Below are 72,089 nucleotides of genomic sequence, written 5' to 3'. Positions count from 1 at the left end.
TGCTGGTGCTGGGGTCTCCAGACTCTCCTCTGGTCCTCGGGGGTGACTGAGCGGGTACTCCTGAATCTTCCACATCTGGACCTCCCAGCTGTTGCTTCAGTGTAGCGTTCTCACGAGCCAGCTGCATGTAGGCCCTCCCCATGACGTCGAGCTCGTCCAGGGCCTGATCCAAGTCAGTGTGGGTCTCAGCCAAGCACAACAGGGTAGGCCTCAGCCTTAGGTTCGCCTCTCCAAGTGGTGTAGCGATGTTGCACGTAGACTATCCGCTTCGACGGCGGGGAAGATAGCGGTCATCCTCCTAGGCGATGTCGTCGAAGTGACGGTCGCGGTTGACCATCAACGCCTGTCGAGCTAGATCCCTGATGACGGCCGCACGTGTGAGCCGTGCAGTGGTGGCGCGGTGGATGTAGCACACCCGAGTCCCCTCTCGGATGTACACTTCTGTCTCCTAGAAGCCGGTGTAGTCGGGGTGGGTCCAATGCTCCGTCCTGTACTGAACAGTGCCTCTAGGGTGGTAGCGATGCACAAGTGCGAGAAGCCTAGGGTGGTAGTAGCCATCACCCTCCAAGTCATAGTGGATCTCCGTAGTCCATCCCTGAGCCAACGGTGCATTGTGATCATCATCATTGTCATCATCCCCATCGTCTCCACCGTCTCCATCGTCTCCACCATCTCCACCGTCTCCACCATTACCCTCATCACCTCCATCAGCATCAGAATCATCAGAACCATCTCCATCATCGGGGTCACCTGCTCCCTCCTGGCCACCTTGTTCTCGTACTTCCTCAGGATCTTCCCCAGACTCCTCTATCTCAATGGGTCCCTCAAACAAGGGTCCCTCCTCTGTTTCTTCATCCATCGGATCCTCCAACAAGTCCTCCAGAGGTTCCCCCATGGGTACCTCCACAGGTGGTTCCTCCTCCTGGTTCCTTAGAGCTTCCACCAGATGTGCCGAGACACGCTTGCCCAAAGTGAACCTGGTCCTCCTGGTGGGCATCGGAATGGTCCTCTTGCGCGAGGTCAGCTTGGTACGGGCCATCTATAAGAATGAAAAGGTTGAGTATTAGAACAAAATAATTTTTGGCAATGGATAAAGAACAAAATATAAGCAAAAATTTTATAGCAAATTAAAGTAGTAAAATAAAGATAATATGATCCTAGAAACGTCCATTTCTAACTAGGTTGTTCGTCCTACAGTCAGTTATAGCTCTGATACCAATTTGTCGCACCCAATTTTGCAAAGCAAAACCAAGCACTCATATATGTGCGCCCAGGATGTCCAAACACACACATATATCACAAATTGTAGTAGTATCAAAGTAAAGTACTTATTACATCGCATATCTCATCATAAAGTTAAATACAAAGTTTGCTCGAAGGCAATATTATTATAAACACAGCGGAAAAACTAGCCCAACTGCCACAGGGACTCCAACTGGTGAACGTCTTCCTAGTAGTCCTGGACATCCTCTGGAAACTCTTCATACCCATTATCTGTTACCCATCTAGGATTTTCATTTGATGTAAAGCAAGTGTAAGCTCACCATGCTTAGCAAGTATAACAAAGGGATCTATGAGGCTCAAATAGGCTTGACACTATTTGACTGCGGTTCACAATTTTAGTTGATCAATTTTTAGCAACCTGAATTACTACTTTAATGAACAGTCCCAAATCCCAAGTGGTATTAAAGTATCATCCAGCTTTGTCTCAATTCCCAACCATCCATCATCCACAGTAACCACTAATCTCGAAGGATCCAGACCGCTCGTATCCGTGAGCATGGCTGTTATAACAGGTTAATTATTTCTGTAGAAATTGTACATCTTTACCCACCGAGCCATGATTCCCAATGCAGGGGTTCGCGAGACCCACTACACCTCTTCCCAGGAAGTGTGGCAGAGTTTCACTATGAAACCCTTAGCTAGTTGCACTAACAAATCATAGCTACAAAGGAATGGCACACGTGGGCATCGCAGCACGGTGCACACCCTAACAGAAAAAGGAAAGATACCCTCTTACCCCTTACTGGAGCTACAGACGAGCTAGTACAAACTAGATAATAGGTTAAAGTCAGAGCCATTTGACACTCAGGGTTGTACGGTCCCTCCTAGGTTGCCGCTTCAGGATAAAGTCCTTATGGAGAGGCACTAGAGTACTCAACCCCGTACTCTAGCCCCCTATCTATTGCTAAAAGTTCCATTTTATCTCATTGCATATAGTCTTTAAATATGTTTAACAATTACTTCATGTTAAGCGCTGCAGCATCTATCCAAAATGCCTACCCAATAAACCCAGGTATCAAGGATATGTGGTACAATGAATCATCTAGGTAAAGTCCTTAAAGGCAATTCAAATTAAACTCATGCATGAATGTAAGTGGTAGTAGTTCATAGGTAACAAGGGGCCTTTGGGTACACTTGCCTTCCTCAAAGTCGTCCTAGGAGTACTGCTGATCCTGCTGGGGGTCCTCAGTCACCTCGAATGGCTCACCCTCTAATCGTGATCCAATCATCAATCAAGCATCATTCCAATCATTACATGCATACAAGATAGAACTCTATTAGAACAGTACACCAAACAGTGAAAACATATGTTGAAAAGCTTACAGATCTGTTCTACGCATTTCTACGAACACATGAGCGAAAGAATCACTCAAATCGGACTTAAAACGTGAAAGTTATGCATGAAATAAGATGTAATGGCAATTCTGTAAATAAACTAACCTATTTTCAAATTAAAATAATTAAAAATCTGAATTTAAATGAAATATGGACCGGGCTTACTATTTCTGGAAACTTCAGGGACTTGAATGAATAAAAATAGGACTAAATAAAAATTAGTTTGAACTGGACTGGACCGCGGGTTGATTTCTGGAAAAAGCGGGGGCTTTTCTGCAAAACGCGCTCGGTTGACTGGGGTTTGACCCGATGGCTGACCGGGCTGCTGACTCATCGACACGCGGTGGCTGTTCATTGGGCGCGGTGCACCACGCGGGCGTGGGCGCGCTGACGTGGGCGCTGACGCGGCCACGGTGGACTGAGTCCACGTTCCGCGGTGGACCGAACCGGTACCAGCTGATCTGGACCGTTCCTTGATGATCGGACGACACAGGGTGAGATCCGGGCGATGGCTCGCCGGGGAAGAAAGAAAGGCCGGCGGCGCCATGGCTGGTGCGCCGGGACCTCGGGCTACGGCTCCCTAGGGCGCCAAAACGAAAGCTGAGAGCACGGGAAGGTGGAGGGGCTCACCGTGAGTCACCGGGATGGGAACACGGCGTTCGGGACGAGCTCCAGACGCAGTGTCGACGGCGGCGGGGCTCTGGAGAGAGAAAGAGAGCGCGGGTGAGGGCGTAGCCAGGCCAAACAGCGCCAAAATGCGAAATGGAATGTACCTACGGGCGCGGGAAGATCCGGTGAAGCTTCGGGTGGCCTTGGCGTCGGCGTTCGCGCTCGGAAGGGGGAGGCTCTCACCGGCGGCGGTGGCTCTCGGTAGCGGGCAAAGGTGGGGAGAGAAGGCGGGGTCGGCTCAGGGTTTTATAGGCCGGGTGTGCGCGGAAATAAGGAAGGGAAGCAGGGAGGGGCTCGGCACCTTCCAAACGGCGCCGGTGACTTTCCATCGAGGACGCGCCATCGGTGGCCGAAGAAAGGAAAACGCCGGGAGAGGAAAAGGAAGCTCGGGGAAGAAGAAAGGAAAGAAGAAAGGGCGCTGACCGGTGGGGCCGGAGCGCAGCGAGAGAGAAAGGGAGAGGGCGAGCGTCGCGGGTGAAGCCAAGCAGGCCGCAGTGGCATGCCTTTGCGCGAAGCGGGCCGCAGCGAAGCAGTAGCTGGGCCACCGAGTTGGTGCGTGCGCGCGCGGGTGGCCAACTGGGCCGCGTGCGTTGCGGGCTGGCGCGGGAAAGAAGCAGCGGGCCCAAGCGAGCAGGCCGCGCGGTGCAGTCGCGGGCAGGCCGCCGGGATAGGCCAGCGGGAGGAGGAGGGGAAAAGGTCCGGGCTAGCTGGGCCAGAAGGTGTCTTTCTCTTTTTTTTTCAAATCAAATGTTTGTCAAATTCTATTTTCTCCATTTTCATTTTTAAGCCAAATTCAAATAAGTTTTGAATACAAATTTCAAATCTTCTAGCCCTACACTCAATCAAAACCCATATGACTCGGCATGAATGCAACAAACAAGTTTCTAAACTTATAGTTTATTTTATTTATTCAATATTTATTATTTGGCCTAAGTTAAAAATACCTAGAAAATGTAATAAATGCTAAGAATTAATTGCTAATTTGTGGTAAAAATTTTGGGTGTTACAGTTTTGGCCTCAGATTGCATGAGATTACCCTAACCTATGACCTTCTCCTCTCTCTAGTTCGCCGCTGCTGTTGACCTGGACCCTCGGAGCTCTCTCGAACACCATGACCACCTCCGTCAAATTTGTGGTGAGCTGCTCCCCTTCCCGTGCCCCTATTTACTTAGATGATGCCCTAGAATGCCGTCTCGGTGAGCTCCAGTCACGTCGGCCACGGCGCCGCCTTGGGGGCCATCGCCTCGACGTGCTCCGCGTCGTAGATTCGCATCCCATTGAGTTCGCGTGAGCCGGTGCCTCATTTTCGTGGGTTTGGTTTCTATCGGGATGGTCTAGAATGCTGTACCGGCATTCGCTGTGGCGCTCGGCTCACCGCCAGCCATGGCAGGCTTGTCGGAGCTGCTATACAGATGGGGGGGGGGTTCTCTCATTCATCCCTCGCCGTCGGATCTATTTGGATGGCCACGATTAGGCCATACTGGTTCGGTATGTGACCGGTCCACCGTGACCTAAGGACTCAGCCCACAGCGCCGCGTCAGAGCACGCCCACGCACACGTGGTGCACTACGCCACTCACGCGTGGACACATGGCTACCTAGTTAGCCAGCGACACGGTCAACCACGACCCGTCGGGTGATTTTGCAGTTGAGCCCCTCGATTGTCAATAAATCAACCCGCGGTTCAGTATAGTTCAAATGAATTATTTTTCAGTCCTGTTTTTTATTCGTTTTAGACCCTGTAGTTTTAGGAAATAGTGTGTGTTGTCCATAATATGGTTAAATTCAGATTTTAATTGTTTTAATTCAAAAATAAGTTCAGGTTATTTACAGAAATGTCATTGGAACCTTATTTCATGCATAACTTTTACGTTTTAAGGCCGATTTGAGTGATTCTTTCGCTCACGTGTTCATAGCAGTATGTAGAATAGTTTTATAAGATTTTTAATCTATGTTTCTGCTGTTTGGTGTACTATTCTAATAGAAGTCTATTTGTATGCATGTAATGATTGGATTGGATGCTTGATTGGTGAATTGGAACACGTTTATAGGGTGATCAATTCGAGGTGACTGAGGATCAGCATGAAGATCAGCAGTACCAAGAAAACTTTGAGGAATGCAAATGTAGCAAAGGCCTCTTATACCTATGAACTTTACAATTCATATTCATGCATGTGTCTAAATTTGAATTAGCTTTAAGAATTTACCTAGATTATTACTTGTAGCACATATCCTTGTTACCTATGGTTTGGGATGCATTTTGGATAGATGCTGCAGCGCTCAACATAAATAATTGTTAAACATGATTAAAGGTATTATGCAATATGTTAAAATGGAGCATTTTAGCAACAATTAGGGTGCTAGAGTACAGAGTTGAGTGCTCTAGTGCCTCTACATAAGGTCTTAATCTTGAAGCGGCCACCTAGGAGGTTTCGTACAACCCCGAGTGTCATATGGCTCTGACTTTAACCTATTAACTAGATTGTACCAGCTTGTCTGTAGCTTTTCGTAAGGGCAAGAGGGGGGCACTAGTTGGTATGTTTCTTTTCCTGCTAGGGTGTGTACCGTGCCACGACCACACGTGCCACTCCTAGAGGAGGGCCACATACGGCTAGACGGCTAAAACCTTAGCAGCTATGACTTGTTAGTGCGATTAGCGATGGGTTACATATTGAAACCCTGCCACACTTCCTAGATAGAGGTGTTGTGGGCTTTGCAAACCCTGGCATTGGGAATCACGGCTCGGTGGGTAAAGTTATACAATTTCCACAAAAATATTTAACCTATTATAACAGTCGTGCTTACGGATACGAGCGATCTGGATCCTTCATGATTAGTGGTTACTGTGGATGGTTGGGAATTGATATAATCTTGAGTACTCATTATTATCACTTGGGATTGGGATTATTCACTAAAGTAGTGATTCAGGATGCTAAAACTTGAACAACTAAAATTACTAACCGTAGTCATACCGTGTCTATCCTTTGAGCCTCATAGATCCCTTTAATATACTTGCTAAGCATAGTGAGCTTACACTTGCTTTACATTCAATGAAAATCCTAGATGGATAACAGATAATACATATGAAGAGTTTTCGAATGATGTCTAGGACTACTAGGATGATGTTCACTAGTTGGAGTACCTGTGGCAGTTTGGGTTTAGTTTTCCGCTTTGTGTAATAATGTTGCCAATGAGCAAGACTATGTATTAACGGTATGATGAGATATGTGATGTAATAAAGTACTTTACTTTGATATTATTACAATTTGATGGTATATGTGTGTTTTGACATCCTGGGCGCACATATATGAGTACTTGATTGGGTGCGATAAATTGGTATCAAAGCTATAACTGACTGTAGGATGATCAACCTAGTTAGAAATAGACATTTTTAGGATCACATTATCTTTATTTTGCTACCTTTAATTTACTATAAAATTTTTGCTTATATTCCGTCCTTTATCTATTGCAAAAATTATCTTATTCTAATACTCAACCTTTTCAATCTTATAGATGGCCCGCACTAAGTTGACACCCCACAAGTGCACCATTGTGATGCCAACAAGGAGGACGAGGTTCACGTTTGGCAAGCGCATTCCTGCACACCTGGTGGAGGCTCTGAGGAGCATGGAGGAGGAACCGCCTATGGAGGTACCCATGGAGGAACCTCTGGAGGACCAGATGGAGGATGAACTCATGGATGAAGAGACTAAAGAGGGGCCCATGTTTGAGTGGCCCATAGAGATAGAAGAATCTGGGGAGGAGCCCATGGAAGAAAATGGATAGGGTGGTCAGGATGGAGCTGGTGACCCTGATGATGGTGATGATTCTGATAATTCTAATTCTGATGATGGGGGCAATGATGGTGGTGATGGAGATGGTGGAGATGGTTGAGATGATGGTGGTGATGGTGATGGAGATGGAGGAGATGGTGGAAATGATGGTGATGATGACCATGATGCACTGCTGGCTCAAGGGTGGACCACGGAGATCCACTATGATCTGCAAGGAGATGCCTACTACCACCCCAAGCTTCTCTCACTTGTACGCCGCTACCACACCAGGTGCACTATGCAGTATAGGACAGAGCCTTAGACCCACCCTAACTACACCGGCTTCTAGGAGACAGAAGTGTACATTCACGAAGGGAGTCAGGTGCGCTACATCCACCATGCCATCATTACATTGCTCACACGTGCAGCCACCATCCGGGATGCTGCCCGACAGGTGTTGGTGGTCAACCGCTACTGCCACTTTGACGACATTGCATGGGAGGAGGATCGTTATGTTCCTCGCCATCGGAGCGGCCAGTCCACCTGCAACATTGCCGCACCACTTGGCGAGGTGAACCCTAGGCTTAGGCCTACCTTGATGAGCTTGGCCTAGACCAACACTGACTTGGATCAAGCCTTGGATGAGCTAGATGTCGTGGGGAAGGCATACCTATAGCTTGCCCGGGAGAATGCTACACTGAAGCAACATCAAGGAGGTCCCGATGTGGAAGCGCCAGGTGTTCCTGCTCAATCGCCCATGAGGAATAGAGCAGGATTTGGAGACCCCAACACCAGCACCAACATCGACCCATAGGAGGATTTCCCAAAAAATATGTAATAAACACGCATAGATGTGCGAGAGAGTGTTTAGTTTCTTTTCTTTTTAATGGTTGAACAATTGATACTCGAGTGGTTGGATGATTGTCATGATGAACAATGTTTGATTTGGATTTTTTTCATGATTGTGATGACTTGTGGGCATGTCCAATGTCATTTAGTTTAAGATTAAGGCCTAAGGATGATATGAATAAATAGTTGGGTCTCTTTTTATCTTGTTGTCCATTCTGTATCATTCTGAGCAGTCCGCCTTTATCAGTTCATATCTCATGTTCTAGATGTCCAATGGTCATGAAAATTTTATGGAGATAAGCATACTTCTACATCTTTCTTTTGGCTCTAGAATCACCTCAATACCTATTATGAATTGTGAGATACAGCTGTTGTAAGTTGATGTTCCTGTGCTGTCAGAATTCTAGAGCAGTACTTCTTGTCGTCTGTTTTTGCCTGATTAAACGTCAGAATATGAGAATGTGTTCTAAATGAAAGTTGTAGATAATTTCATAAGCTTTCCATAAAGATAAAATTCGCATTCAGATTATAAACAGAGAGTTAGATATGGTTGTTTTACTGCACTGCTGTTTGTCCAACTCGCCAGAAAGTTCAGAACAATTATCTTCTTGTATACCCTATATATATCTCTTGTCTTGATCTTGTGATACCTACTCTTATTAGACCATTATCTCTTAAAGGTTATATATTATGGACATATGAGACTTATATGATGTATCTACAGATGGTGAACACCAGGAGGAACAACCTAGGAGGCGAGGACTTGCTGCCACCACCCCCTGTCACAATGGAGCAACTGATGATGATGCAAACCCAATTGCTTCAGCAGATGGCTCAGAGCATGCAGAATATGGGGTATGGGAATGGGAATGCACCCCCTCAAGTCAGAGACAAAAGAGGAGAGTTTCTGAAGGGACATCCACCTGTCTTCAAGCATTCCACTGACCCACTCCAAGCTGACGATTGGCTACGTGCAATCGAGAGGCAACTTGAGATTGCATAGTGTGATGACAAGGAGAAGATTTTGTATGCTTCTAGATAGCTGCAAGGAGTTGCACTTGACTGGTGGGACTCTTTCCACTTTGGCCGTACCGAAGCTAATCTCGTCACTTGGCCAGAGTTTCGTAGTGCCTTCCGCTCTCATCATGTGCCTGCTGGATTGATGAAGCTGAAGAAGAAGGAATTCTTGGCTCTCAAGCAGGGGAGCATGACTATTGCAGAGTATCATGACAAGTTCATACAATTGTCATGGTACACACCTACTGAAGTAGAAGACGATGAGAAGAGGCAGGAGCTGTTCATGGAAGGTCTGAATGATGGTCTCCAGTACCAACTGTTGTCTCATACCTTTGCCAGTTTCCAGTAGCTAGTGGACAAGGCCTTGGTTATAGAGAACAAGCGCCGCCAAATGGAGGACAAGAAGAGAAAATTCTAGGGGCAATAGCAAGGGAGTAACTCTCGTGTCTGCACTGCTCCTCAACAAGCTTACCCGTAGCAACGCTATCAAGGTTAGTCCAGTCTGGTCAATCGCAACCAGCAACCATAGCGTGCACAATAGCTGCAACAATATAAGGCACTAGCCCAGTGCCAGCAACAAACCAATAATGTTCATGTGAAGAATAATATCCCTAATGCTCCATAGAAGAATGGCACACCAAAGGCGCCAAATGCAGTCAATGATAACAGATGCTTCAATTGTGGAGAACCAGGACATTACTCCAACAGATGCCCCAAGAGGATGGCTAACATGTAGCAGAACTATGTCCAGGGAAAAGTCAATCATGTGACTGCTGAAATAGCTCAGGAGGCACCTGATGTGGTGATCAGTACATTTCTGGTCAACTCAAACTCAGCTACAGTTCTTTTCGATTCTGGTGCTTTGCATTCTATCGGGTTCATAAACCCGGGTTCCCTCATGGACTGGCTTTCCAACAAAAGCTCGGCCCGGCAGATGACATTGCAAATGACGCGCAACTCCTAGGTTGGCCCAAAAAACCTAACGACAGGCCAGAAGCATGATCTAATCTCCGACTAGAAGGCCTGGCCAAGGAGGAACGACGCCTGCTTCTGACTCTGGCCTACCTCTCCAACCGGAAGGCCTTGCTTCTGACTTCGACCCGCCTCTCTGACTAGAAGGCTTGGCCAACAACGCTTTTGACTCCGACCCACGTCTCCGACTGGGGATACACCGAACCTCTACTTACAGCTCTTCTCTGAATGGCGCAGTCAGAGCCGACTGGGACCAACCGACCGGTGATGCCCGCTCGGTGAGGACCAGGTAATAGGCAGAGTAGGTAAAATAGGACACTCAAGTCAACTGCAAATATCAATGGTTGTACCCTGTACACCTGCAGGACAGTACTGATAGGACATGTTAGAAGGGTGCCCTGCAACCTTCTAGGCATGCCAGAACCCAAGTAGTGTTGTGGGTGCCATCAACTCCCTTACCAGACAAACACGGTAAGGCTCCCCCTATGTGCCTCTAGGCATCAACAGTGTTGTAGGCGCCATCATTTGCCCTACATGGAGAACACAGTAAAAACCTTCCACATGCGTCAGACATCAATAGTGTTATGGGCACCTACAATCATCTTGTACCCAACGGCAAGGGCAACAAGACTTAGTAGCATACATACTCTCTCTCTCTCTCTCTTGTAAGGCCATCCCCTTCATCTATAAAAGGGGACACGCTCTCTCCCAATAAAGGAGGATCAGTTCACTCACATCGATTCACCCTCTGCTAGCTTTAGACACTTTAAAGCTACACAGAGCGCACACACGATCCAAATGACCAAGGATCCCAATGAACAATAGATGTTCAAACATGTAACGCACAGTGGAGCTCCCGTCACTCTCAGCCCTTTAGATCGGAGTCCAACCGGACCTCTTGCACCCCCATCTTTCTCCCTTCCATTTGTAACCCCACAACAAACTTCGAGCACCTAGGCTTAGGAATAAAGTCACCGACCGACTCAAACTGGATGTAGGGCACATTGCCTGAACCAGTATAAACCCTATGTCATTGAGTGCTTGGCCACATCCGATCACAACATACGACAAAACTACAAATATTTACGTGTTGGTCACTTTCTACACCGATAGTTGGCACCATCCGTGGGGAAGACGTTGTACGTTCACACTTTTTGGTCATCGGATGGCCCGTTTTTCCGCCACCCCTGCCATGGCGGGCTTAAGCAATATGACTCGCTTTGGCTCGTTGGAGTTTCCCGCACTCCCACCTATTGGGATGTGGGTTCCGCCCATCTTCGAGACATCCTAGGCCTTCGTCTTTGGAAGCCTAGACTTCGTCGCCGACCGGCTTGGCATACTACCCATCTGCGAGGAGGTACTTGTTCCAGCACCCATCGGAGGAGGCACATCCTCCATCGGCTCCAGGACACCCGATGACTTCATCGTTGAGGCGCCTACGCTTCGTTCCGAGCATATGCTCTGCTCAAACCCCACTATGAGTAATGTATGCTTTGTTATTTACTTACTATTTACTATCTTTCGTTGATTCTCTAGAGGGACCCCGCTGTCCCTGCCGCGACCACCATGCAACCGGTTCCCCTCTGGCCTCGCGTCCCCCACGGACACGTACGCCCGGGGGCTCCGAAGGATGCTGGTGCCGGCCCCTCTCACATCCGAATTCGTGGGGATGGCAAGCTACGCTCCTGCCTCTTTTCACGACCTCCTGGATGACGATGTTGAGAGCGATAGGTCTAGCACCGACGACATCATTGCACCTAGCCACCCTCTGTCCTGGGAGTGCGCTATGGCAGACGCCTCAGGATAGTAGCCTATGGTAGTGGAGTCTCTTTAGACCCACACCCCTCCGGACCCTCATGTGGATGCCCTTGTGTGTTCCCAGGCGCATGGCAAGGAGCTATGACAAAGGTGGCAGAACCAGCCGCCACTTGTGCCAGCATGCTCAGCGCACCACGATGCACCCCGTGCGCGTAACCTGGTGAGCGGTGCCCGGGGTCATGCCCGCCAGGTCCAGCGTAACATCATGCATGGGGGAATGATCCCCCATAGTTCGCTTGTGCTGGCCAAAACATCGTTGCGGCGGCGATGCTTCTGCGTGGCCTTCCCAAGCCGAACAACCCCCAAGAACAGGCGATCCACCGAAACGTCTGGGCACTGGTGGAAACTACCGCCGTTCAATAGCTAGAGAGCTTCGCATCATGACACCAACTCGCAGCCTCTCTCCCCACTAGGGGAGCAGGGACGCACCAGATGAATCACTCCATCCGCTCATCGCTATAGCCACGGAGCACGGCATAGGAGGGCACAGCTACGCCACAGCCTGACCCAGCACCCGCTCCACACCGATCGCCTGTGCGCAAATGCCTCGGGCCAAACCAAGATGCTCGCAGCAGCATCAGGAACCGGCATCAGGCCCGGCATGATGATGACGTCCATCGAGCGGTAGTGAGAGCAGATGACATGGGCTCTGACCAGAACATCAATGAGACCAGGGAGACACACCCTAGGCATGGTTGCCGACCAGATGATCGAAGTCCTAGCCTAGATGGCCCGGGACCATGGGCCTTTGGCCGGCGCATCCAGAGAGCGTCGTTCCCACAATGCTTCCAACCACCTACCAACATCGCCAAGTATACCAGGGAGACAAACCCCAGAATATGGCTCGAAGACTTTTGGCATGCCTGCCGAGCCAGAAGAGTGGATGGTGATCACTTCATCATTCAGTATCTCCCCATCTATGTGGGGGAACATGTTCGACCATGGCTCGAATTCCTCCCACACAATAGCATCCACGACTGGGCGAATCTTAAGAGGATCTTCGTCGAGAACTTCCAGGGGACGTATGTTCACCCTAGGAACTCCTGGGACCTCAAGAGCTGCCAGCAGGAGCCCAATGAGTCCCTATGTGATTACATCCGTAGGTTCTCAAAGCGATGCAACTCCCTTCTTGATGTCATCGACTTGGATGTCATCAACGCATTCCTCTCCAAGACGACCTGCGAGTCCCTGATCCACAAGCTTGGCTGCTTTAATCCCCGAACCACCCACGACCTGCTCGACGTTGCCATGAACCACGCCTCTAGCGAGGAGGCAGTCGGAATAGTCTTCAACGGAGGCCGGGACAAGGACAAGGCCAATTGTGAGGACCAAGACGAGGGCCCCTCCACGCAGAGGGGCAAGAAGAGCAAGAAGGATCGGCGCCGACCGACCAACTCCACATTGGTTGTCGTAGTAGATCATGCGGGCAAGCAGCCCTAGCAGGGCCTGCTTGACCACTTCGGCAAGCTCATGGATAGCCCCTGCACCAACCACGCTTACCCTATCAAACACCTCTACAAGGACTACGAGCTCCTCAAGCGCTTCCTACAATAGGGTGGTGGGCCAAAAGAAGGAAAGGGCAAGGAGGCAGCAGCCAAGAAAGGAGGTGCGGTGGGCAAGGATGGGGATGGCTTCCCCAACCCTAAGGAATGCATCATGATCTTTGAGGGATTTGATGTTGTCTTCCCCAAGCGCTAGCACAAAGGGTGCTACCAAGAGGCATGCGTCGCCAAAATGGCCGTCCCCTCCTTCCTCCGCTGGTCAGATTCTCTGATCACTTTTGATCGGAGGGACCATCCGTCCCATGTCGCCAGACTGGGGCACTACCCACTCGTCGTTGTCCCCATCATCTTTAAGAAGCGCCTCACCAAGGTGTTGATGGACAGAGGCAGCGACCTCAACATCCTCTACATTGACACCCTCGACACTATGCGCATCCCTTGGTTGGAGCTCCATCCGGCGAGCTCTCCCTTCCACGGCATGATCCTGAGAGCGCAGGCATACCCTGTCGGGCAGATTGACCTACCCGTCACATTTGGCGACCGATTCAACTTCTGCTCAGAGGTGCTTACCTTCAAGGTGGTGGACTTTCCGAGGTCTTACCACGCCATCTTGGGGTGGCCATGCTACACCAAGTTCATGGTGGTCCCCAACTACACCTACCTAAAGCTGATGATGCCAGGACCGAATGACATCATCACTGTGGGTAGCACCTTCTCGCACGCCTTCATGTGTGACCACGAGCATTACAAGCTCGCCACTGCCATCATCAACTCTTACAAGCTCTCGTGGTTCGGGGAGTTGTCGACCCTAGCCATCCTAGACTACAACAAACTAACCTCCACGATGACCTTCCACCCACTCGAGGAAACTAAGGCGGTGGGGATCGACCCCACTGGCCCAACCAAGATGGTGCGGATCGGGACCCAGCTCCCTGCCAAATAGGAATGCGAGTTCATTGACTCCCTATGTGCCAACAGCGATGTCTTCACATGAAAACCATCTGACATGCTAGGCATACCACGAGACGTCGCTGAGCACGCACTATGCCTTATCCCAGGCTCATAGTCCGCCAAGCAGCGCATGCATCGCTTCGACGACGAGAGACGCAGTGTAACACCCTAGGTGTTAAGCATACATCTAACCTTGATATTGCATGATCACAATCATCATTGAGCATCCATGATCATAAGCATATCATGTATTCTATCTAAGTTTGGCTTATATTGCATGTAATATTACTTAATTGCATTACTTATGCTAGGGTTTCCATGTAACCAATGTATGAAATGTGTGTGTAACCTTAGGAGTACCTTAAACATGTTTAAAATAGCATAAGGAACAACTTTGGTATTCATGACCAAGGCTAGTTTGGTCTATAAGTCATTGATATTGTGTAAGTCATCAAATTTAAGTTGTATGTTTGACCTAGTTTGAACTATGTCATAGAGTCTTTGCATGCTAGTGCACCTTTAAGCAAAGTTGTAGTATTTGAGTAGAGCAACAACTTTTATTTTTGGGTCATGAGCAAATTCAGTTCATAGCTTAGTCATTTTGAGCTCACAAAAATCAACAATTCACTATTTTGCAACACAGAGAAATTTTTCTAAGTATTTCTGATTTCTAGTTTCGCTGGCTCGACTTTGGAATGATTTTACTCCTCATTCTTTGGGAATTAGACATTGATCCTTTAAGAGATATTGTAGATGCTATATAGGGCTACAACTTTAGTTTAGATTGTTTGCGCTAATGCTTCACGGTTTAGGAGTTTGAACGTTGGTAATTTGCGCTGTCAAACCGGATCACTCGCGCTGATGGCCGAACTAAATCATGCCAACAGTGGCCGACCGGCTTTAGAGCTTGAACGTCACGTGGAGGCCGCGCATCACCGTCAGCGTGCTCGGTTAGGCCACGTCGGGCCATAGCTCGCCAACTCAAGCCCCAGCGCTCGCCCGTGACTCCCTAGCACTCGCATTTCCTTTCCCTGCCTTCTCCTCCGCCTTCGCGCTCACCCGCAGTAGCCGCAGCAGCCGCAACAGCTCACTGCAGTGCCGCCGTTGCCATTGCTGGCCCCTGCTTGCACCGCATCGCTCATTCACCACCATAGCAGTGTCGTCGTACTCCCACCGCACCCACATTTGCTTGCTAGCCGCGTCCGGTAAGCCGTCGTGCTGCGCACGACCTCGCCGTTGTTCCACCGCCATGCTCCATCACCATGGCCGCACCGTCTCCGACCACAATTAGTCATGCTTGGGTGTGCGTTAGAGTCACCTTAGGGTGTAGAGTCTGGGCGTAACTCTAGATTGTGCTATTGTGGTCACCTCCGGTGCCTTGCTATCGAGCCGCACCGCCATGGACGCTGCCGTCGTCGTTAGCTCTGGCAATAGGTCTAGCTAGGTAGCTCAATCTGTGCGGGATGAAGTGGGGATTCACGTAGTACCGGTGCCCTCGCCGGAGAGGCTCGCCATCGACGAACTCTGGCCGATCCACGTCGAGCAGCGCCGCTCCTCTGTTTTTCTTTCGCCGACACACGGGCCCGTCTGTTTCGTGGACCCCTGCTGTCAGCGGCTGTGAAATAGAAAGATAGTCTATTTATTTCCAGATTTGCATACAACTTTGGAAAATTATAAGTGGAGTTATAGAGGTCCAATTTTGGTGAACCAAATTTTATTGTGTTCCTCATGAAGTGTAGTTTTTTTATAAAAATATGAAATGTACATTTTCTGGTATTTTTCATGGTGATTAAAATGTATTTAAATAAGTACTTTTTGAATGTTAGTAATCTTGTAAAATAGATATCTTGAGCTAGAAAAATGAAAAAATTGTGATTCTAATTTTGTTGGTTTTGTATTGACATGCTCTAGCTAGGAAAATAATGAACTTGCTGTAAATTTAATTGAAGTAGTGTCTTTCTATTTATCTAGTAATAAATGGTATTTTCTAAGGAAATTTGTAGGGATAAAAATATGTAACATATTGATATGCAAATTTTTGTACAGTAGTATGGCACTAATATGAAGCTAGGAAAAATATATAATCTGTTATTTGATACTTTTCTATAGGGCTTACTATTTTCACTAAAATAGGCCTTGCTAGCTTGTCATTTTTGTAAAGGATGTTATACATGGTCAAATGGCATGAAACGTTTACAGTAGTCTATTGGTAGCACTTGGAGGCTACTGTAATGTTCTATGAATTTATTGTGTACATTTGGTATATGTTTGTTATTTTCCCAAATTATCTAATTAAATTAATAAAGGCATTTAAATGAATAGTTTGGGCTTTACCATTATGTTTTATTGAGTATATTTGGTATGATTGAACTGTTGGTATACTTGGTGATGTCAAATTTTGAATGCTTGTATGTAGTAAAAATATTGTTGCTTTATAATTCAAATTAAAGTTGTTTTCGGACAGATTCTGTGGTTTGGTATGTTGCATAACCAAAATCATGTTTTCTGTAGAAATAGTTAATAACAAAGTTGTAGGGAACTTCTTCATCTATCTTGTGTTAAAATTTCAGGGCAATACGACAAAGGGTTTAGGAGTTATAGCTGTTGAAAGTTAGTTTTCCTAAATGCTTGTTCTCTGGAATTTCTGGACAGCACTGGATAGATTACCTGTTTTGGTTAGGATAGAGTGTGAATTAGCTTTTAGTGATTATATAAGAGTTGTAGGAAATTTTATAAGCTTTCCAGAAAGTCCAAGATCACAGCATTTGGATAAGTATAACTTCAGTTATGATGTAATCTTTTAACTGCCATGTGTAGCTTAGACATTGACTTATGTGAAATTTGCAAGTAGATAGAGAAGAGATATGCACCTACTCAGTTAATATGGAATTGCATTGTTATCATTGTGCTACTTAACATCATTATCACAGCATGTACCTTTCCATATCACATCATCTATGATCCATCGTATGCATTCATGAGACTCACTTATGCATATGCATGCAATAGGTGCCACCGAGGAGGTCACGTTGGTGGAGCTAGACGCCGATCTACAAGAGGAGGATCAGGAAGTGCAGCACTAGGAGGTTCCCGGCAAAGGCAAGCCTAAGGTTGATCATCTCCCGGAGTGTCCCAATCTTTAGCCATCAACGTTCGTGAAAGGCAAGCCTTGGAGCATTATAAGCCTCCTTATTTTATTAATGTCACCTAAAGTTATTCGTATTGATGCATTACGTCACAAGAGTTGTTTGGAAACACTTGCTTCATATTACCTTCCTTGATTAGAAATATCTACCATGAATCCTATTTAAGTCCAGGAATGCTTATCATGCTTAGCTATGCTTAGACTGGTAGAAGTCGGGTGATTTCCTATCACCTATGAGCTATAGGTGATAACTTGATCACGGTTGGCTATATTGTGCTATCATGTAACATAACCCAGTATTGTTGAATAAATGGAGACCGGGCAGAGTCTTATGGTGTGGTATCGTAGTGATTCCGTCTATGTCTTTTAAGGACCGGCCATTGAAGGTTCATCTTGTCATGTCGAATGCATGCTTCTCACATAGTTGGCTGGATAAGTCATTCCGACTACGAAGCCGAGTAGCTCAACTCAGGCCGGGACCATGAGCGGTAAAAATGCGCACTTTGGAGGTAGTAAGGATGAGCGGAGAGCCAATGGCGTAAGCCCAAGGCTGAGTTAGAGTCCTGAGCCCCCTTGGTAGATTGGTTATATCTCTGAGGGCACGGCGTTGGTCGTACCTGCAAGTTTACTTGAGTTGTAACAAAGGTGACCTAATGCGACCCTGATGGGGGAAGTATGGGTGTGTGTTAGGAATAATTCCCCAACTAGGTAGGAATCAATTCAAATCGCCGTCTCTCCCAGATAGTGAGAACTGACAGGAATACACTTCATTGTAGTACATGATGGAAATGTTGGCTATGAGATTATGCAAGAACTCAACTGGATATGGTTATTATTGTGATGACTTAATGGTACCAACATGTCTGGCATAGGATAGTGCTAATCTAGTATGAGATAGGATTAATAACTGGTGATTCATAATTAAAGATATGTTGGATAACTTATGCTTTTTCTACAAATAATGTCTACCAGCTCTACTTATAAAGTCTTGCATACTCCTTGGTGTCTTAGTATAATAGTTGGGCGGGTAAGTCTAGCTGAGTACCTTCTTGTACTCAGGGTTTTATTCCCATTGTTGCAGATAATGTTATGTATCACGGCTAATGCAAGAACTGCTTCGCTCCTGTAGTGGATGAGGACTAGGACAATGGGCAATGGTCATTCTGTATATCATCTCACCCCTGTGATTTTGGTTGGAGATGACTATGAAACTAGCTTTGTATTAAACTATGTGTGATGTAGATGTTAAACTACTTTGCTTCCGCTACTTTCAAACTTAGTTTGTAATAATTATTCGACCTCTGATGTATGAGAAATATTTGTGAACTATGATGTAACATGTGACGGGTTGTGTTGAATCTCTATGATCTTGGTTTGTATGTTGGTTGTTTGAGATCCTTCGTGATTTTGTTGGACTACCGGGTTTATATGGCTCAAGTATGATGATTTGATCGCTTCGGTGATTGCTATTGTACTTGTGCTCTTATAAATTGGATAGTTCTATGACACGCAGGGCCATAGGCGAAGAGATCGCCAAACTCCTGGTAGCCGAATTCATCAGAGAGGTATTCCACTCCGACTTGCTTGCCAATCCTGTTCTTGTTAAAAAGAAGACTAGAAAATGGAGAATGTGTGTTGATTATACTGGCCTCAACAAAGCGTGTCCAAAGGATTACTTTCCTTTACCACGCATAGACCAGATAGTCGACTCCACCTCAGGGTGTGAGATCCTCTCCTTTCTGGATGCCTACTCAGGCTATCACCATATTGCGATGAAAGAGTCCGATCAACTCGCAACCTCATTCATCACCCCGTATGGTTTGTACTATTACATAAGCATGCCTTTCGGTCTGAAGAACACTGGCGCCACCTACCAAAGGTGCATGCAGCAATGCTTCACCGACCAAATCAACCCGCTCGATCAGCCTAATCAAGCCGAGCGACCAGAACCAACAATCACCGTCTATGTTGATGACATAGTGGTCAAAATGGCTCAAGTTTGCGACCTGATCGCAAACTTGGCCACAACGTTCGCAAACCTCTGAAGGTTCAACATCAAATTGAATCCCAAGAAATGTGCTTTTAGGGTTCCAAAGGGGAAGCTGCTTGGATACATCATGTCCGAACACGGTATTGAGGCCAACCCCAAAAAGATCATGGCCATCTCCAATATGGGCCCTATACACAACGTCAAGGGCATATAGAGGCTCACCGGCTGTTTGGCCACCCTGAGCGGGTTCATCTCCCGGCTCGGTGAGCGAGGGATGCCTCTCTACAAGCTCCTCAAAAGGACGGACACCTTCATCTGGACTGAAGAAGCACAACAAGCTTTGGAGAGCCTCAAAACATCATTGATATCAGCCCCAATCCTCGTCGCTCCCGAACGGGGAGAACCCCTCCTCCTCTACGTTGCGGCGAGCAACCATGTGGTGAGTGCCGCCCTAGTCATCAAAAGGGAGGAGCCGAGACACCACCTTAAGGTCCAGCGACCCATATACTTCGTCGGGGAGGTACTCACCGATCCCAAGGTCTGGTACCCCCAGGTGTAAAAACTCCTATATGCCGTGCTGATGGCAGCCCGGAAGCTCCTACACTACTTCACCGACCATGAAGTCACGGTCGTCACTTCATACCCGCTCGGGGACATCGTCCGCAACCATGACGTCGCAGGATGGATCTCCAAGTGGCACTTGAACTCATGGGCCACGACATCAGGTATATCCCCCATACTGCTATTAAGTCCTAGGCTCTCACGGATTTTGTCGCCGAATGGACGGAGGTCCAGCTATCGACCCCAGACATCACCCACGAGTATTGGATGATGTACTTCGATGGGTCCATCATGGCACCCGACTTGGGGGCTGGAGTGGTTCTGATCTCCCCAGATAGGAGTAGGCTCTGCTATGCCATTTGCCTCCACTTTTTAGCCTCAAACAACACTACGGAGTACAAGGCCCTCATTAACGGACTATGCATCGCCATCGAGCTTGGCGCTACATGACTCTACGTTCATGGTAACTCGAAGCTGGTCGTCAACCAGGTCATGAAGGAGTCCCCCTGCAAAAGCCCCCTCATGGCAGCCTACTACCAAGAGGTGTGCAAGCTCAAGGACAAATTCTAGGGGATTGAGCTGCATCACGTCCCCCGAAAGGATAATGACGCTGCCGATTTTCTCGCAAAGTTGGCTGCTAGACGGGATCCATCTTCGAGCAGGGTCTTCATCAACGACCTCCATGAGCCATCTGCCCGCATCCTAGAAGGTCCGATCCAGAGACACCCCGATGCCAACCCGGTGCTTGGGGGCTCCGACCCCGACGCCAAACCGACGCTCGGGGATCCAACCCCAGTTCCTCCATGATGACATCACCCACCGACATTGCCGTGTTGGCGCTCGATCAAACGGACTAGCGAGCGTCGCTACTCACCTACCTCCTCGAGGAAGTTCTTCCACCCGAAAGGATTGAAGCTCGATGGATCGCTCGGCGTGCCAAGATGTTCATCGCCATTGGTGATGAACTCTACAAGCGAAGTCCATCGGGGTACTCATGAAGTGCATCCCTACCAGCCAAGGAAAATAGCTCCTCCTCGAGGTCCATGATGGAATCTATGGACATCACGCGGCCCTAAGGTCGTTGGTCAAAAAAGCCTTTCGCTAAGGTTTTTACTAGCTCACCGCGCTACGAGATGCAGAGGAGTTCATTCGCAGGTGCGAGGGATGCTAGTTCTACACTCGCCAAACTCATCTACCGACACAGGAGCTCCAAACCATCCCCATCACCTGGCCATTCACGGTCAGGGGCCTCGATATGGTAGGGCCCCTCAGAAAGGGCCTGGGCAGCTTCACTCACCTACTCGTAGCAGTGGACAAATTCACCAAGTGGATAGAGGCGAAACCCATCACCAACATCCGCTCATAAGAGGTGGTCAAATTCTTCCTCGACATCACCTATCGGTTTGGCGTTCCTAACTATATCATCATTGACCATGAAACTAACTTCACCAGGAAGAAGTTCCTGGACTTCAGTGATGGATACGGCATCAGGATCGATTTGGCCTTGGTTGGACACCCACGTACTAATGGTTAGGTCGAGCGTGCCAATGGCGTGGTCCTCTAAGGACTTAAGCCACGCATCTTCGACCGACTCAACAAGTACGTCGAGCGATGGGTTGTAGAGGTCCCAGCGATCCTCTAGAGCCTAAGAACGACTCTGAACTGATCCATAGGGTTCACACCCTTCTTCTTGACCTACGGAGCTGAAGCAGTGCTGCCCTCCGACGTCGACCACAGCACCCCAAGAGTGAAGCCTTTCGACCACGACCGAGCCGTGAAGGCTCAACAAGACATAGTCGACACGCTTGAGGAGGCAAGCAAGACAACTGTCATCCGCTCCGCTCGCTACCAGCAAATGCTCCACAGGTACCATGAGAGGAAAATCAGAGGAAGGATCCTCGAGGTCTGTGATCTCATGCTTCGAAGTACCCAATCGACCAAGGAGAAGCACAAACTCTCTCTACCTTGGGAAGGACCCTATATGGTGACCGAAGTTATCTGACCAGGCGCCTACCGACCGAAGGACAACAATGGTGGCGTTCTCACCAATACTTGGAACATCGAACAGCTACGTCGTTTCTTCCCTTAAAAATTTAGTCTTTACCATTTTCTTTCATTCAACGTTTGCTCCTGCAAAGCACCCCGGCCCGAACACTTTTGGCCCGGGTCGCTCGGGGGCTCCACGAGGGTGCGATACCACCTCTTTTTTACTATCATATGGTAAATACATTTTTTACCTGAACAAAAGGGTAGTCCGTTCCTTTAATTATCTTACATAACTTTGCTTCAACATTCTGACCGATCGTACCCCACCTCTACCTACGGTTAGGAGCAGCTGAGCCTCACGGGCCACGCTGGGGCTCTTAAGGTTGTAGCCTATGGGACAAACTAGCAGGTACAAAAAAGAAAGAATAAAAATAGAGCTATGCTAAGGTAAAAATAAGGAATGGACAAAGTAAATCATCACAAAACAAAAATTTATGTATTCGTTAAAACAACTGTTCACATGGGGGCTCCCCCACGAACTTAAACTATTACATCTGCTGGCTACTTCTACTATGGCCGCCCAGTGGCATCGGCTGACGACACGACCAACAAAGATAAAACCTACTCGCCCTCCGACGGGGCAATGCTCGGCTCAGACAGAACTTTTGACCTGACCTCCACTCCATCCACAGGCTGGGTGATGTCTTCTTAATGCACACCTTCAGTCACGCTCGCAAGGGCCCCACCCGGTTCTGCTCCCTCGACTTCTCTGAGCACAACAGGTACCTCAAGGGTGTCCCCCCATAGATGCTCCATAGAAGAACATGGAGCTCCAGACATTCCCATATAGATAGGGTAGCCCCTAGATAGGGGCGCTGCCTGTCGTAGTATGGCCGCCATGGCCAGAGGATATCTCTGACATCACATCAAACTTTATGAACTGGCTGACCTGAGCAGCTGCAGGGGTGAAACCCCCCACCGGGACGGTCCTAGGCGGTTTCCCCTCCGACAAGGCTCGCCCGGGGAAGATCCACTGGAAAGAGTCCACGTACGGCTCTATCTCGAAGAAGGCCTTGTAGACGGCGATGAAGCCGGTGACACGCAGCACCCTAGTTGGATTGAGGTGCTGCAGCTCTAGGACCCACTCATCAAGGAGCCCACACAGGATCCAGTGCGCCACTTCCTTTGGCGGAAGTAGCCCCTTCTCGGCGAAGGCGGCCAGCACCGCCTCGGGAGGCCTCTAGCTTGACATTGTGCTCTGAATTCATGAACGGATCTATGAGGTCTCCCCCTCGCTTACCCTCTCTCTCACTTAGGAACCACCATGCCACACAAGCATTCATGGTGAGAAGGAAGAAGGAGGAGAGGCAGCAGTTGGAGAATAGGCAAAGGATTGCGGCGAGAAGCCCCCTCCCTTCCCCTATTTAAAGAGGAGGCGCAACAGTTGGGGAAACACATGAGATTGGGGAGAAAAACCCTCTCTCTTCCCCCATTCAATGCGGATGGGAAACGATAGGATGCACCCTAACTGATGGGACGCACCCTGCCTGATGGAACGGCTCCTGGTTAGATGGGACATGGCCTAGGTATGGACCACCACTACCGCACGCTGGGCACGAGAAACAAGGCGCCACTGCAAGTAGGCGGCCTTCCGCCTTCCCAGGCGGGACATGGAAAGGCCCAACGATGAGATCTCCGCCCAGGAGAGACCAACGGGTTCCTGAGTCGATCGGATGGCTTAGGCGAACGCCGAGAGACAGGTAAGGAGCAGAGGGATACCTCATGTGGGCCATGTAGACTCCATCACAAACGACGAGCGTGGATCCCGGTTGGACATATCCGATAGGAGCTCCTCAAACACCATCACTCGAGTCATCAAGGTAACATTACCAAACCCCACTATTTCTTTATATCAACATTCATTCATCCATGCATGCATTCATTCATTCCATACATTCGAAGCATCGCATATGCAGTTAAATGCATCACAACGCTCTGTGTTGCTTCACAAAGTGGCAGTTGCCTCATTCAACATGAGCAACGACCAACCGGGATTCAAAGGCTAGCCCACGAAGGGCTCGAGGCCGCCCCACGTCAAATAGAGCCAGGGGAGAATTTTATATAAAATACATAGAAAATTTTATATAACCAAAACCCTAAACTCTAAACCCTAAACCAAATAGTTAATTTTATATAACCAAAATTTATTATTTAGCCTTGGTTAAAAATACATAGAAAATTAAATAAATGCTCAAAATTAATTACTAATTTGCAGTTGAAATTTTTACGTGTTACATGTCGTCGGGACATTGAGCTCTCGGCCTGCTGCGCCACCGCACGCTCGAGTAGCGTACGAATCTCGTGATGGGCCCAATGATCCTCGGGCGTTGTAGGTCCCGGAAGCCCTCAGAGCAAGGCCGTTGCGGTAGCGATGTTCTAGCTCGCCCTGGTGAAGTGTGGGAGGGCTTCATCATCCTCAATGACCCTCTGGTTCACGTCGCGGGCCACAGCACACGCACGCCCGCCATCTCCATGGCGCTCGAGCTCCACATGTTCCTGCTCGAGCTGGATCGTGCTTCCTCGAGCTCTTGATGCCGGGCCTTCAGCTGCTCCAACCGTAGGCAAGGTGGGGCCCTGCATTCCTCTCGACCTTGTCGTCGAAGTCATTCATTGGGAAAGCCTCTCCCTTGTGGATGCTTTCAATGTCTCCCTCGGGGGTACCTACCATGAAACATTCACGAGAGAGGTGATGGCACCCTGCTGGATTCAGAGCTAAAGGGCGACTTCGATTCTCCTGTGAGGAGGTCATGGGCAGATTCTGCAACATATTCGATCATCCCCATGAACTCGTCGTTCATAGGGGATGGGAGTGTCTTGTGCCACAAGGTGGCCAATGGTCTCTGTAGCATCGCGTAGACTGAGCAGGAGCATCGTCGGGGCGCTCCTGACGAGGTATTCTGAGGAGAGCGGCTCTCCTCTGGCAAGCTACGTCATGACATTGGCGAACGAGAAGGTGAGGTGGCGTAGATCCTCCTAGGACGGTCAGGGTCCTAGGAAGGCACCGGGCTAGCGCTCTAACCTCCCGTAGTCGAAGCCAAGGAGCTGGTCACTCCTGGGGGCATAGGCCTCCGGTGCATGTAGCTGTAGCTCCTCAAGTGCCTCGGTGATCGCGTCGAGGCCAACGGAGTGGAGAGGTTGGACAGCGGCGGGAGCCTGCTCCAACTCTCCCTCCATCGTGATGATGAAGTCCATATTCCCATAGCGCACATGCGTGCCTAGGACCTAGCTGATGCTGTGGGTAGCCATCCAAGACCTGGTGTGGACATCGAGACGCGCAAAAGGCCCCTACCTGGCATGCCAACTGTTGGTGTTTCGAGTTACCACCGATGAGTATATTTCTAATATTACGCGTCTAGCTTAGATAGTGTGCTTAGAGGACACGAGGTTTATACTGGTTCGGGCAGAAAGTCCCGACGTCCAGTTCATCGCTACTACTCATGGTACTAGCCCTAAAAGTTTGCAGTAGGGGTTACAAACAGGCAAGAGAGGGAAAGGATCCCAAGTCTGGTGAAAAGAATGAATGGGTGCTGAGAGCTCGACTGTTGCTTAGCCGAGTGTTCGTCTAGTGCTCTTATGTTGATCCAGATCAGATCTTGATGGGTCAATCGATCCTGGTCCCCATCATGGGATGCCTTGCTTTCCCTTTTATAGGCTAAGGGAAGGCAGGGTTACAGTAGAGGAAAAGAGAAGAACGAGAGAGAGATAGGAAGGCCTTTAGGATCATTAGGTCCTTCTCCTTCACACGGGTCCTGCCGACCCTGTAGATGTTAATAGGGATAGCTCCATGTCATGGCCCTATCTGTCACTGGTGCCATGCGCAGGCATCGTCTGTCGGTCATGGCGTTCCATCCTATTCTAGCAGACGTCACGATGAGCTGACGCGCCTATCATCGTTTGTACGAGGGTTAGGCAGAACAGCACTAGCACGCCCGACGCTGTTCTTGATGTGAACCCTTAGGTATAGCCCGTCATGGCCACGGTTTACATCGAGGTGTGCTAGTCTCTTCCCTGGTGTCAAAGCTTTGACCCAGGCCATACGCTTACCTAGAGTGGTTGGTGATGGTATAGGTCCCCACTAGGCGAGATGGGGCCTGCACCTAAGGGGTCGAGCAAGGTAGAGCCCACGGCCTTAGGGTCATGCGAGGTGGAGCCCATAGCCTCGAGGTTGAGCGAGGTAGAGCCTATGGCCTTATGGTCGGGCGAGGCAGACCCCGTGGCCTCAGGGTCGAGAAAGGCGGAGCCCATGGCCTTATGGTCGGGCGAGGCAGAGCCCACGGCCTCGGGGTCGAGCGAGGCAGAACCTATGGCCTCAGGGTCGAGCGAGGTGGAGCCCATGGCCTTGAGGTTGGGTGAGGCAAAGCCCATGGCCTTATGGTTGGGCGAGGCAAAGACCGTGGCCTCGGGGTTGGGCGAGGCGGAGCCCGTGGCCTCAGGGTCAGGCAATGCAGAGCCTGCGGCATCGGGGTCGGGCGAAGTGGGGCCCATGGCCAGAGGTTGGGCGAGACGAAGCCCGTGGTCCTGGGGTTGGGTGAGACAGAGCCTGTGACCTTAAGGTCAGGGGAGGCAGAGCCCGCGGCCTCGAGGTCGGGCGAGGCAGAGCCCTTCCCCAGAGGTCGAGTGAGGCAGAGCCCACGCACCTAGGTGGCGGTTGGAGCTATAGTCGTGCTCTTGACTACTCAGATGAACTAATGTTGATGACCATTAGCTCCTCCTCTTTAGGTACTCTAGTATTGGTCCCCGACACCTTTTTACACATAAAAGGGGAGAAAGAACAAATTTGTTCAACCGAAATAAAACAACAAGCTTGTTTAAATGAAACAGGAGGGTTGGAACTTGTCCACTTATTACAAATGTGCTGCCTGACCTATCTTGCTAAACTAACCCCTTGGGGGATGATTTCATCTTCTATCTTGGTAGAAAGGTCATGCACCAGGGGGGCACCTCCTTCTCGATGTCGTCTAGCTCGACGTCGGTATAGACGGGCACGAAGCCCTAGCTCATCGTCGCCAGATCGATGTTCTCATAATGAGAACGGGCAATCGCAAACGATCGGTGAATGCCAAAGCGAAGCACGCCTCTTGCCATATCACTTGCCCGGTCTGTGATCCGAGTGGTGCGAATCGCGAGCAAGCTTGTCTCCTGCTCCGGGGCCAGCTCGAGCTAGTCGCAAACTAGCTGGACAGCGATGCGCAGGTTGTCATGTTCGTCGCTCTCCTTCTGGAGGGTGTCCTTCACCTCGCTGAGCTCCTTGTCCAGGCCACGGCTCTTCACCACCTCCGCCCCGATCTTGTCATCGAGACCTGCCCAAGTCACGTATCGACCATGTCAAAAGGCTTACCATGGATTCTAGGGAGAAACACAACAAGGGAAATCAGAGACTCACCGTCCATGTTCCCTCGAAGCTTGCACCCCTCATCGCGCTACTGGGTCACCTCGACCTCTAGGCGTTGGACCTCTTCTTAGCACTGACTGACCTCCATGGCGAGCCTGGTGGACACGCCCTTGGCTGCAACCTTTAGGTCCCCCTCCCTCTGAAGCTCATCCTCGAGGTGGTTGATCCGCTGCTGAGCGTTGGCGCGCTCCTAGCGAGCCAGGTCAATCCCCGTGCAGAGCTCCTCTATGGCCCGGAGCAAATCATCCCGCCCCTTCCATAGCTGCTCGACCTCCACGATGTCCATGTGCACCTTCTTGATCAGGGCTGCGGGCTTCTCCTCGGCCTCACGGGTGACGTCACGAGCGTCCTTCTCCCTAACTCGGAGCCACCTCCCGACGGGCGGCAGTGAGCTATGCGGCCAGCCCCTCACTCTGTCGTGTCTCCTCAGCAAGGAACTAGGGCTTCTCCTGGCCGAGGACCATAAGGATCTTTGAAGAAGACAAGACTTAGAGGCGTGAAAAGAGAACATGGGGCTCGGAAGCACGGTCATATCATACCTAGCCAGCCAGAGTGACAATGTCACGCATCGAGCTCAACATCATGGTCAGGGCACAAACCGTATCCCCAACCTCCATGTGGATGCTCCCCCATTCCTGCTCCTCTTCTGCTTCATCGAGGGCAGCCACCCGGACCAGAGACCAAGACATCCCTGTGCCGACCTCAAGCAGCGCCGACCTCTCTTACGGAGGCAGCTCCTCCAAAGCATCTCCTTTAGCGATAGAGGGGGCAGGTGACACGGACACGGAGGCATGTCCTATCGCCACATCCATGAAGGATGCCTTGGGTGTGCCCCCTTCCGTCCGCCCCACCTCGGACACAGCCACCTGCACGGACGATGGCTTCGGTCGTGCCTCCTCCGCCTATGACATCGAGGACACGATCGGCCGCGCCGTGCCCACCACAGGCGCCCTAGACGTGCCCTCCTTCGCCTGCTCTCCCATGGACGCAGCCATCAGCTGCACCTCCCTAATCGATGCCATGGCCACCCCAATGCCACTCACGCTCACCACTAGCACGGCGTCAACCGGCTCCTAGCGTATTTGCCGGAGGAGGATCTTTTTCAGAGCAAGCCATAGGAGAGTCCCACGTTCTTCAACGCTGCAAGGGACATGGCGGTCAGTTCGCAGCAAAAATTTGTTAAGACAAAAGGACGAAAAAACTCTTGGCTCACCTTAATGCCATCATGTGAGGACGTTTTTGGGTTGACTTGCCCGAGCCTAGCTGCTCCTCGTCTGTATGTTGCCGCTTCGAGCCCTCCCTCGGCTCAGAGGGCTCAGACGAATCAGAACGACCGCCTCCCGCTGACTCCAGAGGCACCGCCGAGGGCTCGAACAGAGCAGGGCAACCTATTTCTGTCAGCTCTGGGGCCACCGTCGAAGGCCCAAACGAGGCAAGGTGGCCTGATTCTGCTGGTTCCGAGGCCATCGTCGAAGGACCGGATGGGGCGGGGTGTTTTGATTCCGCTGGCTCCGAGGGCGCATCCTCCCCCTCCTACCCCATGGCTTGCCGCGGGAAGGGCCCCACCTATGGCGAAGGCGGGTCCTCATCCTCGGTGGCCAGATCATCCCATGGGATGGGCAATATGGAGCCATCATCCTCCTCCTCCTCCTCCTTGTCTTCTTCTTCCTCCTCTAATTCTGATGAACCTTGATGCCACTTCCCTCGCTGTAGCTTCACTCGCTGCTTTGACCACCGTTTCCTCTCCTTGTCATCCTTCTTCTTCTTTGTTTGTTCATCCACAGCATGGTTCACCACCCTCGCGGCCACGTGCTCTGGCAGCGGGGCAACAAAGTCCTAGAAGACTAACCCCGCTGGTAGCTCGATGAAGCCAGTGTCCGGTCGCATCATGGGATGCCCTAGGATTGAGAACACGGCGTTGGCCTCCCCCATGGCCTCCTTGATGGGCTACATGACCTCGCTATCATAGACCAGCCCCTAGGCGAGCATCATCCCGATGAGCTGCGTGCCAGGCGTCATCCCATACAACAAGAGGACGCGCGACATCAGCGGCGCCACCCTTCTTGCATGATACCCCCGATGATGCTGGCCTCGTAGAGGCCGTGGGTCTTCAAGAACGTGATGGCCTCGAGGAGGTCACGCATCCTCTTCTTCTCCTTGACGGGTGGCCCCATGGCCATGATAGTGGTACATCTTTGACCAGGCGCCCGAAGAAGAACGGTAAGGGAGCGGTAGGGTCGTCCTTCAGGTATAACCAATGCGAGTGCCACCCCTTGTTGGATCTAGAGAGCAGCAGGGCATGTACTTGGCCACCCGCTGCCCCCGAAGGTGGATGCCCGCGCATCCCATCAGCACCGGGGTCTCCCGGCCTCTCTCCTTGATAAAGGAGATAAAGAAGAAATATCTCCACAGCTCGAAGTGAGGCTCGATCCTCAGGTACCCCTCGCACATCACGATGAAGGCCATGATGTGCTGGATCCCATTGGGGTTCAAGTGTTGTAGCTCAATCTGATAGTGGTGCAGTAGACCCTAGTAGAACAGGTGGGAGAAACCGCGAGTCTGCGCTCGTGGAAGGGCGCGAAGGAGATGATGTCCCCGTCGGGCAGCACCGGCGTATTGTGGTAGAACCTCCTAAATTATAGGACCCACATGTACCTATCATTGTCCAATGACCTCTGATGACTATGCATATGTTCCTGGTAACTTAAGAAGACTGTCGGGTGTCCTCGGAGAACCCTGAATCATCCACGATTTTTGAGTAGGATCACATTATAGAGTCTTTGTAGTATTACAATATTTATTCAAATATCTACATCAGAGTAAATCAGCAGAAGTCTTACCATAACTTAGTTTACAAAACAGTAGTTTCAAATCTTACAACTAAGTTCGCTAAATAATACAAACAGTAGCAGTGGAGTGGCATTATAACATAATCCAAAACACACAATTAAACTACCCTACCCAAGGGCCACACATTTACATCTCGTCATCGGATCGAACAACCGTCATGCAACACGGCTCAAAACAGACCTGCTCATGAGGCTCACCTGCAACAAGGGTCAACGAACCCTGAGTACAAAAGTACTCAACAAGACTTAACCAAAATAAAAATTGATAGAACTCAGGAATGCAGGCTCAGGAATTCAAGGTATGGCTTTAGCAATAATCAAAGTTCTTTTGCGTAAAAGCTCTTTAATAAAATTCTTTATATCAACATTTAAAACTTCATAAAGATCATATACAAAGCTGACATGATCCGCATTGAGATCATGAAACTTCATATCCAACACCTTCTCAAACCATCCTCAAGTTTTGGTTATTAAACTACAATGATGAACAGTGAGTTGAGTCTCCATAACCGAGGAGCAACGACGATTCAAACCGATTAAACCCAGCTGGGAATTCTAGACCACACGACATATGCAGGTCCTCAACCTACATATACCAACCTACCCTCGGATCCTCTAAAACAAAAATGGGTCCGCGCCACCCGAGAATACAGTACTCCACCAATCCAGCCCATTGCCACGTGTGTACACGCTATTCTCGCCATCTCTCCACTCCTAGTGCGCGAGTAGCCATTCTCATAATAGAATCGCCAAGTTAAGGCTTACCGGAGTATGTGGTTAGTACTATAAAGTCTCACCTCATGCAATTCAACAATGGACGGACCTTAATCAACACAGGCGGAAAGAACCCGCTCACAAGACCTCCACGTCTTGTGGCTCTCACACATCGAATCCGTCCGGTCTAGATTTATTACTCCACATTCCCATATCACATGATAACATAAGTAACCAAAGATCCATATAAAACTTGCAGGTGACACATCTTGTAGCTAACTAAGCATAACTAGGCATAGCTAAGCATAACTAGGCATATACGAATTAAAACTGGTAACAAGGTAGATATGGAAAAACAAGGTTGGTAAGGCATCAATTAGGATTTCACTTAACTCCTAATCACTTAATGCAGTAAAGAAAAGCAAAAGCAAATCAATTTGTAAAACACAAGGTAGGTTTAAATGCATCCGGGGCTTACCTTCGTTGACGGAAAAGTTAGGTTCCGGAGTAGTTCCACAATTATCAAACCCGACCTCAACAGACGGATTAACTTCTTCCATAACTTGATTAACTACCACGTGCTCACCTTCATTCACTACACGTAGTAACAATGCCATGTTTAACATGATGCGAGATATAAAACATGATGCTCGAAGATGGATGCAAAATTAACAACTTGAATACAACTTTCCTTCGCGGTACAGTTACAAGTCAAACTAACTAAACCTTTTTCATAACACTTAATTCAATTGCCAAGGATCATTACCAACCAATGTCCCAAGGTCATCACTCAATCCAAAATTCAAACCAAACCTAAATCATCAAAGGTTACTATTTGCTTTTATGAATTAATTATTTAATTAATAATTATGAAATAAATCAACTTGTTCCAATTGAGTCCAAAATTTTTGTAAATGTTCACCTCATGATAACTAAGTGGCAAAACAATTTTCATAATTTTTGGATAAATAAATAAGCCAAGAAAATTCATGGAAACTCATTTATTAATTAATTGAGCAATTTTTATCATATTCCAAAAAGTACTAAAAATCAACATTTCATATTTTTTCTAAATAATATACATCACAGAGAAGTCACACAAAAATTTTCATAATTTTTGGAGCTCTAAATAAATCTACACAAAAATAACAAAAACATACACTATTCATTCATCTCTGAAAATTGAAAAAATCATTTTCAAACCGCTGAGTCACTGACAGCGGGGTCCCACCTGTCATCCCCTACCTCCCGCGTTTCACCATGGCGACTACGCGTGGACCAGTGATTTCTCGCCGTCGGTGAGACCAACGCCGACGACGAAGACACCAACACGTTCACCATGACTAGGCGCACCTACTGATGTCCCTACTTGCACCGAATACGGCTCCATACCATCTCAACGCCGGCCATGGCGGACACGGCCGAGTGGCTGCACTACGCCGACGAAACAAGGCCGGTAGAGATCAAACAGAGTGCTTGGGAAGGATCAGCAGCTCACCCCGAACGCGATGGAGCAAAGAGCAAGGTCGGAGGATCAACGGAGATGCTGGTCGACGGTCACAGCGGCCACGGCGGTGCGAGCAACGGCGACGGCGGTGCTTCGGTGGCTGCGGTGGACAAAAGGAGCAATCAACCGGTCATAGTGTCATGGGAACAAGGCGGAGCTGGAGGTACACTGAGCAAGAGCAACGGCTCACTGGAGAGCGCTGGCCACGACGGCGCAAGCACGATGGAGATCCTACCGGCCGCGAGGAAGAAAAGCGTCGAGCGGCATTTCCCGGCGACGACAAGCGACCAGGGCTAGTTGGCTAGGTGTGCAAGGATTAGGCGAAGGTGGGACTGGCTTTGCCGAGACGATGGAGGCACTACGACGACAACACGGGCTCGTCGGAGTTGAGCGGTGGCGATGGGAAAAGCAGAGAAGAAGAAATGAGAAGAACGGCGACGGCACAAGCTTTAAAGGGCGGCCAGGAAGCAAGCAGAAGCCACAAGCGGCCTTCTCTACGCCAGTATGAAGCCGAGGGCGGCCACAGGCGCGACTGGAAGCCAGAAGAAGGTTGTCGGCGGTGTTGCTTAAGCGGCGAGCACTGTTCACCATAATTACAGAATTGCCATCCGATTTGAAACTCAACTTACTCCCAAATCTATGTAACAACTAAAAAATCTCCAAAAATAAAAGTTTCTCAAAATCTAAAGTTCTACAACTTTGCTTTTATAACCACCCCCTAATTCGGTTTACATTTTGAAATGCAAATTTTAATTAAAAAAGGGGACATTTAAAGAATTACGCATTTTCAAATTACTTCAAAATTTTCTAAACAACTTTGAAAACTCCAAAAACCAACTTTGTACAACTCGACAAGCTCTACATTTTTGCTTTAAGGCTCAACCCCAAAATGTACTTCGATTTTAAAATGGGTTTTCGGGTAAAACTAATTGCTGGAAATCAGTGTTTTCGGAAATCCAAATCCAAACAAAACTTTGAACTTGATTCAAACCATACAAGGCAACACTTACAACATGAATGTAAACTTGTTTTAGTGAATGCATATCAAAGTTTTCACCAAGGCCAAATGCTTTGCAATGCATATGATGACATGGCAGGCTATAGTATTTAAAACACTCGAGGTGTTACACGCATCCTCATGGCCGGGCACAAAGCCACTCCGCCGCATCGGTCCTCCCATGGAGAAGACCACGCTTGACGAGGCCGTCTAGCCGCGCATGGGTAACGTCGGAGCGGTACCATGAATCCATGGAGGATGGAGATGGCTGTGGAGAAGCAAAGGCAGCGGCGGAGAAGCGGAAGCTATAGATCTAGGGCTCCGACGACGGATTACCAAGCATGGTAGATCCGAATGGCGTCATGTCACCTCCCTCCAAAGATCGTGCGCACGCTATCTCTGGCCACACCCTCAAAGGACACGCCGGATGACGGTTCGCCCGTTATGGGCCAAGAACCGTCGCAGGTAAGGAGGGATATAGAGCTAAAAACGCTCCTACGGCCCATTCAGGCCTAGGAGTTCGAAGGCTGGACCTCCGATGGGTCCACAGCCGATCCGGGCGCCCTTAGAGTGAGGGGTGGAAATGGCAGTACCCGGGTGCACGAGCGCCACGGGCATCCTGGCCCACGTTCGAGTCTTGGTCGGGTTCCAGTCCATGGTTTTTCCTCGAAGAAAGGCAACGAGCCCTTGGAACCGGTCGAACGGACCTGAGAAATATATGGATTGGCCACGAGAATCTGGAGTCGGTCACCAGCTGACTCATGTCGGACCCCCACGAACGAAAAGTCGGGCCCCCACTCGGACTAGCCCGTTAACAGCTCACCGAGCACCATGTTTTGTCCATCGACGAAAAACATGGCACGGCTCAGCCCCTCCGTTTTATCGAAAAAACGCTTCAGGGATAAGACGAGCTGACCCCACGACCGGACCCCTGCAACGTGCGGGGGCTCGAAGGAAGTTGAAATCGCAAGGAGACCGAATGCGCGGTCGCAGTACGACGGTGGACCGATCGGATCCTAGGGGGTCGAAATCAAGAATAATCTTTCTGACCTTCCGAATCCTACGGTTGCATGCCCTCTAGAAGACTAATCACGATAAAAGGGAATCGTCGTCCTACCAAGACACGTCGCTGACTACAAAAAGAAGGCCAAGGCCCTTAGAGTCCTCCCGTCCGAAAAAGCCTCCAAATGAGTATTCTACTCCTCCGTAGGCTGGGGGCTAATGTCGGGCATCGATATTAGAGATACCCAAAGCAAGGGAGTTAGCACCCACGCTGACTCCCCTGGATGGCTCGAGACGTATTAGAAGGTCTCGCCCGACCCTGAGGTCGCAGGCTCCGTCTCGCCCGACCTCGTGGTCGTGGGCTCTGCCTCGCCCGACATCGAGGCCACGGGCTCCGTCTCGCCCTACCCATTGGGTGCGGTCTCTGTCTCGCCCGACCCCAAGGATGCGGTTTCTGTCTCGCCCAAGGCCGCGAGATCCGTCTCGTCCGACCTCGAGGCCGCGGGCTCTGTCTCGTCCGACCTCGAGGCTGCGGGCTCCGTCTCGTCTGACCCCAAGGCCGCGGGCTCCGTCTTGCCCGACCTCGAGGCCGCGGGCTCCGTCTCGTTAGACCCTAATGACGCGGTTTCCGTCTCGCCCAAGGTCGCGGGCTCCGTCTCACCCGACCTCGAGGACGTGGGTTCTGTCTCGTCCGACGGAGACCCATACCGCCGCCAACCACTCTAGGTCCAAGCGTATGGGCCTGGGTCAAAACTCTAACACTAGGGAAGAGGCTGACACGCCTTGATGTAACCCGTGGCCATGACGGGCCATACCTGGCGATTAACATCAAGAACAGTGTCGGATGTGCCGGTACTGTTCTGCCTAATCCTCGTACGGACGCTGACAGGCGCGTTAGTTCACCACGACGTACGTCGGGACGGAGTGGGACACCATGACCGCCAGATGACGCCTGCGCATGGCGCCAGTGACAAACAGGGCCGCGACATGGAGCCGTCCCTGTTGACATCTACAGGATCAGTGGGACCCGCATGAAGGACCCGGTGACCCTGGAAGCCTTCTTCTCTCCCTCGTTCTTCTCATTTTCCTCCTCTGTAACCCGCGCTTTTCCTTCGCCTATAAAAGGGAAAGCCGGGTGCCCCACGCTGGGGAGATCAAAACACAAGAGCACGACGCGAGCACACGGCTGAGCGACAATCGAGCTCTCAGCACCCGTTTACTCCTTCCACTAGAGAATTAGGATTCTTTTTCTCTCGCATGTTTATAACCCCTACTGTAAACCAAGTGCCGGTAACACGAGCAGCAGCGAACTGGACGTAGGGACGTTCCGCCCGAGCCAGCATAACCCTTGTGTCCTCCGAGCACACCATCCGAACCAGAAGCGCAAACACAAATTTACTCGTCGGTGGTCCGAAAACACCGACAAGATGTGCTAACAGGACCTAAGAATGACCTTTAAAAGCTGAATTATTCACAGAGCAAAATTAGAACTCCACAATCATTTTTATTCATATAATCTTTGGTTTACCAAGGATGCTCTAGGTACCATAGCACATGGCATTTCATCAAGCGGGTACACTACCTGGTTCCTGGTAGCTAGACGTTTTGAGGTTAAAAATGTCATGAGCACCTGTTTTGGCATTTTATCACACTTGTTTTGGCATTTCATTAAATGGTACACTATCTGGTAGCTAGACAGTTTAGCCTAAAAATGTCATGAACACGTTTAGCATTTCATCAAACGGCTGCACTACCTTCATGAACACTTGTTTAGCGTTTCATCAAACGGCTACACTACCTAGTAGCCAAGCGAGACCATTTGAGCCAAACATAAAAATGTAGAATCTCTACAAAGATGAACTGACGCACACGTGAACCAAATGCAACATTCGCAAGAAATCCAGTGATAACAACAATCATGCATTGCAAAAGGTAAAGAGAAACAGGCAATTAACCGCAGCAACTTGACTCTCATCCGATACTTAATCGATGGCAATGTATGTAAGGAAAATTGCCCGACTGACATAGCAAGGGCAGACTCGACACACCCTATATGACCATAAATGTTTATGGGGACCGATGCCACCACCTAGTAGGATTGTTACTGAGTGTTTGGAGATCAAAGTCTCCGCCCAAAACGAATGTTGGAAGAATCCTCCCTCTACATGAATTATTAATTTCTTCGATATGAAAGGCAAAAACTTCACCAGATCCTGATTGGGCAGGAGCGGGAACAAACTGCTCTTGTTCCGTTGTTCGTCATCATTTTTCTCCATTTAAGCACCGCCAGAGCCGTACTTCTTCCCGAAGAAGAGGATCTGGAGCTGGTCGTAGCCAGAAAGCACACCAGCACCAGCAATGGCACGAAGAATGTTAGCACCAGCACCCTTGAACAGGGACTTGGGGCCTTCCTTCTTAAGTATCTGCTGGAACGCATCGAAGGAGCTCTTGTACTTGACGGCCTCACCAGAAGTCATCATCATCCTTCTGCGGACGGTATCAATGGGGTAAGATGCAAGACCAGCACCGTTGGTGATCAGCCAACCCAGAGCGAAACTGGCAAAGAAATTGTCCTGCAAAAGAGACACATCTTGTAGCTCATACCACAAGCAAAAGCACGCTATATTGAAAGAGACAGAAATTAGACAAACCTGGAGGTTGCCGGTGAGGAGAACTGGCTTGATAGAATCGTAGAGCCCGAAGTACAGACCACGGTAAACAATGATTCCAACACAAGAGATGTTAAATCCACGGTAAAGCCCAGCAATGCCATCAGATTTGAGTGTCTTGCGGTAGACATCCACAAGACCATTGAATTGCCTTTCACCTCCTCCCTTGGAAGCCTTGGCATCATTGGCCAACCTTGTCCTGGCGTAGTCCAGGGAGTACACAAAAAACAAAGAGGAAGCACCAGCAGCACCACCAGAAGCGAGGTTGCCAGCAAACCACTTCCAGTAACCGTCCTTGTCCTTCTTGAAGTTGAACAACCTCTTGAAGTAGTCCTTGAATGCAAAGTTCAAAGCCTAGGACATAGATATGAAGACAATTAATAATATATAAGTTTAATTATATTCAGTAACTCGTACAGTCCATCAGGAAAACCATCAGGAGCATTAAAAAATTTAGGTACTGAAAGATCATGTAGTTTCAACATATTTACAATAGTTACTGAGTAAAAAATATAATGGAAGGTGTGGGCTACCTGAGTAGGGAAGTAACGAATAACATTAGCGGTGTTACCCCTCCACAAGGAAGAGAAACCCTCATCCTTAATGGTACGTTTGAAGCAGTCACCAATACCCTTGTATGGCTCTGACAGCCTACCAGACTTAATCATCTCATCCTGGTTCTGAATAAGCAGCTTCACACGCTCAATGGGAGCAGCAGCAGTCTTTGAAACAGCAGCTGAAACACCACCCATCATGAAATCAATCATGAAGTTTTTGCCTCCTTTCTCAGCTGGAGCATTGGCAAAAAGCGGGTTCTGCATCACTGGGACATTGATGCCACCGCTAACAGACATTGAAGGGCTAAAAAGGCTCTGGGTCATGTAGTTTCTCGTGGTAAATCTCCTTTCATAAGATGAGACAGAAGGGCAGATGTTACGGGCCCGTACACCTTCAGAGAAGCTGGAGCTCAGGTGGAACTGGCCACCGAGCTTATGAAGGACAGTGGGTTGGTTAGCATGGTCCGCCATTACCACCTCAAAACTATTGGCTGCGACACAATATCAATACACAAAACTTAGGACAGTGCATAAAGAGAAACAGAATGTGTAAAGATAAGCATATGTATAGTAATAATAAAGCTACAGAAACAGACATTATTTTCTGAGTTTCAACATAAGTAGAGAGCCTCCGTATAAACATTAACAAATAAACTATCAAACAGACATAAACAATTAATTAAATTATACATAGATATTTATATTTTTCATGTTCCATAACTCTAATCTTGACAACAATCATCAGAATAGAACAGAAGCATAAAAATGAATCAACAAAATTTACACCAAGACAGCCTATTGTAGCATGCTCAAACAGTTCAGGAATTTTAACATTCACAGGTTGTGTAACAAATGAAGATTACCATGATCTCCAAATACAATTACATTAAAAACATTGAAGAACATCGTAGCATGTCAAAGGTATAGGTGTGCACACAGGTTGTGTAACAAATGAAGATTACCATGATCTCCAAATTCAGTTACAATAAAACCATTGAAGAAAACCATAGCATGTCAAAAGTATAAGTGTGCACTCTAGTACTCGTCCTTTCAAGAACCGAAAAATAAACCCATTGTTTCAAGTACAAATGAGACCATCTTTAACATGTGTTAGCAAGAGAATATTCTTCATTTTTGCCACTTAGACCTTTTAAATCACGACAGTTTACCCGAACTTCAACCGTGCACAAAAAAGTCATGGATTATGACAGCTTGTACGTAGTACAGAGTGAAACAGATCTAGGGCCGGGAGCATGCTAAACAAGACCTTCACATGATATATGTGCATAAAGTCTAAAGAATTCAACATTTCAACCAATATCTTTGGGACGGGCGTCTGCCGTCAGATCGCCATCCACGGCTCAGAACACAGACAGATCTAACGCGGCACCGTCACTATCACGAAACAGTGGTCAAAATACGACATATTTTTCCCCTCCCTGTCCCACTTGCCCGATTGACAACCCAATAACCTTTCGATCTAAAAGGATTCCACAAAGATCTAAAGATTCCAAGGCTCCAAGACAAACGGAGCACAAAATCCACTGCGATGCACACACATAGGGATAAACGGAGTAGATCTCAAGTATAGATTAACCGACCACTAGGAGAGTCTCAACAGTCCTTACCCGACGCAGGAAGCACCGATCTGAATGAACCCCAAAGGCCGAGGCTACCACACGAACGATCCAAGCCTAAAAACCGGAAATACCTATACGCGACGAACACAGACGGGCAGAGCAGATCTATATATAACAGCACGCATGCCGGACCGATCGCCACAAATAGGAACGAGAGCACGAGCCTAAATCGGGAACAGAGGACAGGAGAGAAGCCTGGTGGGACGCGAGACTCACCCTTGGGCACCGGAGGCGGAGAGGGAGGCAGACAGGGCGGCGGCTCCGAACTTTCAGAGGCGCGTCGAGGTGAGAGTGGGGCGATGCCTTCCTGGGGAATGCCTTTTTATCTCCGCTGCGCCGCCACCGAGCGTGCCACCACCCCGCGTGCCCCCGCCCAGTGGGTCCTCGCGCGCAGGCTGGCCGTCCGATCGGGCGGGACCGGTAGATCCGCGTCTCCCCCGCGCGGTGGGCCACATGGGGGGTGGTTCCATGCTGGGTAGTATTTTGATTCGCCGGGTACCCGGATCCGGTGCGAAGCGTCGAACACCGAACGGCGGGGTCGGCGAGCGGAGAGGATCGTGCGGTGCGGACGTGGTTGGTGGGGAATGGGGCAGCGAGTGTAGAGTGTGGCACGGCGGATCCAGGGCGTTAGGGTTTGTTTGCGCTGGAACGGACGGTGGATGTGCACCGTCATGTGGGGTTGGTTGGTCAGATCTGGTCTCCAGGTCCAGGTCCAGCGATAGCGGAAGAAGGTTGGGGGAAGGCGGAGTGTGAAAGGGCAGCACGGAACATGGGCTGGGGTGTGCGAAACGTGCATGCTGGAGCTGGTTGTGGCCTTTTGACGATGGGATGGATGGTCAGCACTTAGCAGCTACGGCCTTGTTTAGATGAAAAAAAAAAAAAGAATTTGCAAAGTAAGTACTGTAGCATTTTATTGTTATTTGATAAATATTGTCCAATCATAGTCTAATTAGACTTAAAAGATTCGTCTCGTGGATTTCGTCTAAACTGTGTAATTAGTTTTATTTTTTATTTATATTTAATGCTTCATGCATGCGTCCAAAGATTCGATGTGACGGGCAATGTGAAAAATTTTGCAAAATTTTTTACAAACTAAACTGGACCTAGGCTGTTTCCGTATTTCTCTTCTTTCTTATCTTTTTAGGCTGCGTTTAGTTCTTAAAAAGTGCTACATCACATCGAATCTTGCGATACGTGCATGAAATATTAAATGTAGATGAAAAAAACCAATTACACAATTTGGTTGGAAATCGCGAGACGAACGTTTTGAGCCTAATTAGTCCATGATTGAACATTAATTGTCAAATAAAAACGAAACTGCTACAGTAACCAAATTTCTAAATTTCGCGAACTAAACACAGGCTTAGGAACTCTTCATAGGGACTGGATCACTATTCTTGCTCAATTATATACTGGTGTTTATTGCTGTATTCTTTTGACTTTCGACCGTCCATTCTTGATCTCAAAGGGCAAGGCCGCAAGGGAAGGGCACCGAGAATTGTAGTTTCTTCCGAATCGGATGGCTGGTGCCTGGTGTTGAAGAATGCACGATTTGGCAGGGTGTTCGACTGGCATTAAATTTTTACCGTAACAGCTAAAAAACACTATTTATACAGAAATTTAATGAAAGAAAACACTATTATAATGAAAAATAAACAAAAAAGACCGGCCAGCCAACCGAAGTTGACCAACCGAACACGCCGTGGATTTGTGGAGGGGTAGCTGATGGGAAGTAAAGAGTTCTTTTATGCACACACACAGAGTTTCTAGTATGAAAGTGACTGCCTGCGAAGTAGGAAACCTCGAATTGGAGTGGTCCATGAACAGCATTTTCTTGGGGTCAACGGGAAGGCATGTGTACTACAGTGAGGTGCGGACCTCTACGTATATTGTGACAAAATTAATTTTGAGATGGCGTAGGTACGAAGCCGAATCTCTTTACTAAATAAACAAATAAAGAAGATGGAATAATCAAACAAGGTTAAAGGAAGATGAGACAATCAAGGGCATGCTTATGTGTAGTTTTTGTGAGGAGAGGCCTGTAACCTTTTTATACGCTCAGTGGTTTGATAGTATAAGCTAGACTATAAGCTCGGTTGTTTAATAAATCAGCTACAACCTTTTTTAGCGTCTTTATATGTATATATATAAGCTCTCATGGATCCAAATAGGATCTAGCTAAATGGTTTTTGGGATTTTGATGACTGATGAACATAAGTAATTATTACTGTGCCCCGTTCGCTGGTCTAAAACTTGGCTGAAACTGGCTGAAAAATACTGTTCCGCCTGAATGGTTGTGAGAGAAAAATACGGTTCCGGCTAAAAAAAGAAGCCAAACAAGCTGAATATAGAGTAAGCCGAACAGAACCTATTGTGTATTTTGCAGCAACTATATTCACATGAATTAGTCACTTGCAGGTAGGGATGGCAATGGGTTTATACCCAATGGACACCCGTATCTACATCCATCACAAAAATTTGCACCCACAAAGAAATCTATATCCATACCTGTAATGCCCATGCGGGTAGCGGTACCATAGGTTGCACATACCCAAAAATAAATATATCTACTATGACTATATGAACATATTACAAATATCTAAATATGTAATAAATGTAAAAAAAAAACTTGGTATATATGTAGCTCCTTTTTATCTAGCATTAGATGCTTTAGTTGGACCATGTTTTGGAGTACCTTTGAGTTGAGGGATGACTAAACTACAATTGCGTATTGGGTATACACATAACCATGGGTTTATGTTTTGGATAGTGTATAACCATGCCCATACTTACAAACAAGATAGGTAAGCATTTTTTCCTATTAGCATACCCATCCATAAGGAAGTTAACCCACACATACCCTAATAAAAGGGGGCAAAACCCATCGGTTACGGGTTGCGGGTACTCATTGCTATCCCTACTTATCGGCTACATGTTTTTTTGGCCCACAGGATGTTTTGGATGGATTGCAAGTATGGAGATAAGGATATTCACGAAAACTAAGAACTATGTAAGACAAGTGCAACCTTGGTGCTCGAAGGCACTTGACGTATAGTGTATAAGGCTTTGTTTTTCCTTTGCCAACATATAAAGGGGTCCCATACATGTAACTTGATGGGAGTTCGAGTTGGAGCATTTGGTGCACAATGCTACACCCTCACCAAGTCAGATCTTAAGCCAACCATTATGACGACCCTATCCCACCAACCACGACATGGGTGCGGCCATCCATGGCCAGCTAGTCCACAATCTCCTCCGCGTGACCATGATTGTGACGGAATGGCAACAGTGACGAGGACCGGACGTGATGACGTCAGTCTAAGGGGCCCTTTGATCTTCTAACATGTAGGACCCTCTCCCTATATGTAACCCTACCCCCTCTGCTATATAAGAGGTGGTAGGGGCACCCTTCCTTCTTCTCTGCGACCCCTTGGTGACCTTCGAGCTCTCCTGAACGCCTTCAGCACCTTAGGTGTAACACCCTCGGTGTTACACAGTGAATCACTTGCTAAAACATGTTATGAGCATCATACTTAAGTGATATTGCATGTGGTGTGATGGATAGGTAAAGCATTGTAACTTAAACGAGTCGTAAAAACATAAAACGAAAAGTTAATTCATGATTTATAAAGTTAGCAAGTAGAGATGTTAACTAATTTTTATTGAACAAAAACGCTATAAAACATATATGTGACACCTTAATAAAGTTTGAAGTACACATTTTGTAGAAGATGGTGCAACTTTTGTTTTAACAAGATAATAACGCTAGCTAACATTTCTAATAGCTTGAAAATCGAATTTGAAGCAAATCCAACTCAAGACAGTCATTTTCTTAAGTTTGAAAATAGATTGACAAAGCTTATTCTGTAAAAATAGAGTTTAGGAGTGGTGTCATTCTTTAGCTCTCGTTGATAGCCTAAGGTGCCCTCTTTAGAGTAGTGAAGGTGCTTTGGGGATTGGATCAACTGTGTAGTTGTTTCGAACGCTTTAAAATCCGTGCACAGCGTGTTCTTGGGCTATTTTTTTTGGCTGGACGCGATCACCATGCTGAGCGGCCTCGACATCGTGGCGCTCGGTGCACACAAGCGTGCGCATGGCCACGTCCTGGCCAGCTGGAGCTGCCCGCGCTCTGGTCATGTCACTGGCCGCCTCGGGCTACCGCTGCGCGGAGCCGTGGCTACCCAACTCGCCACATCACGTTGCCCCCGCCTACTACCCTCCTTGCTGCGCCACGACAACGCCATTGCCACTGCCGTCGCATCGCTGTGCTGCGCTATGCCACTGGCCCGCCTAGACGCTGCATGCATGGGTCACACCAACCTCGAGCGTGCGTCATCGGCTAGTGCCGGACGTGATCGCTCTGGCCGCGTCAATCGTGTCCCACCAAGAAAGCACAGGCTGAGCCTTGACTATGTCCCCACCATCTCACGCCCTCCCCTGTCCTCTTCTTTGTTGCCGCCGCCAAGCCGTGCTAGCCCGTCTGCATGCGAGAAGCCATCCCCCATTAATTTCACATGCATGCGCCTACGCTCTCACGTCCTCTCGCTACCTGCCCCTACCCGGACTTGAACCGTGTAAGGCCAAGCTCCAATTTAAAGCTTCACCTCGCCATCGCGCTGTTAAGACCCGTCACCGCCCTCACCATGGCTAGCCCCCTCCTCAATGTCTCAAGCCGAATTAGCTGCACCACTAGCCTCGCCTAGAACCCCTCCTCATCGGGCGCACCTAAGCCACACCTCTATCGTTGCCTCCTCGCCGCTAGCACGGCCATGTCGCTATGGTTCACCGTCGAGCTCGCTGCATGCACGCGATTAGGCTCGCTTAGGGTATCTCTGGCTGAACCATCACCTCCGCTAGGTTAGTGGTGAGTCCCTGTTGCTCACTCGCTATTCCTACTGTCTTGTTAACTCTGTGGCTCACTGGAACGCCATCGCAATTGTCGGGGGGTGCCTGCCATCGTGGAGAGGCCCTTCTATGACGTCTCAGTTCGTGCAGCCGCCACCTATCGCTTCGCGTCAAACCCTAGACGAGCGTCGACCTCATAGATAGATCAGTGTGGGTCCCGTGTGGCCGACGCAAGCGCCAGTGCCATCGCTCGTCGTGCTGGCATGTGCGGGATGGTCGAGGACCATATCGTTGTGAAGGAGGGAGATTGCGAGGGTGTTCTTGCAAAGTTGTTGTCTATAGAAATAGTGCGAATAGCGTCGTGCGAATACTAGGTAGTGCAGGGCGTCTCTACAAAAGTGCCAACACGCGGGCTATCTCCCATCGCGGGCTGGCCTATGTGCGTGGGCCACGCCTGTGGACTGCGCGTGCGCGCACGCTACACGCAAGTGGGCCGAGTCCGCGTGGTTGTGGGTTGAGCTAGTGAATTCAATTTTCCTTTTCTTAAGGAATTAGAAATAGCTTTACGTTTTAATTTCTGAGCTGAACTTTGAAAATTAATATCTATTCACATAGGTGTCCAAAAATTGTGAAATAAATTTTGTTGAGTTCCTAAAAATATTGTCTATCTGATGGTATGACTAGATTATGCAGGTCTGAGTTGATGCTAAGGCTTATTAAATCATTTGAGAGTGTTTAACATTATTTAGGTTAATATTTGTATGAATTTTTTTGACAAATTGGTAATAGTTTTGTTCGTGAAATTTTTACAGTAGGTTCATTGTATTATTATGTGCTCACTGTAATTTGTTTGGCCCTAAAATAGACCGAGAAATAAGGTAGTTAGGTGCTCCTTGTTTTAATATACATTAAATCATTAATAAAAGAAGAAATGCATTTTAGTTGCTAAGATAATACTTGAATGTTTCATACCTATTTGTGGAAAGGATGGGTAGCGTAGCATCTTAGTCATTAGAGTTAGCTTAGTAGCTTGGTAGATGTATTGTTATTTTAAGGGTTGTTGTTGTCGTAATACTAACTGTTGCATTATCATTGTATGCATGTAGAGAACGAGTTGGTGGAGTTCGTGACCGCGGGCGAGTAGGAGTATGAGGAGGTGATCGAGGAGTACGAGGAGGAGGTTCTCGTATAGGAGGGAGCCCCGGAGCCACTAGTGACTAACTTTGATGACACCCCGCCTGCCCAAGGCAAGCCCTGGTGCATAACCCTTATTATATATATATATATATATATGTGTGTGTGTGTGTGTGTGTGTGTGTGTGTGTGTGTGTGTGTGTGTGTGTGTGTGTGTGTGTGTGTGTGTGTGTGTGTGTGTGTGTGTGTGTGTGTGTGTGTGTGATGTGCATTTACGTTACAGGATTTATATTGAAACTACATGCATAGATAAACCTACCCATGAGTCCTACTATCATAGGTCGAGTAGCTGATATGCTTAGGCTATCGGTAGCGTGAGTCACCTGTCTTTACTCACAATAGATGATTATTATTACTCTCATGATAAAATAGTGAAAGAAAATAGAGACCGGGCAGAGATATGGTACGGGTATTGGTGGATGTAATAGGTTGTGTCCTGTGGCCAACGGGGCATAGCTTGGTTACACTATTTTCCCTATCCGTGTCGGTTAAGGACCGTCCATTGCTGTGGATTCTAGTCAGGTCATAGACTTATTATCATGAGCACATACTTGCTTATGGTAGCGGGAAGGCTCATTGCTCTCTTGATGTGGGTTCCGGCTCTTTCTGGACCAACTGATTGGAGGCGAGGATGGTGGAGGTCTAAATACCACACTAAGTCCGGGACTCAGGAGTGAGGGCTTGGAGTCTAAGTTTGGATAGGGACCTAGGCCCCTTGACAGGAGAGTGGTGGGTTGGTCTTGCTTGTGACTTGGGGTACAAGCAGGGAGTGTGTTTCAGGGTACCCAGATGGGATACATTAGTTCATGAATCTCTGAGTGATATGGTATGACTTGACTAAGATCTAGCACTGTAGTAAGAACTAGAAGATGAAAGGAGATGAATGGATCTAATTGCTCAACTCTTACTTGAAAGTAGAATAGGTGCTTACATAGAATGGTTAGCTGATGAACTAATCATGACTGATAATAAAACACCTACATAAAGATTCACTACTAGTAATGCTTTTCGTAAAAAGGAAACCAAGCAAACCTTAAAGCTTATCATATCCTTTGAAGTCAGGAAATTATTTCCACTAGTCGGGTAAGTCTTGCGAGTATATTGTGTACTCAGGGTTTATTTACCCATGTTGCAGGTGCAGCTTGAGGAGTGGCTGTTGTGTGGAGGATTCTTTTGGTGGGCACAGACGGACCTTGTATCTTATCGTTAGATGTTTATTTCAATCCCGCTGTTTAAAATCCGTACTCTAAACTTGGTATTATAATAATATATTTCTAAGAACTCTTATTGTATGAAATGGACTAAGTATTGTAAACTCGTTCTCATTATTGGATTCTAGGTGAAAAACGTGGATTGTTCGATTTCAACCTTGGGGTGTGTTCGATGAAACCGTTCGATGTACCTAACTTTCGAGGTGCTTACTGTCTAGTAGAAGACGAGCACCTCCGGAAGCGTGTTATTTTGGGCGGTTCTGCCATAGGTGGTATCGAAGCCAATAATGAGTTACGAGTTTCATAACTCTTTTCAAAACCTAAAATTTAACCAATAAAAGTTTTGTGAAAAGTAGGATGCAATAAAATTATGTAAATAAGTATAAGCCCTGGCAATATGGTTTATCTAGGATAGTGGCACTGGTTTTATCTAACCAAAGTTTCTGCAGGTACACTAACTTACGTTGCATAAGAGTCGACTAGAATGCGGTAATAAGTGTATGATGTGCCAAATTTTTTTGTGAATGTCGATATATTCCGGCTTGAGTGAACGTATAGGTCAATGTATGCATCATGATAGGGTAATCTTGTTAATTTAACCTCCCCACACGTATAATTTTGTTTAGTGAATTAATCTAATAACTAAAATGAATGCTTCGTCTAAAAGCCTTATCATTTCTCTAATCTCTTATTCCTGATCTGGAGGTGTTGTCCCTAATGGTGGGTTCCTATCTGTTTACAGATGAACCTAAGGTCCGGTCATAGGAGCACTAGTGCCGGGATGGGCTGTGGCCTTGGCAATGGCCAAGATGAAAGTGGTTGTGGCAATGAGAATGGAAACGGGGACAACCACGAGGCCCTACTCCTTGCACCTCCTCCTCCACCACCACCACCTCTGATGACTCATGCCGTGATGATGGCAAAGATGCTGGCTACTCAGCGCGAGTCAGCTCGTTCCTTGGAGATGCTAGCTCATGCGATTGGTGGCTTTGCCCATGGGGGCCACAAAGGCAATGGCGAGAATGAGGGTGGTGCCTATGGTCCCTAAGGGCCCTATTCTTACCAAGATTTCTTGAAGATGCACCCACCCACATTCACATCGACTGTTGAGCCTCTGGATGTAGAGCATTGGCTTCATATTCTGGAGTTGAAGTTTCAGCTGCTCATTGTAACTAAAGAACAGAAGGTGAGCTTTGCAGGGCAGCAGCTGTTGGGTTATGTCAGTGCATGGTGGGACATGTTTAATGCCATGCAGCCGGTGGACCACCGTGTGACTTGGTAGGAGTTTAGCGTTGCTTTCAGAGAGTACTACATTCCTGCTAGTGTGCGGAATTGGAAGTTGATGGAGTTACTAGACCTGAAGCAAGGGAGCATGTCTATGATAGAGTATGTGAACAAGTTCAACCATCTAGCACAGTATGTTGGGATCCACGTCGATACTGTTGAGAAGAGGAGGGACCGTTTCTATCGTGGCCTCTCTTGTAGTCTATAGAAAGAGCTATATACAAGGAACTTCAAGACTTTTGGTGCTATAATGAATGCTTCTATTTCCATAGAAGGACTTCAGCGTGACTCTTAAGCTGAGTGGAAGCGCAAGCGGGTGATCACTAGATCTTCTAGTCACCCACAAACTCAGAAGGTATAGGTTGTCAGGAGGATGTCCAATCACCCTCTGGGTGGACAACCATCCTGTCAGTCTTAGCAGGCTTACTAGGCACCTCCCATCTAGTATCATGCGCCTACTCAGCAGGTACAATAGTAGCCTCAGGGACAGCCGGTTCCACCTCATCAAGGATAGGGGAACAAGTCTAGTGCTTGTTTCAAGTGTGGTAAGGAGGGCAACTATGCTCAGGAGTGTCTATAGAACCAGACTGCACAGTCTTCCCAGCCTTTAGCCAACTCTCGTCTGGTCAAGAGGATGATTATCAAGAAGAAGGTTCTCATAAGCCACTCTGGACAAGTCAACTTCACTAAGGTTGAGGAGATTTTGTAGAATGAACCTGTGATGGCTAGTATGTTTACCATTGATTCCCACCCAGCATATGTGTTGTTTGATTCTGGTGCATCACATTCATTGATGAGCATGGGGTTTGCACAGAGCCACTATATATCTCTTATGGCTATTCCTATTGGCTATAGAATCAGTACTCTGGGTGCGTAGTTGTGCGTTAATACTCGGATAAACATGGTTAGATTAGTGCTAGCCACTCACACTTACCGCCTCCAGTTCATGGTGCTGCCTAGGCAAGGCATAGATGCAATTCTGGGCATGAACTAGTTGTGAGTTTATGGGGTAGTCTTGAACCTTAAGCAAAGAGTTGTTGAGTTACAACTTCCTTCTTCCGAGGATAGGATGTCTCTTCTTATGCCCTTAGATCTTGCCTTACCCGTTGTTGCTCATGCTGAAGCTTCTCCTACACTTGCCTCTATTCCTATGATCTATGAGTTTCTAGGTGTCTTCCCGGAAGATCTACCTAGGTTACCACCGGATAGGGAGGTGGAGTTTACCATTGAGTTAGAAACTGGCACTGCTGCTATTTCACGGCGTCCTTACCACATGGCTCCTAAAGAACTAGTAGAAATGAAGAAGCAGTTAGAGGAGTTGTTAGAAAGGGGATTCATCTGACCTAGCTCTTCACCGTGGGGTTGTCCAGCCATTTTTGTGAAAAAAAGGATGGTTGTTAATGTTTCGAGTAAACACCAACTAGTAAATTTGTATTTATTGTGTGTTAGGTCCAGATGGTATGCTAAAAGACATAAGGTTTATACTGGTTTGGGCAGAATATCCCTATGTCTAATTTGTTGTTGCTACTCATGTTATTAGCACTAAAAAGGTTCATAGTAGGGGGTACAAATGGCCGAGAGAGGGACATGTCCCAAGTCTCTGATGGAAAGGTCGAACGAGTATTGAGAGCTTGGTTGCTGCTAAGCTATGTGTAATGTGGTGCATGGTGTGTTGAATTGATCCATCCCTTTAGTGGGGTGCCCTACCCTTCCTTATATAGACCAAGGGGGAGCAGAGATTACAGATGGGAGAAAGAGAAAAAACTAGAGGTAGAGAAGGTCCTTCCAAGGTGCTAGGTCTTCCTTTTTCTTTAAGCCTGCCCTACTGACATGGCAGACGGTGCTAGGGATAACACGTTCGCTGATCCTGATAGGGCCATGCTCTGGCTTTGTTCAACAAGTGGTCACATCCCATCCTACTCTAGCAGATAGTGTGGCATGCCAGGGTGCCGAGCCATGACCCTATGGGGAGCAAATAGGGTAGCGACCATACATCCGTTACTATAGGTGATGTGAGGTCCCTCCTAGATCATAGTGGTTGTTGTATGCTTATGTCTGGATCTGCATCCGAGGGCTGATGGTGGTGCTTACAACACTGTAAGACAAAAGTCAGCGCCTACAACACTGTTCGGGCTCTGTCATGCCTAGGAGGGCTTAAAGAGCCCATCCCGTCATATCCCGATGATACTTTCTAGTAGGCGTGCAAGGTATGGTCATTGGTATTATGGTTGACTTGAGTGTCATATCTTTACCTTATGCTCGTCATTATGAAGGAGCAGGGTGCATTCGTTGGGCGAGGTGGAGTTAGCACCGAGACATCAGGCGAGGCAGAGCTAGCCCTTAGATGTCGGGCAAGGCAGAGCCGGCCCTTGCACATCCGATGAGGTGAAGCCTACCCTGAGATGTCAGGCAAGGCAGAGCCTACCTTGAGACGTCGGGCAAGGTAGAGCTAGCCCTCGAGTGTTGGGCAAGGCGGAGCCATCCCCTAGATGTCGAGCGAGGCAGAGCCTACCGCCAGATATCAAGCGAGGCAAAGCCAGCCCTTGGATGTCGGGTGAGGCAGAGCCTGCCCTGAGACGTCAGGCAAAGTGGAGCCAACCCTCTAACATCGAATGAGGCAGAGTCAGTCCCTAGTCATTGGGCGACGTGGAGTCAGCCCCGAGACGTTGAGCGAGGCAGAGCCTACCCTAGGACGTCGGGTGAGGTAGAGCCAGCCCTCAGACGTTAGGCGAGGCAGAGCCAGCCCTCAGACATTGGGTGAGGCAGAGCTAGCCCTAAGACGTCGGGCGAGATGGAGCCAGCCCTCAGATATCGGGCAAGGCAGATCTAGCCCCCGGACGTTGGGCAAGGCGGAGCTAGCCCCCAGACGTCGGGTGAGGCAGAGCCAGCCCTCGAATGTTAGGTGAGGCAGAGCCTGCTCCTAGACATTGGGTGAGGCAGAGCCAGCCCTTGGTGTCGGGCGAAGCAGAGCCTGCCCCTAGACGTCGAGCGAGGCAGTGCCTGCCCTCGAACATCAAGTGAAGCAGAGTCAGTCCCTGGTCATCGGGCAAGGCGGAGTCCAGCCCTCAGGGGTTAGGCAAGGTGGAGCCAACCCTTAGGGGCTGAGCGAGGTGTAGCCAACCTTCAGTTGTATGGGCAAGAAGTGTAGTTGTGTTCTTGTCTATTCAAAAACATCAATGTTAGATAGTTATGAGCTCCACCTCTTTGGGTACCCTAGTATTTGGTCCTCGATAGTAGCCCTTGAGCCCCCAGGTGATTCAGATAGAATCGCCCGGGGGGAGATTTGACTTGCCAGAGGGTGCGCACGAGTGCACCCGATGGGTGTAGCCCTCGAGCCCACAGGTGATTCGGATAGAATCGCCTAGGGGATATTTCGATTCGCTAGAGGGTGTGCGCGAGCACACCCATCGGGTGTAGCCCCCAAGCCTCTAGGTGATTCAAACCCTTCATGGGTATGGCTATGAGATTTGGTGTTTTGACAACTAGATAGCATAAAGGGAACCCTGGTATCCCATTCGTAGGGATTCATCTAGGGTTAGCCCGGTTGAGACTCGGTCATGGATCGAGACTCCCTTAAGGCTCATGCGCCTGAGTTTTGGCCACTTGCGAGACCATCCTTCGTTAGGATGGCCATCAAAATCATTGGGCTAGCCCTTGAACTCCTAGGCCCAAGCGGGCCAGAGAAAACGCTTTTTGACTCGTATCCCTTCTGCGGGAAAAGAGTCCTGTTCTGCCCAGGAAGGCAAAACATCTGGCGTGACTTTGGTGGGAAAGGATAGGGATTGGGGGCGCATATCCCGCGTGGTGCCATGGTGGTGAATTATGGTAGGCATGGAGATCTAGGCAGACATTTGCCTTCCTTGCATGTGTCGCCCCTATAAAACCAAAGGGTTCACCCCCAGGGTTTTCATACGTTGCCTCCTTACCTTTGCATCTACAACCTCCATCACCAATCACCTAAGCCTTTCGCACCCGCACCCATAGCGCAGCCGCCATCAAGCTCACATCCATCCACCCCAATCGTCTAATGGAGTCGTGATGTAGATTCGATGTCACCCTCCAGCACTTGGAGGGTCTTGTTCGTCGTGGCCTTCTTTGCACACGGACCACCGCCAAGGAGTGGCGGCTACATGGCAATGAGGACGCACCATCACTGCCCAATGGCTATGTTGTATCCTTCGCTCACTTTCACGAGCGGGGATTCACCACCACCACCCACAAGTTCCTTCGGGGGTTGTTGAATTACTACAATGTGGAGCTGTAGCACCTCACTCCCACTAGGATCTAGCACATTGCGGCGTTCATTGTCCTATGTGAGGGGTTCTTGGGGATTACTCCCCACTTCGACCTGTGGCAGCATTTCTTCACCATCACCCTCCTAAAGAAGTGAGAGAAGAGGCAGGAGATGAGCGTGCTGATGGGATGCGCCGACATTCAGCTCTGCAATAACTGGGTCAATGAATACCCGTCGATGTGTCCATCGACCTCCAACAAGGGGTGGCATTTGCATTGGTTCTATGTCAAGAATGATGCAGCCGCCCCCTTGCCAGCATTCACCGGATGGCTCATTGAAGAGGCCCCAGAATCATGGAGGAAGTGGGGGATCCTAGATAAAGACAAGAAGAAAATCCTACACCATCTCACCACCATCCAAATTCTAAAGGAGAGGGGTATGAAGGGGTCAGGGATCATTGGCGCCTATCATACACAGAGGGTGGCACCGCTGATGAGTCGTGCGCTTCCCCTATACCTGATGGCACCTAGAGCGTCACTCGATGGGACGATGCTTGCCGATGGAGCGCTCTCCCCTTCTGAAGTGGTGCAGCGCATCAAGGAGGTGATGGAGCCTTCGAAGGATGACGCCAGCGTCATTCTTGATTTCATGTATCTGGTGTCAGGGCACCCCCCCCCCTAATGTGGCCTGAGCCAGGGTACATCGACTTCGTAAGTCCTCTTTCCCTATGCCTCCTTTTTAATTGAACTCCCAACCCTTTGATGTTGATATTGAGATAGCAGGATCAGCCGAAGAAACTCGTCTTTATGGATAGCTTGGCTCTGCTATCGAAGGACCCGCTCATGGTAGTGGCAAATCACACCGCGGCTGAGTGGGAGAAGAAGAAGAAGGAGGTAGAGAGGAAAAAGAAGCAACAGAAATTATAGGTATGGGAGCGAGGAGAGGAGATAGACAGTGATGATGATGACGACGACGATGATGAGGGAGATTATGAGGTAGTCACAGACATCGAGTGGGGTGACCTAGGAATCGAGGCTGCACTAATAGGTACCCACTCATCAATGTAGGGACCCTTCCTATTCCACGTAAGGGAAGGTGCTGCCGTGAGGCCAAAGGGGGCAGGCCAGACCGTTGGCCCATCCTTAGAACCATTAGGGGCAGGCGGATCTATCGCCGCACCTAAGGTGCCAGCGGGGGGAGCGGCCCCGCCACCGTGCCTCAGGAATCAGTGGGGTTGGCTGGATCTATCACTGCTCCTAAGGTGCTAGCAAGAGCGGGCAGACCCATCGCCATGCCCCAAGAGCCAGCGGGGGTGGGCAGATCTACCACCACGCTCGAGGTGTCGAGAGAGGGGAGTGGCTCCGCCATCGTTCCCCTAGATACGAGGGAGGCGAACCCCTTGGCCTAGGAGTAGGGGACAAGCTCAAAACGGTCCTGCCTCGATGAGGTGGAGCAGGGAACTAGGGGTTCATCCCCCAAACATCTCCACTGCCCAACAGCGCCAACGTAAGTTGTCGACTCCTCTATTATCTCTATTTTTCTCTATTTTTCATAGTGACTCATGCCTTTTGTTTCTTCTGTAGCATCGGGAGATGGGTCAGACAGGGCACTTCTTTAGTGTTGGCGCCTAAGAAAACTGTTGCCCATTAGGCAAGGTGGGGGCCACCGCCTGATGTCGCTTCCATTTTGGGTGAGAGCAGATCTAGCATCATAGCCTCATCGGCCAACCTGGCACCGCCCGTAGTGGTGCCCGTGCCCTTGGCGGGGCACCCTCAAATGTTGCCACACAACCAGTGATGGGAGTGATTTCACTGCTGACGTCAGAGCGGGCAGAGCAATCGCCCACACCCATTGTGTCAACCATGGCTAGTGTGGTGTGGCCGAACGAGGTCCCATCGATGAAGGCAGAGGTGGCGGTGGCTATGATGGATGGGTCATAGCCAAAAGCTATGGTGGCGACACCTAAGCAGCGGTGCGTGCTATGCCACCGACAGCCCCAGAGACAACACCCGCCATGGGCGGGACAGAGGGGGTCATGGCTAAGGGACCCTCAGATACCTCGGTGGTTGCTGAGGAGATCGGTAGGGAGTTGTCCCAAGTCCTAACATCGAAGGTCTGCCGCTCGCCCATGCGGGATGAGCCCCCACTTCGGTGGGTGAGTCTGTGGGACCCATTGTCGGAACTCTTCACCCTCGACGATGCCGCCGAGGGCATGGAGTGGGAGAATCTCAATGAGGGGTTCATGGCTATGTTGGAAGCTCTAAACTAGGCTAGGGGCGCCCTTCGAGATGTAATCATTCCCACTAGCAGGGCATTCACTTGGTCTTATCTCTCGATCTCTTTTTTATTCATCTATTTTTGTTTTCTTATCATCTTTTTTAGTCTCTTATTGCTCGTAGCCAGGAGAAACCTCAGTTCCTTCATGAACATAAGGAGGATTGGGACTACCTCATCGATGAGGCATAGCCGCACTAGGACATGATCACCCAACTCTGCTAGAGGGTAGCTGAGTTGACTCCCCTTGCTGTGGAGGCGGACAATCTTCGATGGCGGGAGGCCGAGGCTCGCCAGGATGCAAAGGACACCGAGAAGTCTTTTGGTGAACTATCTGAGAGGGCACGGTAGGATCAGGAGGAGGCCGCTAGAGTGCATAATGAGCAAGACGAGCTGCTCTAGCAGGATACTGAGACCCACCAGTGGATCATCGACCTCCTGGTCGAGGCTGAGAAGGAGCAGGATCTTAGGCTGGGACCTAAGGAGAGGTCTGCGGCCCTAGAGTAGAGGACAAAATTGGATGCTGAGGTGGTCGCCTAGCTTCGCAAGGAGCAAGACAAGCTACGCCAGACTATAGAGAGGCTTCGCTTGGAGTGAGGTATGGCCTACGGGGAGCACGACTAGGCCGTCTGAGAGCGTGACATGGCGCAACAGAGGATCAGCTCCCTCTAGGCCAAGCTCGAGGCCATGAAAGCCCAGAAGCTAGAGGCCGAGGGTGCCGCTGCTAGACTAGCCATGGATCTTGCCAAGGCGAGGGGTCTTCTTTAGGCAGAGAGTGACAAGCTTGATGTCCTGAAGGTTGCTCTTGGCATAGTCTGTGATGACCTGTAGGTTGTTCAGGCGAAGGGGACCAACTCCCTCATGGCCCATGTCATAGATATCACAGCACGGGTACGCCAGCTGGAGAAGGAAGCTCTTCAGTCAGGGATCGACCACTTGCATTATGATGACAACATCGACTTGGAGGCAATGTGCCTCGGTTTCGCGCCTAGCTATGAACCCTCCGAGCTAGATGAAATAGAAGCGGAGGTCACTCCTCTTGTGAAAACCCTAGCGAGCAAAATTGAAGACATGGTTCTCCCCTAGAGGGGTAGTTAGTCAAATCAATTTGATAGACATTTATCTATAATCTGTGGACAAGTGTCGGTACCTTTGTATCCTAAAGATAGATTTGTAATTTCATTACGTTCGAACAAATTTGTAATTTTGTTTCATTTGGTTGAACTTGCTTTCTTCCCTTTTTGCATTCAAAAAAAGGTGCTCATGCAATCCGACCCTTCCATTCGTTAAGACTGTAGGGCCCGAGGTGTATAAGAGGACTTCGATTTTGCTAGTGAGCAAAGTTACCATAGCCGTCGGGGCATGGGGTTTTTGCAGTCTAACCAGGCACACTCGTTTATTTGTTCCCACAAACCTTGGACCTCACCTTAATGTGAGAAAGAGGTCTGATGCAGTGACTATTTCAAGAAAAGGGGGTTTTTATACTTTTACCAGCCCCCGAGTGAGATCTGAGCTCTGCGGTTGCTGGGGTCGAATGTCACTAGAGACCGAATAGAGAATAGTGAAACAACTCTTGTATTCACACATACCCCTACCTTAGGATTTTAGCTATCGATATATGACCGTGCGTTCGGTCTCCTTGCAAGTCCAACCTTCCCCGAGCCCCCGCATGTGGTGGGGATTCGGTCAAGGGTCAGTTCATTTTGTGACTGTCGCCCTGTCTGAGGTTTGTGCAACCAGAGGGGTTGAGGCAACATCACTTGCCTCGATGGCTTGAGTGACGCCCTTGATGAGCTCACTAACAGGGATGTTCGAATGGAATCCAGTCTTGTCGCTCATGATAGGGTCGGCAAAGCCCTCAGGTGGCATTCTATTGCTCCTTAACCTGCCTTCCAATAGATTCCCCCTCAATGGGGATTCTATGGGCTTGGCTAGAGGCTGGATTGAACTAGAAGGTTGAGATGACCCTATCTGCCTCTATGTGGGTTGGTCGAAGGCCGCTGAGGCTCATCTGCATTTTCTCCCCTGGCTCTTGTTCGACGCAAGGCAGCCTCGGGCCCTTCGTAGGCCAGCCTTTGAACCTTGGTCTCTTGATCTAGGATCGGGCGGCTCGAGCCCCCAAGCCCTTTGGGGTCTAATAGGGGTCGGCCATGTTTCACGCATCACCCCATCCTTAGTTTCCACAACTAGAGGGGCTAAGCTAACGACACTTGCCTTGATGGCTCAAGTGTCGCGCTCAATGAGCTCGCTAACAGGCATGTTTGTGTGGGATCTAGGTCCATCATCCATTGACGGGGTCAGCAGAGCCCTCTTATGGCATCCCACTACTTCTTAACCCACCTCCCAGTAGATGCTCGAGCCGTTCGATTGGCTCGGGTGGCCCGTTGGCCTCTCCTCAATGGAGATTCTTTAGATTTGGCTCGAGGTAAGAATCTAACGACAAAGGTCAAGATGTCCCTGTCCGCTCCTAAGCGGGGTCGACCAAGGCCGCTGGGGCTCATCTTGGTTTTCTCCCCTGGCTCTGTTTGACATGAGGCGGCCACGACCCCTTCATGGGCTAGCCTTCGAACTTTAATCAGTTGCCGCTCATATTGAATGTGGCGACTACCGCTTAGTGATACAACACGAAGTGTTGAGATGTGGCAATTGCATATGCAACGCTTGAATGTACGATATAATGGAAATGGAAGCGAGGGTCAGTGATGTTACCTTGGTGGCACAAGTGATAGGAAGCCCTTACTCAACATGTTCATCGCAATTTTTTGTTTCTGTCTCTTGGCAGCGATACGAGCCGTTTGATTAACTTAGGCAACCTGATAGCTTCTCTTTGAAGGAGATTCTGTAGGCAGACCCCTTCGAACCCTTCTTGAGAAGGCGAATGCTAAAGCTTGGGTGCGGGGACAAAGAATTCGATTACGCTGGTGAACAAAAAATGTCGTAGCCGCTAGGGCGTAGGATCTAGTGGTTTGACTGGTTTTACTTAAAGTTTACACCCACACACCAAGCTTCCAATTTTTAAACGTAAGGAGGGGTCGGGTGAATGGAATGTCTAAACGAGTAGGTTCTCTCGGTAGCCCCCGAGCGATGTAGTGAAATTGATACGTAAAGTAAGTAAATAAGCATGCTTATCTTTTGGCGGCTATTTGGTTTATCAACCTCATTGCACGGCGTTTGCCTAGGCCGTCCAATCAACATAGGAGGCCCATTGGTCTCCCCTTGATGGAGGTTCCATCATTGGGTCCTTCCAAGTCCTGCCTAGGAAAGCAGAGAGCCGCCTGTATGTGGCTATGCTTTGTTTCTCACGCTCGACGTGCGGTAGTGGTGGGCCATGCCTAGGCCACGTCGTGTTTGACCAGGCCATGTCTTGTCGAGCAAGGCACGTCCTGTCAGTCAAGACGCGTCCCCTCAAATTCCCATCCACATTGAATAGGGGAAGTGAAAGGGTTTTTTGCCCGAACCCTTTGCCTTTCTTCAACTACTACATCTCCTCCTTAAATAAAGGAAGAGAGAGGGTTCTCACCCCATTCCTCCACCTACTCTTGAGCTGCTGTCTCTCCTCCTTCCTTCTCACCGAGTGTCTTCGCATGTCACGGTGATTTCTAAGTGAGAGAGGGTAATGCGAGGAAGAGGAGAACTCATAGATCCATTCATGAATCTAGAGCATGATGTCGAGCTAGAGGTCATCCAACTTAGATGAGATGGTGCTAGCCGCCTTCGTCGAGAAGGGGCCACTTCCACTGAAGGAAGAGGTGCACTAGAGGGTGCCACCCGTCGCCGGCTTTGTCCCCGCCTGCGAGGCCTTCGTCAGGATGGAGCCATATAGAGACCTCTTTTGGCGAATCTTCTCTGGGCGAGCCTTGTCGGTGGGGACACCACCTAGGACTGTGTTAATGGGGGGCTTTGCCCTGGTAGGCGCTCCGATCGGCCAGTTCTTGAAGTTTGATTAGATGTCGAAGACATACACCAGTCATAGCGGCCATACTTTGGTGAGCAGTGTCCCCGTTGAGGTGCCGTTATTAGGGTTGTGGCTGATCACGATGACATAGTCTTTGGATGCCCCAGCAAAGACACCATGGTCACCGATGTGGTGCTCGACATTGTAGATGATGGCACCCTTAGGGATCTCATGGAGCGGTAGGACGTTGCTAATGGAGAGCGTGGTGCGGTGGCCATAGTAGTATTTAGAGTAGAACTGGTGAGCAAATGTAATTGTTTAAGTTGTGGGGGAGCCCCGTGTGAATAGTTTTTTGTATTAATGAATACATTGGTCCCTTTTCATGATGAAATCACTTTGTAAGCGATGAATTTGTGCAAAAATGAACAAGTTCTTAAATTTTGTTATGGCAAACAGCTTTTCAGCTCTTCTCCCTCTTTTGTAAAAGAGGTTCAGTGCCTTCCAACCCTTCCCATAGTTAAGGTCACAAAAAGCTCAGAGTGCAGGCGAGTCAATACTGATCATGCTGGTGAGCAAGGAGACCATAGCCGCTAGGGCATGGGTTTCCCACAGTCCTACCAGTTATACTCAGAGCTTGTTCCCGAAATCCTAGCCCTTAGGACTTACCATGAGAAAAGACAGAAAACATAGAGAATGTTTGAAAGATAAACATACTCATACCTGCCCCCGAGTGAGGTCTGACCCCTCGCACTTGTAGGGGTTCGATAACATGAAAGATCAGGGATTTTGTTGACAAAACTAATAAGGGAAAGTATGTATTTATTTAGGGGTCAAAACAATGTAGCTGCTTGATGTTCCAAGCATTGGTGAAGACCTCATCGTCGATGGTTTTTAGCTTGTAGGTGCCTAGCTAGAGTACTTCTACGATGACGTATGGACCCTCCCGGGGTGGGGAGAGCTTGTGGCAGTCTTTATTGCTCGATACGAGATGAAGGACCAGGTCCCCGATGTTGAAGGCTCGGCCCTGCACCCATCGGCTGTGGTGCCATCACAACGCCTATTGATACTTGGCCGAGCAAGGGAGGGTGATGTCACGTGCTTCATGCAACTGGTCCATGGCATTCTCGTGGGATGCCTTGGCTCCCTATTCATCATATGCCCTGATCCTTGGTGCTCCATAGTCAAGGTCGGTTGGGAGGATGGCCTCAGAACCATAGACCATGAAGAAGGTGTGTAGCTGGTGGCTAGACTGGGGGTTGTTCTCAGGCTCTAGAGTACTAAAGGAAGCTCAGAGACCCAACATGCACCAAATTTGTTTAACCTATTGAAGATCCTAGGTTTGAGGCCTTGTAGGAGCATGCCATTTGTGTGCTCGACCTGCCCATTCATTCAGGGGTGCGTGATGGTGGCCCAATCGACCCGGATGTGGTATTCATTACAGAATTGAAGGAACTTCTTGCTAGTGAACTATGTGCCATTGTTCGTGATGATGGAGTTTGGTACTCTAAAGTGATGGATGATGTTGAGAAAGAATAGCATGGCTTGCTCAAACTTGATCGCAGAGATCGGCTGAGCTTCTATCCATTTTGTGAACTTGTCTATGGTGACAAGCAAATGGGTGTATCCTCTGGATGCCTTCTTGAGAGGTCCAAACATATCAAGCACCTAGACCTCGAAGGGCCACGTGATGGGGATCATCTAGAGTGCCTAGGCTGAGAGGTGAGTTTGCCGAGCATAGTACTGACACCCTTCGTAGGTGCACATGATTTGCTCAGCATCGGCTACTTCAGTGGGCCAGCAGAAGCCCTGTCGGAATGCGTTTCCAACCAAGGTTCTAGGCGTGGTGTGGTGACCACAGACCCCACCATGGATATTGCTCAACAAGCACTTCCCCTACTCAATGGGGATGTAGCGCTATAGGATCCTGGTGTGGCTTCGTCTATAGAGTTCACCCTCCACAAGAATAAAGGACTTGGCGTGGCGTGCAAGCCATTGAGCCTCTGCCTTGTCTGTTGGCATCACATCATGGAGTAGGTAGTTGAGGTAGAGTGTTCTTTAGTCGACCAGAGGGTCAGGCTCTGTCATAGGATCTTCTTCACGTTCCATGACCTCGGGGTCGGATGGAGTCATCGATTGGTTAGCCCCGAGGCTAGATCGAGCAGACTATCGTTGGCCAGTTTTGACCCTTCATAGTGCACCAAGGGCTTATGTTGGTCGCTGGCGAAGACACCTATTAGCACCAGCTCTCGGCTAGATGCTGCCTTTGCAAGCACGTTGGTCGCCTTGTTGAGGCGCCTTGGGATGTGATTGAGTTTGAGGCTATCGAATTTGTCCTCTAGCCGTTAGACTTCTTGGTAGTATGCAGCCATCTTGGCATCATGATAGCTTGACTCCTTCATGACTTGGTTGATGACCAGCTGGGAGTTGCCCCAGATGTTGAGGCATCGAATGCCCAACTCGATGGCAATGCGTAGGCCGTTGATGAGTGCTTCATACTCAGCCATATTATTGGATAAGGGGAAATGGAGACAAACCATGTACCTCATGCATACCCCAAGGGGCAATACAAAGACTAGCCCCATGCTGATGCCTTTCTTCATCAATGACCCATTGAAATACATGGTTCGATACTCTTGATCGATGGCCACCGGTGGTATTTGGACCTCGGTCCATTCCATAATGAAGTTAGCCAACACCTGGGACTTGATCACCATTCGAGAGGCATACATAATGCCCTGATCCATCAACTTGAGTGCCCACTTTGTGGTTCTTCCCATGGCGTCCTGGCTTTGGATGACCTCACCAAGGGGAACAACGTCACGACCATCACCGGGTGTGACTCGAAGTAGTGGCGTAGCTTCCTCTTGGTGATGAGGACGGCATACAGGAGCTTCTAGATTTGGGAGTAGCGGGTCTTAGAGTTGGATAGTACCTCGCTAATGAAGTACATAGGGCGCTACACCTTGAGGGCATGCCCATCTTCTTCCTGCTCCACTACTAGGGCCGCGATGACCACTTACGTGGTGGCCGCTATGTATAGCAGAAGGGATTCTCCATTGGTTGGAGGAACCAGGATTGAGGCCTTTGTTAGAAGTAGTTTGACCATGTCAAGTGCCTTCTGGGCCTCAGATGTCCATTTGAAGTGGTCGGCTTTCTTCAAGAGTCGATAAAGGGGGAAACCTCGTTCACTGAGGCGCAAGATGAATTGGCTGAGTGCAGCGAGGCACCCTATGACTCGCTGAACCCCCTTTGTGTCCTAAATCGGGCCATCCTTGTGATGGCTGAGATTTTCTCTGAGTTGGCTTCGATGCCACGCTCGGAGATGATGAAGCCGAGCAGCATGCCCCTTGGGACCCCGAAAACACACTTCTTAGGATTGAGTTTGATGCAATTTGCTCAGAGTTTTGCAAAGGTCTGCTCAAGATCAGCAATGAGGTGCTCAGTCCATTTGGACTTAATCACGATGTCATCAACGTAGGCCTCAATGGTCCGCCTAATGAGGTCCCCAAAGCATTTGAGCATACAGTGCTGGTACGTAGCTCCAGCGTTCTTCAGACCGAACGGCATTGAGACATAGCAGAACAATCTAAAGGGGGTGATGAAAGATGTCACAAGCTGGTCGAACTCTTTTATTGTGATTTGATGGTACCCGAAGTATGCATCAAGGAAGCAAAGAGTTTGGCACCCTAAGGTAGAGTCGACTATTTGGTCTATGCGTGGCAAAGGAAATGGATCCTTTGGGCATGTCTCATTGAGACCCGTATAGTCAACACACATCCTTCATTTCCCACTCTTCTTTCATACAAGGACGGGGTTGGCTAACCACTCTGGGTGGTATACTTCTTTGATGAATCCGGCTGCCAAAAGTTTTGCTACCTCCTCGTCGATGGCCCTATGTTTCTCCTTGTCAAAGCGACACAGGCATTGCTTCATTGGCTTGGAGCCTAGGCGGATCTTCAAGGTATGCTCAGCAACTTCCCTCGAGATTCCTAGCATGTCCGAGGGTTTCCACACGAAGATATCTCTGGTAGCATGGAGGAAGCCAACGAGCGCGCCTTCCTATTCGGAGGAAAGCATGGTAACAACACACACCATTTTACCCTCAGTGCTCCTAGGGTCTATGAGGACTTCTTTAGAGCTTTCTGCTAGATTGAAGGACCTAGTTGACTTCTTGGTGTCAGGTGCTTCTTTAGTGACCACCTCCTTGAGGGCGGCGAGCTCCCCGGAGGCGACTATTGCTGTGGTGTGACCACAACATTTGACCTCGCACTCATAGGCGTGTTGGAAGGAGGTACCGATGGTAATGACCCCATGGGCCCCTGGTATTTTTAGCTTGAGGTATGTATAATTGGGGATGGCCATGAACTTTGCATAGCATGGACATCCTAGGATGGCATGGAAGGTTTTGGGGAACCCAAGCACCTCAAAGGTGAGGGTTTCAGTCCTATAATTGAACTGATCCCCGAAGGGAACAGGAAGATCAATCTGCCCAAGTGGCATGGCCTGCTTTCTGGGCATGATGCCATGGAAAGGGGCTCGGGTCAGGCGGAGGTGTGTCCGGTCGATGCCCATTTCATCGAGTGTCTTTGCATACTTGATGTTGAGGCCGCTGCCTCCATCCATCAGTACTTTGGTGAGCCACTTTGGCCCAACGATCAGGTCAACCACGAGCAGATATCTCCCTAGATGTACGACATTCTCTGGATGGTCAGTCTAATCAAAGGTTATGGCAGACTCTGACCACCAAAGGAAGGGAGGTGTGGCCGGTTCGGCCGTATATACCTTGTGGCACGCGACCTTCTGATAATGTTCGAAGTCGTAGGCCACTGATCCTCCAAAGATCATAAGGTAGTCGTTCGGCATTAGAAAGCCATTGTCCTTCTCCTCGGCGTCATCCATGGTGGGGGCAGGGTCCTTTCCATGCTCCCCTTTGTTGGAGCCTCTGGACATGAACCACCACATGACGCTGCAGTCCTTAAATAGATGCTTAACTAGGAAGTCATGGTTTGGGCATGGCCCCTTGAGTAATTTTTGAAGTGGTTTGGAGTGCCCTCTATGGGCTTCCAACCACCCTTGCAGTCAGCAGCAGCCATGAGTGAGTCCTCGCACTGTTGCTTCTTGTTCTTCCTTTTGGTAGAACGATTAGAAGTGCCTTTGCCGGCACCCTCGTCCCACCTTACCTTGCCATTGAGACGATCAAAGATTGCTCTGACCGCTTCTTCTCCTGAGGCGTGGCTAGTGGCGATGTCTAGGAATTCCTTAGTGGTTCATAGGCCCTTGCATCCTAGCTTATGAACCAAAGACTTGTAGGTAGTCCTAGACAAGAAAGCTCCTATAACGTCAGCATCGGCGACATTAGGAAGCTTGTTGCACTGCTAGGAGAAGCACCGAATGTACCCATGAAAGGTCTCACCGGTCTTCTGTCGACAATTCTTGAGGTCCCAGGGGTTCTCAGGGCGCTTATACGGCCCTAGAAGTTCCCCACAAAGATCTCTCTCAGATCTACCCAACTCTAGATTGTGTTGGATGGCAGGTGTTCCAACCATGCTCGTGCTGAATCGGCCAAGAATAGTGGAAGGTTGTAGATAATGAATTCGTCATTATCCACACCACTGGCTTGGTAGGCAAGCCTGTAACACCCTAGGTGTTAGCCTTGCATAAATTGATTTGCATTGCATGAGCATGAGCATCAAGCATTCATATTTAAGCTTTTACAATTGAAACATGTGTTTGAAACATTTGCAACATTGCTTGTTATTTCATGTTTCCATGTATATATGCATAAGATCATGAGTGAATACATATAAATGATTTATGTGAGTCACTAAAACATATTAGCTACACTTAGGTTAACAAATGGAACATTGTTCATGAGGGTTACCTTTCATGATCAAGTACTTAAGTGATGTTATATGTGTTGACCTGGATAGCCCTATGTGTGACCAATGCATGAAATGAGTGTGTGACCTTACAAATAGCTTAAACATGTTTAGAAGATCATGATGAACAACTTTGGTATTCATGGTTAGGGGTAAATTGGTCACTAAGCCATAGTTGAGTGTATAGCATCATTTGAATGTAGCATGTTTGACCAAGTTTGAACTATGTGCTAGAGACCTTGCATAGAGGTGGTCACTAAAGCAAAGTTGTAGTATTTGGCAAGAGGAACAACTTTTATTTTTGGGTCATTGACTGGTTTAGCTCCTAACATGCTTGAATTAGGCTCACAAAAATCATCAAGTCACTATTTTCAACACTTAAGGAAATATTCTAAGTCTTATGCTCTGACTGTGCTGACAGGCATCACTTTGAGATGATATAACTTGAGTTTCGTTGAGATTCAAGGCTTGAGTTCTAAACAAGATTTGGAGCCGGTATGTAGGGCTACGATTTTGGTATAGATTGTGTGCGCTAATTCATCACGGATTTGAAGATCGAGCTTCACAAAATCATGCTATCAAGCGTTTGATCGGGCACTGATGAACTGAATCACCTGTTCTTCGGTGGCCGACCGTCGTAGAGCTTACGCACCGTGTGGACGCAAGGATGGTCGCGCGTCGCCGGTGCCCTACCCAGCATGGCCACGATAGGCCAGAGCGCATTACAACAAGCCCCGCGCTCGCCCGCACTGCCCCGTGCTCCCATTTTTGTTTCTGGCTTTCTCCTTCACCCCAGCGTAGCCATCGCAGCAGCCGCCGTCACCATTGCCGTCACAGCTGCTCTGTCGAGCTCGCCTGTGCTCACCGCCGCCCTAGTTTCCAATCGGTTGCGCTCGCAGCTCCGCCTCACCCTTCTCCACCATTTCCACCATGCAGTGCCACAATTGTGCCTTAGGTAAGCCGCTGTTCGCATTGCGCCACCGCAGGTGCGTCACCGCCAGAGCTCTGTCGTGCCGCGGTGCATGTGGCCTAGCTCAACCATAGCATCCACCGTGTCGTAGTCACCTCCTTAAGCTCCGTTGGACCTCCCCTTAGACTAGGAAAACATCGTGTTGCCGGGACTTGGCTGGAGTTGGCTGGCGTACCGCCGCGCCATTGCCGCCGCCCGCCATGGTCGTCGGTGAGGTGCTTCCATGCTTCTTCCGGCCATGCAAAGACCACCACCGGATGCGGACAGATGAGTAGATCGAGTAGGTGTACTTGCTACCGCCAGCGAGCTCACCGTCAGCAAGAAACCACCGGCCGGATGTCTCCTCTATTTTTGTCGTCACTGACACGCGGGCCTGTCTGAAGCGCGGACCCCGCCTGTCAGCGACACCGTTTCAAAAGACAGTTCATTTATTTTCAATTTTGTGTGCAAATTTGAAAATTTAAAACTTGAGCTATAGAGATTCAAAATTTGTGAACCAAATTTTGTAGTGTTCCTTAGGAAGGGTAGTATTTAGGAAAAATATGATATTAGCATTTGTAGTAGAGTTTTTGGAGGATTTAAATTGAAACTTGAAATGTGTTTTTAAATCTATGAAAACTTGTGTCGACGAAATATGGTCGGCAGTCCACCGAGGGGGGTGCCCGTGGTGGTAGATTGTCGGTAGATGGTGCGTGTAATCAGGAACCAGATGGTGACACAAGGCGCAGAGACAGCGATTTAGACAGGTTCGAGCCGTCTGATCGACGTAATACCCTACGTCCTGTGTCTTTGGTGTATTGTATTGAGATGTATACTGTATGATCCGTATGGATCTGTCCTCTAGGGGACCCTTGCCCCTCCTTATATACTCCGAAGGGACAAGGTTACAAGTAAAATATCCTATTTGGTGCTATTACAATGTCTTGCGGTGCACGCCAAGCAGCGCCGTGCACGTCTTGATCTCACGGGCCGGGCCACCTCGGATGGTGCGGCCCATGTACCATCTTGTGGTACCCGGGGGTCTATCCCCCACAGCTAGTCCCCGAGCGCCATGTATTCTGATGCGACACACCATTTTAACCTTCTCCGAACAGTGAGGCTTGAGTTCTTGACATCTCCGACCACCGTTGTCGCCGGAGAAGTAGGTTGTCCGAAGAATGTATGGTGCTCTTAAGAAGAAAGAAAAAGATTTCCGTCCCGGGAAGTGTGCCCACTTGTATTTCTGAATAGAAATGTAAGTGCGTCTTGAAGCGTAGCATCTTTGATCATCAAAGGCGTAGTGGTCGAAAAACAAGCACATTCACCGCAAGGTGAAGTGTGCCCACTTAGTCCCCGAGCCTGGTAGTAGGTGACGTAGGCACGTGGTGCCAGGGTCTAAAAAGAATTCCCAGTTAAGTTGAGAACCCAATCATCGTACAGGCGATACGAGATGCACCGGCAGGTGCATCGTACCGATGTAGTCCCCGAGCTTGCTGGAAGGCGAGGTATGAGCCTTGTAGCAAGGTCCAAGTGAGAAAAAATATCCCAACTGTATGCGAGTTGCCAGTCACATGTAGTCAAGACGCAAAGTCCCCGAGCCGTGGTCGGAGAGTGGTCGAGGCAGTCCCCGAGCACAGGTCGAGGATGAGCGACGAAGTCCTCGAGCCGTGGTCAGAGAGCGGTCGAGGTAGTCCCCGAGCACAGATCGAGGAGCGAGCGACGAAGTCCCCGAGCCGTGGTCGGAGAGCGGTCGAGGCAGTCCTCGAGCACAGGTCGAGGAGCGAGCGACGAAGTCCCCGAGCCGTGGTCGGAGAGTGATCGAGGCAGTCCCCAAGCACAGGTCGAGGAGCGAGCGACGAAGTCCCCGAGCCGTGGTCGGAGAGTGATCGAGGCAGTCCCCGAGCGTAGGTCGAGGAGCGAGCGACGAAGTCCCCGAGCCGTGGTCGGAGAGTGATCGAGGCAGTCCCCGAGCGTAGGTCGAGAGGCGAGCGACGAAGTCCCCGAGCATAGCTCAAAATTCCTGTAGATAAATACGTAGAATGGTAGTACATGATGTACAAAATAATAAATTATGGAGAAAAAATCAGCGGTGAAGAAAATACGATCAGCAGTCATTTGCAAATGAGCATGATGTGATAAAGCAGTTGGTGCTTTGTGAACATCAGTGTTAATATGAAGTTTGTGTTTATACTTAATATAAACCGCTCGACCAGTTAGTATGTAGCTGAGTCTCCAGCCCTAGCTAGCCCGTGAACCATAACGCGGGGCGCGGAGCCCGTGCACGTGTAGGAAGAACAAAGCGTCGCTAAGGAACCGCTGCCGACCACCCATAACGCAGAGGGCAGACGCTCATGCACGTGTAGGGAGGAGCCGGAGACAGGGCCGTCTCTGGAGGCATCGAGCGTCAACATGACTGGTCGATGATTTGCATTAAGTATAGATGTATGTTATATTTAAGATGGTATACATGGACAAACGTTATTTGAAGAATAATCATGACGAGGACGTTGTGGAGAAACGTTGTAATGAAAATTATATTGAATATAAATATTAGAAGTGTACTTATCTTTGGATAGAAATCTGGTCGGTGGTGATGAAGTCGTCCGGTCCTCAAGCTTTTCGACCTGTCGTCATGACTGTGGTCGCGATTGTCGTAGCGCCGTTCTTCGCGGCGATCATCATTGCGACGTGGTCTGGTGGTCGAAGCTCGGCGGAGCCGCTTAGGATGTTTTCGACGTGGTCTGGTGGTCGACGTGGTCGGAGCTCGGCGGAGCTGCTCGGGACGTGGTCGACGTGGTCTGGTGGTCGAGGTGGTCGGAGCTCGGCGGAGGCCATCGAGCGGTGACGACGAGTCGACGGTGAGGGACATCGGCGAAGGCCGTCGAGCGGTGACGATGAATCGACGGCGAGGGACGTCGGCGAAGGATATCGGCGAAGGCCGCCGAGCGGTGACGATGAGTCGACGGCGAGGGACGTCGGCGAACGATGTCAGCGAAGGCCGCCGAGCGGTGATGACGAGTCGACGGCGAGGGACGTCGGCGAAGGATGTCGGCGAAGGCCGTCGAGCGGTGACGACGAGTCGACGGCGAGGGACATCGGCGAAGGCCGTCGAGCGGTGACGACGAGTCGACGGCGAGGGACATCGGCGAAGGCTGATGAGGGCAGCGACGGCGAGTGGTCGGCGAGGGCTGACGAGACCAGCAACGGCGAGTCATCGACGAGGGCTGATGAGGGCAGCGACGGCGAGTCATCGACGAGGGCTGATGAGGGCAGCGACGGCGAGTGGTCGGTGAGGGCTGACGAGAGCAGCAACGGCGAGTCGTCGACGAGGGCCAACCAGAGCAGCGGCGGCTAGTCGTCGACGAGGGCTGACGAGAGCATCAGCGGCGAGTTGTCGACAAGGGCCAACCAGAGCAGCGGCGGCTAGTCATCGACGAGGGCTGACGAGAGCAGCGGCGGTGAGACGTCGACGAGGGCCAACCAGAGCAGCGGCGGCTAGTCGTCGACGAGGGCTGACGAGAGCATCGGCGGCGAGTTGTCGACGAGGGCCAACCAGAGCAGCGGCGGCTAGTCATCGACGAGGGCTGACGAGAGCAGCGGCGGTGAGTCGTCGACGAGGGCCAACCAGAGCAGCGGCGGCTAGTCATCGACGAGGGCTGACGAGAGCAGCGGCGGTGAGTTGTCGACGAGGGCCAACCAGAGCAGCGGCGGCTAGTCATCGACGAGGGCTGACGAGAGCAGCGGCAGTGAGTCATCGACGAGGGCCAACCAGAGCAGCGGCGGCTAGTCGTCGATGAGGGCTGACGAGAGCAGCAACGACGAGTTGTTGGTGAAGACGACCTCGGAGGTGGTTTCGAGATCGGATCTGCTGTCGCAGGGGCTGGTGTAGCAGCGATGAATCGTCGTCGTGGACCGGGATGGATCTCCACAAGATTGACGACGAGAACGCGTTGTTGATTTGAGGTCCACCTGGCTCGCCATGTATCAAGCGCACACCCCCTACCTGGCGCGCCACTGTCGACGAAATATGGTCGGCAGTCCATCTAGGGGTATGCCCATGATGGTAGATTGTCGGTAGACGGTGCGTGTAATCAGGAACCAGATGGTGACACAAGGCGCAGAGACAGCGATTTAGACAGGTTCGAGCCGTCTGATCGACGTAATACCCTACGTCCTGTGTCTTTGGTGTATTGTATTGAGATGTATACTGTATGATCCGTATGGATCTGTCCTCTAGGGGACCCTTGCCCCTCCTTATATACTCCGAAGGGACAAGGTTACAAGTAAAATATCCTATTTGGTGCTATTACAATGTCTTGCGGTGCACGCCAAGCAGCGCCGTGCACGTCTTGATCTCACGGGCCGGGCCACCTCGGATGGTGCGGCCCATGTACCATCTTGTGGTACCCGGGGGTCTATCCCCCACAACTTGTTTATTTTATATCTAGTGTTCTTGTGCTCCAAAAATTATGAAATTTATGTGGTGAGCTATTCTTGACAAGTGCAGGCTCTGGTAAAAATTTAAGGGTCAGTGTATGTATGGATTTGTAGTTATAGATTTTCCATTTATAATTAGGTGATCTTTTTGTAGGAATTTTTATAAATTATTTACGAATCCAATATTCAAGAAATTTGTTGGAGGTTGTCCTAGTATCATATGGATGCTAAGAAAAATATAAAATCTGTTGCTTGACACTTTTCACTAGGGTTTTCTATTTTTGCTATTTTAAGCCCTTGTGCCTTGTCATTTTTGTGTAGGGTGTTTTATTTGCTAAAATGGAATGAAACTTTTACAGTAGTCTATTGGTAGCACTAGTAAGCCACTATAAATTTTTAAGAATTTATGATGCACTTTTGGTATATGTTTATTATTTACCCTAATTACTTAATGAAAATAAGAAAGACATTGAAATAATTAGATTGTGATTAAGCATGATGTTTTCTATGGTTTTTATGATGCATAGTAATTGTTGATGTTAGTGGTAAAATTTAGAAGCCATTGGTTGTGTACAAATAACTAATTATCGCTTTATCATTGAAATACAAGACTGCATGTCTAGTTTTGATCGCAGGGATGATTTTATATAGATAATGGTCTCTACTATAACACTTGTTAATGAGAAAGTTGTAGATAACTTGCTAATCTACCTGGTGTTAAATTTTCACAGACATAGGACTTAGGGTTTTCGAGTTCTAGCTGTTGCAAGTTTACTGTTCAAAAGGTTTACTTTCTGGATAGATTTGATTGAGTGATTTGTTTACCTAATTTAACTCCTGAATCATAGTGAGAGTATTAAAGGAAAGTTGTAGATAATTTTATAATATTTCCAGAAAGTCCAAGATCAACACATTTGGATAAGTAGAACTTTAGTTATGAGAAAAACAACTAGCTACTGTTTTGTAGTGTAGTAAATGAATTGTTGAAGTGTTTGATTTAGTAATTAAGAAGAGATATGCACATACTCAGTAAAATGTGAAACACTTGTTATTTCTTTAACACCATATTGTTAAGAATGCTTGCAAGAATCCATTCATCATGTAGCATCATACTATACTTGTTAGCATGTATGCATTCGCACTATCTCATGTCACACTTATGCATCTAGGATCGACAGAGGAGATAACGTTGCTGGAGTTTGACGAAGGAGAGGAAGGGGACTAGCAGGAGATTCCTCAAGCCACAGCTCCCGAAGGCAAGGAGCAGACCCTAGAAGAGCTTCTGGAGTGCCCTGGTCACCGCCCACTTCCTTTCTGAAAGGCAAGCCCCGGAGCATTCTAAGTCTCCCAGTATTTTACAAAATATTACTTAAGTCCTTATGATTGATGCATTAGGTTATAAGAGTTGATTGGAATCACTTGATGTATATAAATTCCTTGTCTAGATATATACACCTTTAACCCTATGTAGGTCCAGGATCGAATATATGCTTAGCCATGCTTAGACCGATAGAAGTCGAGTGATTTCCTATCACCTGCGAGATATAGGTAGATACCGAAGCACGGTTGGCTATATTTGCTATCATAGAAAAGAACCATGAGGTAATATAAATCAAGGCCGGGTGGAGTCTATGTGTAGATTGACTCATGTGATTCCGTCTGTGCCGATCAAGGACCGTACTGTTGTTAGAACTTCTGACAAGATTGAACGCATGCCTATCACTTAGCTGGCCGGATAACTCGTTCCGACTGCGAAGCTGAGTAGCTCAACTTAGGCCAGGCACTATTCTATTGTGCGCTCCTTGCAGGGAGCCAGACTAAGCCCAAGGGCAGGCTAGGCCTAAATATCCTGGCATTTGGTGTCCCCGATTATGCGGCGTGGTATGAACCCATGAAATTTGGACCTGAGTTGTACCAAAGGTGACCTAAGGTGACGTTGATCGGGTTTGCCTGGGTTTGTGTTAGGAATAAATTCCTAGCTGGTTGAAATCGATTCAAATCACCGTCTTTCCCGGATAGTGAGAACTTGGCTAGCTCCAACATCGTAGTAACTGTGTTATAGAACATGATGGTTCGAATGAACATAGATTTACAATACCGGCTATGGTTACTAGTGTATGCTCTTAAAATGATATACCACATGTTTGGCACAGGATAGTTGCTAATTTAGAGATGGATAGTCATAATTAACTTGATAACAACATTATAATTGTATAACTAAGTTAATCGTCTTTTATGCAAAATGTTGTCAAGCTACATCCACTTATACAGCCTTGCATGATCCTTGGAGTCATTTTATTTCTGGTTTATGACGGGTAAGTCTAGCTGAGTGCCTTCTCATACTCAGGGTTTTATTTCCCATTATTGCAGATGGGACTATGTATTATGGTTATTGCAAGAGTTGCTTCTATCCTGCTATGGACGAGGAGTAAGCCTTGGGCAAGCTTCTTTATTAATCCCTCTACATGCTTTTGTGGACTGTGATCGTATGTTGGCACTATATTAAACTATGTTGAAAACTTTACTTTCAAACTTAATTTGCTTCCGCTTTTATCCATTAAACTTGGTCTATAATAACTTTGTTTCATACTCTGATGATGGAAATGTATCTGTGAACTTTATATATTATGTGACATGTATGTTGAATCA

General features: G+C 48.8%; 2 protein-coding genes across 3 annotated transcripts; both read right to left on the bottom strand.

The window, feature by feature from the left end:
* Positions 1-36,322: 36,322 nt before the first annotated feature.
* Positions 36,323-39,574, bottom strand: LOC136467627 (ADP,ATP carrier protein 2, mitochondrial-like). 2 transcript variants are annotated; one of them, XM_066466388.1, is made up of 4 exons: positions 39,455-39,574; positions 37,575-38,089; positions 37,024-37,395; positions 36,323-36,945 (listed from the first exon to the last, which is right to left on the bottom strand). In XM_066466388.1, exons 2-4 carry the CDS (start codon positions 38,067-38,069, stop codon positions 36,649-36,651), a joined length of 1,164 nt encoding a protein of 387 aa, XP_066322485.1. In that variant the 5' UTR covers positions 38,070-38,089; positions 39,455-39,574; the 3' UTR covers positions 36,323-36,648. The 2 variants fall into 2 exon arrangements, with proteins under 2 accessions (XP_066322485.1, XP_066322486.1); XM_066466389.1 differs by lacking the exon at positions 39,455-39,574 and adding an exon at positions 39,227-39,354.
* Positions 39,575-61,973: 22,399 nt separating this feature from the next.
* LOC136466094 (uncharacterized) lies at positions 61,974-63,074 on the bottom strand. Its single transcript, XM_066464572.1, has 3 exons — positions 62,958-63,074; positions 62,376-62,888; positions 61,974-62,234 (listed from the first exon to the last, which is right to left on the bottom strand). The coding sequence occupies exons 1-3, from the start codon at positions 63,072-63,074 to the stop codon at positions 61,974-61,976; spliced, it is 891 nt and encodes a 296-aa protein (XP_066320669.1).
* Between the last annotated feature and the right edge of the window lie 9,015 nt (positions 63,075-72,089).

This window comes from Miscanthus floridulus, chromosome 7 (assembly GCF_019320115.1).
Source record: "Miscanthus floridulus cultivar M001 chromosome 7, ASM1932011v1, whole genome shotgun sequence".
Classification (NCBI taxonomy): domain Eukaryota; kingdom Viridiplantae; phylum Streptophyta; class Magnoliopsida; order Poales; family Poaceae; genus Miscanthus; species Miscanthus floridulus.
This window is presented reverse-complemented; position numbering and strand designations above follow the sequence as displayed.

Excerpts from the sequence above, each read along its gene's own strand:
- LOC136467627 (XM_066466388.1), bottom strand. The coding sequence starts at position 38,069 with ATGGCGGACCATGCTAACCAACCCACTGTCCTTCATAAGCTCGGTGGC. Across the intron at positions 37,396-37,574 it reads TTCGTTACTTCCCTACTCAG|GCTTTGAACTTTGCATTCAA; the intron begins GTAGCCCACACC and ends TCTATGTCCTAG. Across the intron at positions 36,946-37,023 it reads TCCTCACCGGCAACCTCCAG|GACAATTTCTTTGCCAGTTT; the intron begins GTTTGTCTAATT and ends TCTCTTTTGCAG.
- LOC136466094 (XM_066464572.1), bottom strand. The coding sequence starts at position 63,074 with ATGGATGACGCCGAGGAGAAGGACAATGGCTTTCTAATGCCGAACGAC. Across the intron at positions 62,889-62,957 it reads AGAAGGTCGCGTGCCACAAG|ACTGACCATCCAGAGAATGT; the intron begins GTATATACGGCC and ends ACCTTTGATTAG. Across the intron at positions 62,235-62,375 it reads AGCTCGCCGCCCTCAAGGAG|GAAGGCGCGCTCGTTGGCTT; the intron begins GTGGTCACTAAA and ends TCCTCCGAATAG.